The sequence below is a fragment of the Pelophylax lessonae genome (assembly GCF_965119305.1).
Source record: "Pelophylax lessonae genome assembly, chromosome: 11".
NCBI classification, from domain to species: Eukaryota; Metazoa; Chordata; class Amphibia; order Anura; family Ranidae; genus Pelophylax; species Pelophylax lessonae.
Genome location: NC_138778.1, coordinates 38,771,234 through 38,843,322, shown reverse-complemented (window position 1 = coordinate 38,843,322; position 72,089 = coordinate 38,771,234). Strand labels below are relative to the sequence as shown.

At 44.7% G+C, this 72,089-nt stretch overlaps 2 protein-coding genes across 2 annotated transcripts; one reads left to right on the top strand and one right to left on the bottom strand.

Moving 5' to 3' along the window:
- Window positions 1–1,131: 1,131 nt before the first annotated feature.
- On the top strand, window positions 1,132–1,980 carry LOC309567561 (uncharacterized protein; the record flags this gene model as incomplete). Its single annotated transcript, XM_082272948.1, has 1 exon — window positions 1,132–1,980. The coding sequence occupies one exon, from the start codon at window positions 1,132–1,134 to the stop codon at window positions 1,945–1,947; it is 816 nt and encodes a 271-aa protein (XP_082129074.1). The 3' UTR covers window positions 1,948–1,980.
- Window positions 1,981–15,044: 13,064 nt separating this feature from the next.
- On the bottom strand, window positions 15,045–64,853 carry IFT52 (intraflagellar transport 52). Its single transcript, XM_082272915.1, has 14 exons — window positions 64,593–64,853; window positions 59,559–59,671; window positions 56,697–56,784; window positions 54,351–54,480; window positions 46,443–46,518; window positions 35,078–35,149; window positions 33,505–33,631; window positions 31,796–31,882; window positions 28,267–28,335; window positions 28,021–28,175; window positions 25,110–25,197; window positions 23,412–23,520; window positions 20,725–20,870; window positions 15,045–15,201 (listed from the first exon to the last, which is right to left on the bottom strand). Exons 1-14 carry the CDS (start codon window positions 64,635–64,637, stop codon window positions 15,157–15,159), a joined length of 1,350 nt encoding a protein of 449 aa, XP_082129041.1. The 5' UTR covers window positions 64,638–64,853; the 3' UTR covers window positions 15,045–15,156.
- Between the last annotated feature and the right edge of the window lie 7,236 nt (window positions 64,854–72,089).

Sequence of the window (72,089 nt, the reverse complement as noted above, 5' to 3'; positions counted from 1 at the left end):
GCCGCTGCTCTTCCCCGATCGTGGGGGAATCGAGTGTGGAGATCCGCCCGCTTGTGTAAACAAAGCAAGCGGATCTCCTAAGTGACAGGCAGGGTCAGATTGCAGGGTTCAGCATAGCTGAACCTGCGATCTGTCCCTGTGTCACTCAGTCCCCTCCCCCCACACACACGTTAGTAAGCACCAGGCATACATTAACCCCTCCCTCTCCAATAAAATTAACCCCTTCCCTGCCAGTGTCATTTTTACAGTAACAGTGCATATATATATAGCACTGATTACTGTAGTAATGTCACTGGTACCCCCAAAAGTGTCAAATGTCAGTCAAGGGTCTGATCTGTCCGCCGCAATGTCGCAGTCCAGCAAAAAAATCGCAGATCGCCGCCATTACTCGTAAAAAAACAAAAACAAAAATGACAAATCTTTCCCTTAGTAAACGCAATAACTTTTGCGCAAACCAATCAAAATACGCTTATTGCGATTTTTCTTTTTTTTTTTTTTTTTTTTTTACCAAACATAGGTAGCAGAAAACAAATTGGCCAAAAATTTAAAAAAATTTTGATTTACATTTTTTTGGGGGGGAATTTCATATAAAAAAATGTGAACAATATTGTTGTTTTTTTCAAAATTGTTGCTCTTTTTTTGTTTATAGCGCAAAAAGTAAAAAGTCCACAGGTGATCAAATACCGCCAAAGAAAGCTCTGTTTGTGGGGAAAAAAGGACATAAATTTCGTTTGGGTACGGCGTCGCACAACCGCGCAATTGTCAGTTAAAGTCGCACAGTGCCGAATCGCAAAAAAGTGGCCTGGACGTAAGACAGCAAAATCCTCCGGTGGTTAAGTGGATCTGCCTCCTTAGAACTAGTGTTTTACGGAGTCAGAAAAGGCCTATCTCCGCCAAAGGCTTTTGAGATTTTCTTTTTTCCCTTTGACTTATTTTTGTTGAATAGATGGATCAGGACATGGCCTATCAAAGCTAACCATTATGATCTAAACCTGTATTGAGTTTATATTGCCTTGTTAAATATCTGAAGACATTTTGTCCATATATTCTGTTTTGCTTTTTTGAAGGTCTTTATGTAACCTAATTCTCATTTGTCTTCCTTTGCCATTCTCTCCTAGGGATCTGCACACAATGTCTTCTGGTTGGGATACCAGTGGGGCAAGCTTTATGTCCAACACTAACCTAACACTGACTGATATTATGGACATAGGATTTGTAGCTGCAGTGCATGGAAACTCTTCTCCTTATCCATCACAGCCAGAGCAGTGGGACAGCAGAATGCCTCCCAAGTTTACCGGGTCTCCACTTTTTGTGACCGTGTCGGAAAGTACACCCATGGCAAGTGGAGGAAGAAAACTTTGGTTGGGTGTAGAAGATGCTGGTTCCTCTGCCTGCCGTTCCCCACTGAATCCTGATGGTCCATTCCTTGAACAGTCCTCCTTGGTTTCGGAACAACTTAGCCAATTTAACAATTCCATTGTGGGGATCTTCTATGGTAGCAAAGTATCCACACCTTATAAGAAGGAAGGCATGGAGACTTCTGATCCATTGGTAGTTGATATTACAACATCCAAACTGCAAGATTCAGAAGTAGTGATCAATGCATCTGCACTGCAGAAACCTGCCCCCCCACTATGGGAGATCTCTGAAATAAATTCTGCATTGGAAGAAAATACTCCTTCACTGGAAGTTTCCATCTCCGATTTGAGGTTTCCAAATACCTCCAGTGAGGGTGAACCACCAGTGCCTGCTGTCCAGCCATCTACTGCTCCAATTGCCCAGTGGGTAGGTGTCAAGCACAAGGACATAGGGCGCTCTTACCTTCAGCCTTTCCGTTATTGGCGCCAGTTGAGTGCTTCAGAAATCTCGGTTACCGGCCTGGCATCCTCAGTGTGTTCTTTTCAGCTGGCTGTAGGGTCTCCAGACAAGCCTGGAGAGACTGCTTGAGGTAACAGCTGGATCCCAGGCCACCTAAATAAACCATAATGACTCAAAGGGGCACTAGTTCCTCAAAGCGGGTTTTGGCTGTGGGGATTGTCTTTGGGAAATATCACGGAGGAAGATTTGGTCTCCCTTGCTGAATAAGTCATTATCACTGGATCTATAGATGTATTGTAAAGGCTTTTTTATTGTAGAGATTGTATATGAATAAAGTGCAAATTAATCTAGATATTTAGTGGTAAAGTTTCTTTCTACTATTGCAATATTGTCTTGTATAAATTTTTGCTCCCAAAGATGCGCTAGGTCTTATTTTCAGGGGATGTCTTATTTTGCCCCCTCTGATCCTCCTGTCATTTTATGGTAAGTGATCCCCTACCCCTGTGCCAGTCACCCCCCCCCCCCACACCTTAATCCAGGGGTCTTCAAACTATGGCCCTCCAGTTGTTCAGGAACTAAAATTCCCATCATGCCTAGTCATATCTGTGAATGTCAGAGTTTTACAATGCCTCATGGGATGTGTAGTTCTGCAACAGCTGGAGGGCCGTAGTTTAAGGACCCCTGCCTTAATCAGACATTTCCTACCTCGGTCACCACTGCTCAGTTCCCAACTGTGTCCACACACTTTGTCCCGCGCGACTCACTGTCAGGGCAGAGCTAACAGCAGGCGGCAGCACGGGCTCTCTGATTGTCCTGTCTGCTCCAGCTGTGCTGTGGCCTACAGTGAGCTGCGCAGCGGCACCCACCGCTACGGTCCAGAGTTACGGTACCGGTATGCTTCGGGGGCCTTGTGTTCGGGGGAGGCCTTATTATCGGGGATGTCTTATTTTTCGGGGGGATGCCTTATATTTCAGCCAGAGGCAAAACTATTAATGGGTCTTACTTTCGGGGAAACACAATACTAAAGGGTGAAGAGTGCTGTTTGACCTAGAACATAGGACCGTGAGCCAATTTAGTGTGTTGCATGCCAATGTGTTGCAATAAACATGCCAATAGTGGTGAGCATAGAGATGCAATCATCAGCCTGCTGCTCTTTTACTGTCCAGTCATCATGCTGTTAAGGCCAGCCATACACTGCAAATTTCTTTCCTACAGCCACAGGTTGCCAGAGAAATTTGCACGATTCCCCCATCCAATACACAGTGCTGACAGGGGAATCAAGCAATTGTCTTTTCCAGGTGGGGGAAGCTGTCCCTGGGGTAGGGGAAGCTGTCCCGGCAGGGAGAAGATGATGGGTATCGCTAGCAGCCATCAGAAATTTTTGGGCCTCTTACACAGCTTTGGGCCTGACAACCAACATTCCCCCAGGGCCGTCCCATCAAATCCGCCCACTAGCCATCCCACCGAGTCCCTCAGGGCGCCCACTTTTATTTTAACGTTCTCAACTTAATATATGAAAATTAATTCAATCCACAAAAGACATCTCCATATTTCCAGCAAAAATACATGCCAATCCAGCAAAGAGATGGCCTCATATATTCAGAGACAGCCCAATCCAGCAAATAGACATTCCTTCGGCTGCATCGGCTTACTCTGCTGCTGTCCTGCTTTAGCAATTGCTAGTTACTAAAACAACTCGTTCTCGTTGGTTGGGCCCCTCTGGACGCCTAGGCCCCCTACATGTGCATGGGCTGTCCCCCCCCCCCCCCCCTCTGATGGCAGCCCTGCTAGCAGCTATAGCAGCCGCTTGCAATAATCTGATGCAAATCCAGCAGGCTGGTTGTACCCAAGCTGATTGATCAACTTGGTACATTTAGCCTGCTGATTAATGGTTCCCCACTTGGCTGGTTACTGCTGAACCAGCTGAGATTTGGATGGTGTATGGCCAGCCTTAATGTAAATGGCATCGCTTAACTGCAGGTGGTGCCATTCACCTAACTGTTTCAGGGCTGTGTAAATCTCAGAAATTGGGGGGGGGGGGGGGGAGGGGGGAGAGAATAGATTTTAGCAAGTAAGAAAGCTCCTGTGCTGGCCACACTACCTGAAAAGATGTCCTTTGGACCATTCGTTAGTTTTTAATCCAGTTAATGGCCACAAATAGAAAATTGTTCACTTTTCAGAGCTGAAAAATCGAAACAGGTTGGAGAATTCTTCCTGTTCAGACAACGCTATCTCCAGTTCATCTGAATTTGCTAAGTTGTCTTTAACTTCCTAAAAAAGGTTGTCTGTCTTAACAGGCATGCCTAGACCTGCCCAGCTCCACCCCATCCCTCCTATCCTTCACAGAACATGATCTCCTCCTGTCTTCATAGCCTTGTTTTGGCTACCTTCTCCTGAGAGGGAGGGAGAGAGGACAGGCAGTGGAAGTATTCTGCTCACCCCTCATGGTTCCAGCAGCACATAACACACACGGTTTGTTAGAAACTGTAATGGGCCATACACACTATACAATTTTCTTTAGACTTTTTCCTTCAGACTTACCAAAACCATATAATATGAGGTCAAACCTAAACACTTTCAATTTGTATGCAATCAGGCGGACCCTTGCACTACACAGAAAAGGTAAATCTAAAGGAAATCTGACAACAAAAGTTGTATAATGTGTATCCAGCTTAAGATTACAATGCAGCAGATTTTCTACAGTGTAGAACCACATAGTTTTTGCATGGCACTGAGTGCATGGTGTAGCATACGCCCAGCTGCTGTGAACGGCGGAGGAAGCCAGGCAAGAAATGTCACGTGACCAGCGCAATGAAATGTCACGTGACCAGCGCAATATATGAAAGAAAGGAGGTACAAAGGAACATTTTTGAAAGTTTAGAAGGATACAGATCCATTTCTATTGCTCAATACATGTAAGTAATGAGTTTAAGGCTCCGTTTCCACTAGTGCAACTTTGGACACAAAGTGGCATAAGTCACAGCCCATTGATTTCAACAGCACCCGTTCCATCTATGCAGCTTTGAAAAGGTGCCTGCACCACTTTGATGCTATTTTGAGCCAGAGAGTTAAGTTGGATCAAAGCTGCACTCTAAATCGCACACTTTGGAGTCACACTCGTGGAAACGTAGCCTAAGGCTAGAATGCAGCTTTGATCCAACTCTACACTCTGGATCAAAGTTGCATCAAAAGTAATGCAGGTACCTTTTCAAATTTGCAGATTTTCAAAGTTGCATAGATGGGAATGGGTGCCCATAAAATCAATGGGCTGTGACTTTTGTGTCCAAAGTCACATGACAAGTTGCACTAGTGGAAACATAGACTTAGTGAGGTTGCCTGTACTATTCCTTTAACCACTTAAGCCCCGGAAGATTTTACCCCCTTCCTGACCAGGGGGTTTTTGCGTTTTTTTTTGTTTTTTTTTTTTTTTTTACTGCGTGACTAACTTTTACTTTTTGCGCTATAAACAAAAAAAGCGTAAATTTTGCAAAAATAACAATATTTTTCACATTTTATATGAAATTCCCCCCAAAAAAATGTAAACAAAATTTTTTTAACATTTTTGGCCAATTTGTTTTCTGCTACATATGTTTGGTAAAAAAAAAAAATCGCAAAAAGCGTATTTTGATTGGTTTGCGCAAAAGTTATTGCGTTTACTAACTAAGGGAAAGATTTCTGTCATTTTTGGTGTTTTTTTTTAACGCGTAATGGCGGCGATCTGCAATTTTTATTTTTTTGCGGTACTGTGACATTGCGGCGGACAGATCGGACCCTTGACTGACATTTTTGACACTTTTGGGGTTACCAGTGACATTACTACAGTAATCAGTGCTATACATATGCACTGCTAACTATAAAATGACACTGGTAGTGAACTTTATTTGAGAGGGAGGGGCTGTGTGTGTCCCTAGGGGCGTGATTCTAACTGTGATTGGCTGTGGCTACTAGTGTAGGAACAGTGATCAACGGTCCTACATGGTAGAACTGTATGATCACTGTTTCTACACAGGGGAGAATGACAGGCGGCTTGTTTACATTAGCCGCCTGACTTTCTCCTGACTTTCTCCCTCTGCACCGACGATCGGCGAGTGGCCGGCGGACATCGGGTCCGCCGGTCAAAGGCACTGACTTCCCTGTGAACGAGCCACGGCGGGCGCACGCTCGCCCGCTATTGGCTCACAAGGAAGGGACAGGCAAGTGACTTATATACATGTCACTTTGATTGGCCGGGGCTGACCGCCGCAGTATATAGTCGTGCGGCGGTCGGCAACCGGTTAATGTATAGTGATTATTGTAAACTGTAAGTGCCTCCCATCCTGTATATGCCCACTGGCTACACATTAGTGTCCCTCCCTGGAAGTGATGTCACTAGCTTTCAGTAACCACACCCACTTGCTGCTCTTGGATCCAGAGGGAAGAGGAATTGAAGTCATGTGACAGGCAATGGATACTGCAAAATAAAGGTAGAAAAATGGGATGTTTGCCTTTTGAGACATAAGGCTGAATCCTGCTTACATTAATGATTGCAGGGGAGAATTAAAGTATTAGGCTTTACTTTAACGTTTAGCAAAGAAAAAGCATGTCCTATAACACATGACGCATAGATTTGTTCTATTTTGTATCCGTCTCTTTATGTTCTTGGGTTGCATGGGGGATGTGGTGCGCTAAGCTAAGTTTCAAGCATTTCTAGAAGCGAGTCAGAATGGCTGGTTTCATATCACCCTTAACACAGGTTTCTGCTGAGTCCTTACAATGAGTAGTGGGTAAATCCAGATGCCAGCATGCTTCATCCTAGGACGTGCCCCTTCACACCCAGTGACTCCAAGTACCCACTGGCTTCCAGGTCTCCTAGCTATGGGTCTCACCTGCCCCCCATCATCGCATCCTATGTGCCTTATGACTGCTACCTGAGGAAGGAGTTGGTGGGATCAGCAGATTAGGATGCTGATCAGTACTTGCACCCCACTTGCGCTATACTGGGATTAGAGGCAGCATGAAGGCACCTAGAAGTGCTTATTCGTTTAAGGGGGGGGGGGTGTGTTACAAAAAATGCCCCAGCTATACTTTTGGGGCTTCAATAAAACTGTTTTCTTTTAAATGGTTTGTAACCGCTCCTTTTTTTTGTTTTTGCAAAGCATGGTATTCTTGGTATCACTTGAAAGTGTGAATTGGACCTTTTTTCCAAAGGCATTGAGAATATTTCAAACATGCAAGCATGGTTCAAGTTGATGGGCACTGCAGCAAGAGCCAGAGATTAGAGCTTTGTAAGATTCAGTCACCTTTCCAGTCCATCCATAACAGATATTTGTATGATGATCAGTTGTAACTTTTCAGTTCACTCACTTGAATTGTCAACTGTCATGACCACTCTCCCAATCCATGGGTGTCCTCTTGTTACACCAGCGACAATTAGATTCCAACAGCCAGGGGAGGACTGGGCCAGGGGGGCAATTGCCCCCTGGGCCGCTCTGATGCCCCGTAAAAAGGCTGCACCACTTCTGCCACAAACATGCCTAAAGGATTCCTGGTGAAGAAAAGTAAAAAGTCCCCCACCACTGACGTACTGATTGCGGTTGAAGACCAGGAAAAATCGCAGCCCCCCCCCCCCCCCCCCCCCAACCAGCATGGATGGTGTAAATTGTGTCTGAGCAGAGGCCGGTTCCATGCCCTAATGGAGACTCTTCTGCCCCGGCCAGTCCCAACCGAGCTGTCCCAGCTCCCCCCAACTTCCCCCTGCTGGCCAGGTTGGGAAATGGATTCAGCCGGTAAGTAGAGAGTATCTGGAGCAGGGCTTTAGCTTGGAATGGGGGTCAGGAGGAGGACTGGGAGAGTGGGAGCGGAGGGGGGGGGAATATGGGAGGGGGTCGAGTTGCTGCACCATGGGCCTCTGGTTTGTACTTGCCCCTTGGGCCGAAAGTTGCCAGTCTGCCCCTGCCAACAGCTATGTGGTGCAAGGGCCTGAATGTACTGTATATGATAAATTGTTTTGCTTGCAAGGAATTCTAAAGGAAATCATACAGTTAAATTATGTGTGTGCCATTTAAAGTAACCTTTGTTAGGAAAAAATTTAAAATGGCTCCTGCAATAGAAGAACCCCCCCCCTCAGTCAGCAATGGAGGCTGGATGAGGGAGGACCACGGAAGTGTCCTGTAGTGGAGATTTGGTCAGAGACTCTAGCGCTGGAAGAAGGTGTTTCACTTGCCACCCAATGGAGTCTTCTATTATTGGAGCAATTTTCTTTTTTTATTTAAAGCGGAGTTCCGGGCACAGAAAACATTTTTCAGTGAACATACCCCCGGGACAGTCAGGGCTAGTACATTCCACAATGGCTAGCCTCTGATCTGTCCCGGTTCGCACTTACCTGCAAGAAGAAATACTCACTTATAAAATTTCTTCCACAGCGTTGCCATCTCTCTTGTGGGCAGCTGAAGCCGGCGCGATCCTCTTCCGCGTCCTCTTCTCCCAGAATGCGCCTGCACCGGCCCCTCTCGTCACTTCCGGTGCGGTGCCGCATTCCTCCACAGCTTCTGGGCATGTTTAGCAGGGAATGCGGCGTCGCCCCGGAAGTGACGAGCGGGGCCGGTGCCGTCGCATTGATTCCTGGGAGCGATGATGTTCAGCTCCCAGGAATCATTGCAAGCCAGGAAGTGACGGTGGAGCCGCGGCGCAGAGGGAGGAAGTGAAGAATAGGTGAGTATATTCGATCTACAATTACAAGGTAAGTACAAAAAAAAAAAAAAACCTAACTATCCAATTCTGCAATTCTGTTTCAGGTGAAGGAGAACAAGCGGACGGGCACAAAAAAAAAAAAAAAGATCGATTTTGTGATTGAAACTCCGCTTTAAGTGAACAGCCTTCAAAATTCAAGGGCTGAGGAAACCTACTCCAAGGAAATCTGTTAGGTTTCCCCCCTATTCATCCATCCATCCAAAGAAAAATTCAGTACCCTATGTGCCCCAAGGTGCTGACTAAAGTCATTTTCTGGTAAATGTACGCATGTACTCACTCAAATAAGTATGCAACTCTTTTAATCTGCAGCCGACTAATGTTTTAAAACTAAGACCATTTAGGTGGTTTTAAACCCTAACTATAAACTGTATATTACTGTGCAGCTTACTAGTCCTTAGATGTTGTGGCTGTATTTGTGTTTTAACCACTTGCCGACCGCCGCAAGTACATATACTGCGGCGGTCAGCCACGGCCAGGCAAAGTGACGTACCGGTACGTCACTAGCCTGTCACTGGCTTGTAAGCCAATAGCGGGCGAGTGTGCGCCCGCCCCGGCTCATTCTCTAACAAGTCAGTGCCTGTGACTGGCGGACCCGATGTCCACTGGTCACTCGCCGGGAAGGGGGAAAGGCAGGCGGCTTGTTTCACATTCTCCCCTGTGTAAAAATGGAGATCAGATGGCTCTACTATGTAGGACTGTTGATCTCTGTTTTTACACTAGTAGCCATGTCCAATCACAGTTAGAAACATGCCCCTAGGACACACTTAACCCCTCCCTCTCCAATATAGTTAACCCCTTCCCTGCCAGTGTCATTTTTACAGTAACAGTGCATATGTATAGCACTGATTACTGCAGTAATGTCACTGGTAACCCCAAAAGTGTCAAATGTCAGTCAAGGGTCCAATCTGTCCGCCGCAATGTCGCAGTCCCGCAAAAAAAAAAAAAAAAAAAAATCGCAGATCGCCGCCATTACTCGTTAAAAAAAAAAAAACCCCAAAAGTGACAAATCTTTCCCTTTGTTAGTAAACGTGATAAATTTTGCGCAAACCAATCAAAATACGCTTTTTTTTTTTTTACCAAACATATGTAGCATAAAACAAAATTGGCCGAAAATGTTAAATTTTGATTTTTACATTTTTTTTGGGGAATTTCATATAAAAAAAAAATGTGAAAAATAACATTGTTATTTTTTCAAAATTGACGCTCTGTTTTTGTTTATAGCACATGATCAAAAAAAAAAATCGCACAGGTGATCAGATCAAAAGAAAGCTCTGTTTGTGGGAAAAATAAGGCTGTCAAATTAGTTTAGGTACAGCGTCGCACGACTGCGCAATTGTCCGTTAAAGTCACGCAGTAAAAAAATAAAAAAAAATAAAAAAAATCGCAAAAACCCCCCTGGTCAGGAAGGGGGTAAAATCTTCCGGGGCTTAAGTGGTTAATTTATTTTAACCTAGTTATCCAGCTGTTAACGGCTCTATCATACGGTGGCTCCTTATTTATGGATGAGCAACTGACCCACCCATGAATATCAGCATTGTCTGACGAGAATGGTGGTGTTGAACTGTTAGATTTAGATGGCCTACCAGACACTTGATTAGGTACACCTTGCTGGTACCAGGTTGGACCCCCCTTTTGCCTTCATGGCATAGATTCAACAAGTTGTTGGAAACATTCCTCAGGTATTTCGTATATTGACACAATAGCATTACGCAGATTTGTCAGCTGCACATCCATGATGCGAATCGCCTGTTCACCACATCCTAAAATGTGCTCTATTGGATTGAGAGCTGTTGACTGTGGAGACTAATAGAGTACAGTGAACTTATGTTCAAGAAACCAGTTTGAGATGATTTGAGCTTTGTGACATGGTGCATTATCCTGCTGGAAAGAGCAATCAGAAGATGGGTACACCGTAGTTATAAAGGGATGGTCAGGGTCAGACAATGAAGTGTTCTGTACAAACTGACCACAGAAATGTAATTTTTGGCTCACTTTTCTTCTAGGACTGATTGTGGTCTACTCTATGCAAAAGCTAAACCGTTTTAGTTTAGAACACATGTATCTGGATTGCCTGACATTCTACTAAAAAAGTGTAAATCTAACTATACTTTAAAATTGTCATACCTGGAATTCCGCTTTAGGTCCATTGGTCCAGCTTGGGACCAATGCAAGTTTTTCCATACTTATGGGAAGCAAGAAAATCACTATCTGTACCACTTCTACAGTTCTTGGCACTAGCTTCTGCACTGAGCTACTACGGAGTTTGGCATGGGTACCATTTGGAGAACACTTTGCATTTTTTTTTTCAATGATTGCAAATTGTTCTCGGATTGGATGAGGTGCAGAATGTCACTGCCTCTTTACCTTGTCAAACAATAACACTTTGCAATCATTTAGAAAATGCAGAGCATTTCCTGAATTAAGCCTGTACCAAGGAAGCAATCTCCAGTGTTCACAATGCAGTAGGGCAGCTGCTTGGCATGGGATCTGGAAACTAGTTGCAATCAGTGTAGCAGTGCCTACTACAGCAATTTGAATTTTTAAGAGGTATGACACTAAACATAGTTACATAACTCAAGCTTGGACCTATGTTAAAAAAAAAAAAAATCCCATACCTGGAATTCATCTTTAAGAGCCTATTAACACTAGTGTTGCAGTAACATGTTAACCGGCTGTTCCATTTTCATACTTTTGGGTAGAATTTGTGACTTTCCACCTACCTATTCAAAGCCAATATCAGCTGCTAAGTACTGTCCCCTATAAAACACATATGTCTAACAAAAGGCCCAATCCGGCCCAGTAGGCCTTATGTGGCCCTTGGGCTCAGTTTTGCAGCCAGAACATGGCAAAATTCCATTCCACTACCTAAGCCTCTTGCTCCCCTGCTGTCGCTTGTAAACACAAGGCTTCTTTGTTTACAAGGGACAGCTTTGCGCTCAGCGGCTCCCAGATGTAATAGATCTTTGATCACACTCACAGGAGGGATATGGTAGGGACAGATATCCAGAGAGGGAGAACAATCTTCCTGCAAGTTGATACAGAGCCGTCTACACAGGGAGGTACTAGAGATGGTCCAGGTAGGAGGAAGAAGAGATGCGAGATGCTTTGGAGGTTGCATAGTGCACCCCATAAATGGATAAGTTCACCTTTTAGAACATGTTACAACCATATTTAGGGTGTAACATGCTACAAACAGACCTGCCCCCTCACAGTGACAGTTAGCATAAATCTTCTCCCCTCGTTGGCTGTCCAATTTATTTATTTATTTTTAACGTGGCTGTCTGGAGCTCCGCTTGGCCGTGTCCCTTACTCACAGTGCTCTGTGAATGGAAAACTACAGGGCTTGTAATTTTTACTGAACTACATGGCGTTGTGGTAGTTCATTAAGTCTTCCTGTCAGAATGTATCCTCTCCCTCGTATGAGTAAGCCGATACAGAACTTTCCGAAGTTGGAACCGGGACAATCACCCCTTGAAGGAACAGGTCTTGCACTGCCACAAACAGGCCCTGTAAGCGGTCTGGGGATAGGCACAAGTTGGAACTAGCACTTTTTGCTAGCCCATCGCCTGCAAACCACCTCCACCTGGGACACAAGGGACTCCAGGACTGCAGTCAGTGCATGGATGGATGGTTGGGAAGTGCAGCCTCAGAGAGGGGATCAGGTGGGGAAAGGTGCTCCAAAGACTCCATAAGTCACCAGGGGAACCCCACAAAAAAGTGTAAAAACACAACACTGCTAAGGGACAACCACCACCACGCTGGCAGCACCACCCGGTCGCCAAGGACAAAGCGTTCCTCAGCAGAGAAGAAGAGGACCCCACCAGACCCACCACCCGCAGATACAAGCACCTGCAGCCACCAGGATAATCTGCACTACAGGTGCGGCAATCATGCAGTAAAATGATCCAGGAGTCAGCACCAGGGGATGAGGAGGGGCTCATAGCCGCCGCTATTTTCAATGGCAAACCACAGCAAAATGGCTGCTGTGTATAGAACACACAGACTACAACAAAATGGAGGCCACGCACAGCACCACGAGGCATACAGGGATCCAGGATTTTGGAAGCCCGGGCCTCAAGGACAGATCCAGGCAGGACGTGGGGCCCTGGCCAAAGCCCCCACCAGGTACAACCCCCCCCCCCTGCACAGTCGATCATCCAGTCACACCCCCCCATTGCCAGTCAGCACCCTACCCTCACCCAAGGAAAGTGGCTAGGCCACCCAAACAGCCCCAGCATATGTGGAAGTGGGGGTGCAGGATGAGGGACTCGGCAAGGGGGGGGGGTGCCTGCAGGAGGGAGGGGAACCCGGGAGTCCAACCGTCCCAAGGAGGGGCCCACCCCAAAACCCTCCAGGGGGAGAGGGGGGACAGCTACTCACCATACCAAGAACCAGGCAGGCACCACTCCAGACAGAACCACTCTCCATCGAAATGGGGGGCTGTCGGTCAGGAAGAAAGCTGCAACTCGGGCCGAGACCCGGTCGTATGCGACCTCGCGAGGCATTTAACTCTCAGGCCAGCCCCCCCTCCAGTGGGGCTATGTCGCGGCCGACCTAGCGTGAAATGAGGTCTGCGCGCGCTCGCTGGCCAGACTAGGGTGACTACTGGATCTAGATTATCTAGCCCATCGCCCAGTCCAGCAGTTGATTGTAGATCTCACAGGAAAAATTCCATGGGTGTAGCCAGAATTTGTTTCTGCCTAGTGTCCTACTCCTGTAGAGGGCAGTATAACCCAATGGTTATGAATACCAGGAGCTGTTTCCCTGAATGAACGAAAGAGAAAATGTGCATTTAATATTTTTGTTAAAAGGTGAACTTCTCCTTTAACTCTGCACTCTATACACAGTGCACCCCTTAACGCTGCACTCTGTACATAGCTTACTCCTGAGCCCTGCACTCTGTACACAGCCCAGCTCTAAACCCTGCACTCTGTATGTAGCACACCCCTGAACTGTGTACTCTTGAACTTAACACTCCGTACATAGCGTAACTCTTCATTGTGTACGGGATACACTCCTGAAAACTGCACGTAGCGCACACCAGATACAACTGGCCCTTTCAGGACAACTCTGCTGCTGATGCGGCCCACAATGAAATTGCGTTTGACATCCCTTCTGTAGGATATTAAAAAGGTTTCAGCATTTCCCTACTTCTGCATAACTCTCCTGTAATGGGTAACTGATAGTCACTTTCTGATATTTACAGCCATTCCCCTACTGATGCATTTATGCACAAGCAGAAGATCTGTAGGATTACATGTACATTGTCCTGAAGTCTCCTGGGATGTGTGATGTGGGTATCCAAGAGGTGGAGAGCAAACAATCATTTTGTAGGGAGTAGGAAACAAAGACAGCAAAAACTGGTGAGCAGTCCACTTTGAGTGACCCCCACACTTGGTAAAAAACTTGCCTATGTCCCCATTTTAGGAATGCTGGCCCAGAACCGCACATAAATTCTTCTGAAAGACTCCCAGAAGGGCCTTTTCCTCTTGTGTAGTTGCTTCATTGCTCCATCCGTTCCAGGCTTTCAGTGGTACTGCAGAATACAACTCTCCCTATAGAAAACAATGGGGCTACAGTATGCAGGAGACACTGCGGGGGTGCTTTGGGAAGAAAAGCTGTATGGCTCTAGGCAGGGCTGCACAATGAAGATTGTCTAATATAATGGACTAGGTCAGTGATGGCAAACCTTGGCACCCCAGATGTTTTGGAACTACATTCCCCATGATGCTCATGCACTCAGCAGTGTAGTTGAGCATAATGGGAAATATAGTTCCAAAACATCTGGGGTGCCAAGGTTCGCCATCACTGGACTAGGTAGTTGGGGACATACCTTAAAGGACAGCTTGTACTAAAGTTTGTTTGTAGCCTGTTGTCTAGGTGCCATTAAAAAGCTATATTCATGCCATGCACACATTGCAGTAATACAGGTTGTTACCGGAAAACATTAGTGTGTTTCTATTACCTTGTCCACCGATTGTATTTTTATATAAAATTGACACTACCTTTCCTAATCTTCCCTAGAAAAGTCTTCCAAGCCATACATTTTCATTAGTAAATGAAAACTGCCCTTTTTCTAAAGCATGAAATATTAGTCAAGGCAGATCTTTGCCGGAGAAAACCTAATTAATGCTGGTACCAGCTGAGGCTTCAACTGCTCATACAAAGCTGCCCAGCACAGAAAAGGTCAGTGTGCAGCCAGGGTGCCACGAGATGGATAAATTTGCATGAGAACATTATGTGCCTGAAGAATTATACGACTGCTATTCCTGGCACAATACAACAGAACTAGGAGTCCCAGTCTAACACTAATACGCTATGACATGTAATCACAGCACCGCTGCACACCGCCCGTCTCCCTCTGAAATACACGCAGTACCATACAGCGTCTCAGCCACTCACTGACCCTTTTCATCCACTCTACTGACAATACAATAAAAATGCCTGTCCATACAGAAAGCAGTTTATTTTTTTTAAGTATTGATATTCCTTTTCATTACAAAAATACTTACAAATTCAAAGTCAATATAAAATAAAAAAATACGAATAAATATGGAAATAACTGTCCTTTTCGAGCATAATTAGTTGAGTTACTGTATATGATGAACTTCAGCTGCTCTGGAACCCGGTTTCACTAGTGTCCATGTCATGTTCCTAAGACAAAGAAGATAATTATTAACAGACAAGTGGTCAGTTAATAACTGTACTGTAAATAGTGAACTCTGATCTGTCCTGTTTTGTTTAACCACATCATCTATGTTCATTTTCACAGCTACAAACGTGCAGCACAGTCAGGTCTGCGCTGTCCCTGACAACTCCAATTTTGCACCAACAGTCAGGAACCTGATCATGTGATCCCCATGTCAGTTGGGACACGGTAATATGGCTTTGTTTGTAAATGGATGTCAGCAGTATTTATTTATTTTTTGTGCACAATGAGCTAAGAGTCAGTTCACACTGGGGCGACACGACTCTGTACTACTTCGGGGGCGACTTGTGCATCATGGTGCACCACGACTTCGGAGCGACTTGCATGGACTTCACAAAATGGAAGTCTATGCAAGTCGCTCCGAGGTCGCCCTGAAGTAGTACAGGACTCTTTTTCTAAGTCAGAGCGACTTGTGTCGCTCCTATTAGAACGGTTCCTGTAGCGGTCAATGGACCGCGAGGGAGCGCGACTTGTCAGGCTGACAAATCGCCTGACAAGTCGCGCTAGAGTGGACCGGCTCCAAATCCTAAATGCTGCACAAAGAAAGCAACGCATAGGGGTTGACTAACTAAAGTAAAATAGACTGCACTTTGCAAAGTGCAGTTGCACCTTGCAAGTGCAGTTGCTCCAGAGCTTGGTAAATTACCAGAAGCCCTGCTTACTTCTATCATCCAATCATGTGCAAGCAAAAAAGCAGTATTTTTTTTTTTCCTTGCACATGATTGGGTATTCTTTGCAAAGTGAAGCCTTGCCTAATTTACCAAGCTTTGGAGCAACTGCTCTTGCAGAGTGCAACGGCACAGTCTATTCGCCTTTAGTAAATCAACCCCATAATGACATGGTGCAGCTCTCTGCAGCATTCTCTTGAGATTCCAGGGCATGGAGCAGGCCCTTGACAGTTCACTGTCAAACAAATAATAATAAATGCACATTTTTTTGCAGGTAAAAAAGATGGGATTTTTGACTTACCGTAAAATCCTGATGTTCATTGACAGACACAGCTTTAGCTCTTCATTAACCATTGGGTTATACTGCCCCCTACAGGAGTAGGACACTAGGCAGAAAAAAAGTCTGGCTACGCATTTGGGCAGTTCCAGGGGGTATACTCCCCCTCTCTGCTATAGGTACTCAGTTTTGTTACAAGCAGTGTCAAAAGAATTACTACTCCACAGAGGGGTGGGTGCTGTGTCCGTCAATGAACATCAGAGAAATGGATTTTACGGTAAGTCAAAAATCCCATTTTCTCTTGCGTTCATTGAAGGACTCAGCTCCTGATCTTCATAACCGTTGGGACGTCCCAAAGCAGTGATAAACATGAGGGGTGGGAACAGCAAAAAAATTCCCAAGGCTAAACAGTAGCCAACTAAGCAACAGGAGCTCAACCAAAACAACTATACAATATAATATACAACAAAAAAAAAAAACAATAAACCCTCGAAGAGGTTCAGGTCCTCTAAACAGCAGCCTGCAAAACCTTGCGGCCAAAAGAAGCATCCGCAGATGCCAACACATCCACTTTATAAAACATTGTGAAAGTGTGCACGATGACCAAGTGGCCGCCTTGACACCCTGAAGAAAGGTACACATCAGGGAGTAAGTGGCCAAAGGTCGTTGGAAGAAGACCGCCAAAGCCGGCACCTGGCCCTTGATGGTACTCAAGGCCAATTTCTGTTCAATCAGAACAGGAAGTTGAAGGAGGAAGGTCAAAATCTAAGCCACGAGAAGGAGCAAGGATGAACCCCAAGAGACTCACAACACAATGCAAGTCTTCCACGTACAATGGTAGATCCTTGTAGAAGTAGATTTCCTAGCTTTTAAAAGTGTAGGAATCCCAGAGTCAGATAAACCTCTATCCTCCAGCACTTAGCGTTCCAACAGCCAAGCCGTCAAAGCCAACGACTGTAAAGCAGGATGGAAGATTGGTCCTTGGGACAGCAAATCCTCCCTATGAGGAAGCTTCCAAGGAACGTCGTCGACCAGCTGCACCAGATCGACGTACCAAGCACGGCGAGGCCAGTCTGCAGTCAGGAAGATGAATGGAATCCCTTCTACCTCCATTCTGTATAGAAGTCTTGGCAGAAGCTTGAGAGGAGGGAAGGCATAAAATCAGACGATACTGACCCCACGGGGCCACCAGTGAGTCTGTGGCGTCCGCCAGAGGATTGCTTGACCGAGCCACAAACCTCTGCTGCACCTTTCTGTTGAGCCGAGACGCCAACAGATCCACCTCGGGGGGGGGGGGCGTGCCCCACCGGAGACACAACTGATGAAACACCTCCAGATGAAGGGACCACTCCCCTTGGTCCAACGCCTGCCGACTGAGGTAATCCGCCTGCCTGGTTTTCACCCCAGGAATGTGTACACCTTAGAATGCCGGCTACCTCCAGAGTCGCCAGGACACTTCTTGTGCCCCCTTGGTCATTGTCCGATTGAATGCGCACTGGAAAACCCTGAAGACGATCCATCCAATGGTCCAGATTTAGTATGACTGCTCAGAGTTCCAAGACATTGATTGATAGTCTGGACTCTTCTAGCGTCTTCTAGAGTCGAGATCCCCTGAGCAGAATGCGATGACTCCTCCCCAGCTGGACAGGCTGGCATCCGAGGTAATCACTGTCCAATCCAAGGGGAGAAAGGATTTGCCCAGCATAAGCGCCAGAGATATCAGGGACTCCTTCGTTCCCCGACCCAGCCGCATCTGTTTGTCCAGAGACTGCAGAGTCTTGTCCCATTTGGTCAGAAGCTCTCTTTGCAGGGACCTCGTATGGAACTGTGCAAACGGAACCACCTGGAAGGTAGACACCATCTGGCCCAACACTCACATGCAAGTCTGGAGGGATGACCATCTGTTGGACAGCAGGAGACGAATTGCAGCCTGCAATTTCTGGAGTTTGTCCAGAGGAAGGGGAACTCTGGCTAAGGCTGAGTCTAGAGTCAGGCCCAGATAGTCCAGCTTTGTGGACGGAACCAGGGCAGACTTTTGAAAATTCAGAATCCAGCCGAACTCCTGCAGAGTTCGTATTGTGATCTCCAGGTTTTCAACCAGCGCAGAAGGAGATCGTCCAATTAGCCCAGTACCACGATCCCCCGTTGCTGCAGCAAGGCTAGCACTGTGGATAACACTTTTGTGAAGACTCGAGGCGAAACCAAAGGGTAATGCCACAAACTGAAATGCTCCTCTCCCACGGTAAATTGAAGGAAGCGCTGGTGACTGGCACATATTGGAATGTGAAGGTAAGCATCCCAGATGTCGATAGAGGCATGGAAATCCCCGACGCAGGGATGTCGCCAACACAGTGCGAATGGACTCCATTCTGAACTTCTGCACCTGCACACGTTTGAGTAAAAACCCTGAAGACTTTCGGTAGTCGAAACCGGGACAATCACCCCTTGATGTAACAGGTCTTGTACCACCCAAAACAGACCCTGTGAGCGGTCCGGGGACAGGTGCAAATTGGAAGGTAAGAACCTCGCCGGGGGGGGGGGGGGAACAAGAGCCAAACTCGATCTTGTAGCCGGACCAAATGACTTTGTGGACCCACTTGTCTTGTGAATACTGGCCTCAGTGGCGAACCAGCCAGAGTGTACATATTGCGGGCCACAGCCTCCGCCTTCCTGTCAGCTGGATCCTTAAAGGACGGGGACTCTTCAACCGGAATCATGGCTGCCTGCTTCAATCTGGAAACTGGAGGGTCCACCACTGGTGGAACAGTCCACTTCTTAAGAAGGGACTCCTGATAGGGGTAATACCTAGTAAAGCGTTTAGGGACCCCACAGGAATGTTTTGGTCGTCCCCACTCTTTAGCGACAATTCTGTCAAAATAGCCGGGCAAAGGAAACCCCTTTGCCGTTCTGGATGGCTTGTGAGTGCCAGACCTTGAGGAATCATCCTCACTATCAGAGGATTCTGAGCGTGTGGTTGCAGACCCAGCAGGGTGACCCACGTCTGCGGCGGCCGAATCATATTCAGGATCTGATGAGACAGATGGGCGGTGGGGCGCTTTTTGCTATCCCGTCGTCCGGCAGCACCACCCGGTCACCAGGCACAGGCACCAAGCGATCCTCAGCAGAGAGGGAGGGAACCCCCACCAGACTCACCACCCAGCAGAAACAGGCACCTGCAGCCACCAGGCTATCTGCACTCCACAACGATCAGGAAGTGAAAAAGGATCCAGGAGTCAGCACCAGGGGATGAGGAGGGTCTCCCACTGCCAAAAATCGCCGCCCACAGGGTTTCCACTGTCATGTCCATGCTATTTTCAATGGCAAACCACCGCAAAATGGATGCCAGACTACACAAACATGGCCACCGTGTAAAGAAGCACACAGGCCACAACAAAAGGGCAGAACCACGAGGCTTACAGGGACCCAGGAGGAAACCCAGGCCTCAAGGGCAGACCCAGGCAGGACGGGGAGCCCCCACCAGGTACAACCCCCCTGCCGCACAGTCGATCATCTGGTGCAACCCCCCTCCCCCCCCCCCCCATCGCCAGCATAGCACCTTGCCCCCACCCACCCCAAAAGGTGGATAAGACCACCCAAACAGCCCCAACATATGTGGAGGGGGGGTTGGATGGGGGACAGGGGGGGGGTGGTGCCTAACAGGAAAGAGGGAGAGGGGGGGACAGCTACTTATCATACCAGGAACCAGGCGGGCACCACTCCAGACAGAACCCCTCTCCATCGAAATGGGGGTGCTGTCGGCCAGGAGGAACGCTACAACTTGGGCCGAGACCTGGTCGTATGCGACCTAGTGAGGCGTTTAAAACGCGCAGGCCAGCCCCTGTCCAGTGGGACTATGTCACAGCTGACCTACCGTGGAGCTGAGGTCTGTGCTCGCTCACTGGCCAGACTGGGGTGACCACTGGATCTAGATTATCCAGCCCGTCTCGTCCAGTCCAACAGTTGATTCTAAATGTTACAAGAAAAATCCAGGAGAAAAAAAAAAAAAATTCAATCTAAAAAGAAAAAATTGCCATAACCAAAGATCCCAGCAAGGAACTAGGTCCTAACTCTTGACTAGGCAGGAAAAAAACTGAGTGCCCTTGAAGACCTGTCAGTGTATCCGTTGTGCACGTACGGGCAAGCAGATACATTGACAGGATGACTCAATGAACTACCACGGCACTCCACAGCACCGTGGTAGTTCATTGAGAACTACAAGCCTATATCCGCAAAGGAGCTCTGTGTATGAATGATGCGGCTGTGTGGGTGGAGCCCCGATTTCGCAGTCACACTGATTTCAAAAACAGACAGCTAGTATGGGGAACTTCTCCCTGTACTGCTGTCAAAGGGGGAGGGGGGGGGGAATGGAAGGGCCGGGGGGTAAACTTATCCTTTAAATTAGAAGATGAGCAGTGCTGGATTGCTAAACTGGGCAGTTGTTTTTTTTTTTTATATCTTTGCCCAAGTTGCAAAGTTTACAACTGGTGTACTTTTTTTTTTCTATTATAACATGTTTTATTTACCTGATTAAGTTTCTTGAATTCAACAACCTGGAAGAAAATGTGTTCCAGAATATTTTTGGCATCTTGTTTCTCCTTTGGTAGGTTTGCAGTTACACCCAAAATATCGCCACACTTCCGCACATAGAACTCAAGGTCGTCATCTGTGCCTGTATGAAATGAGACATACCAAAAGCATTTACAGTTGAAGGAGAATTATGGGTATAGGTAAAATAAATTATACTTACATAGGTGGATGCAGCATTGGTCCCCCGCTAGCTTTAGAATCGAGAACTGAGCGGTCTCCCAGTTCTAGGTCTTCAGTGAGCAGAGAGCCGGTGACTTCCAGTCACCGGCTCTCTGCTCTGCCCTGCCAGCCCTTACTGGAGCCCTGGGCTGTGGAGGGGGGCAGGAGCCGCTGTCTCAGGCTTTCAGCTGCTTGCTGAGTGGCTGAACCACTTGCCGGTCCAAGCAGCTGGGTGGGTCCCGACCATACGTTTGGGATCTTTTCAGAGCCTGGACTGACTCTGACGTTACCCGTGGTCAGCTGAAAACAGGTCACAGGAGTGCAGAATGGACTGCACTTCTGTGATCCATAGAAGTACAGCCAAAAAAGCTTTGGCTACACTTCTCCTTTAAATAAAATGTAACTGTAAAATGTCATTACAGGAAAAAAAAATAAAAACAAAAATTACTTTTGGGAGAATATTACACATTAGGGTGTAACATGTAACATGCTCCAGCAGTCCCCATCGCACCACCCCTGATCCCCCCCTTCCCCCACGACAACGGATGGGTGTTCTCTTTCCCACGCCCACTGTCACTTTTCAAAGACAGGGCGGCTGCGTCATTCATTTACATTGATCTGTGAATGCATGAAACTTCAAGTCCCATCTTCCACCACAGTAGACGGTTTTCAGTTATCAATGAACTGCAAGGAAGCGGATGAGTGCATTTTGTAGTTCATTGAAAAGCCCTGCAGCTTTCAAACTGGTAGCCCCTATGCCCTATGGAGTTACGGGCTGAAAGCTCCAGGGCATGTCTGCAAGACCCTGACATTGCACCCATGATCTACTGATCATGGGTGCAGAGCTCTGCAGGAAAAAATAATAAATCCACTTTTTTTCCCCAAAAGGTGAACTTAGCTTATTTATATAAACAATTTATATAGTGCCAGAATGTTCCATACTATAGTACAGAGTGTTTAAAGTGAATGTAAACCTGGACAACAAACTTCTCGAATGACTTCTGTTGAACTGCAAGCTGCTTGCTGTGGGGGCACTCGTCAGGAGGGAGGGACCAGTAGTGCCAGCGAGGGACCCAAGAAGTGGAGGATATGGGCTGCTCTGTGCAAAACCACAGCACAGAACAGGTAAGTATAACATGTTTGATATTTTTAAATTTTAAAAAAATGAGACTTAATCACTTTAATGTTTTGGATTTGATTTTTTTTTTTTCGCTTGGAAAATATAACATTTTTTTTTTTTTTTTTAATAGGTTTATTGAATTTTACAAGCCAAAAAAAAAAGAAAAAAACCTTAAGAAAAAAAAAGCAAATGTAAGCAGGCATGATTTCTACTGTAGATAAGACATAACACTTCTGCAATAAAATAGACTTACCGGCCTGTTCACATGCTTCTTTAAAATGTACACTGAGCTGCACATGTGCAGCTTAGGGTATATTCTCAGCACAGCGCCCAATAGGAATGAATCACTGCACATGTGCAGGAGTTAGGAAAAGCTGGCGGCGCCAGCAAAGGACCTTGTGGATGTCAGATCATTGGAGGGGAAGTGAGCATTTACAGAGTTTAGCTCTGTTTTAAATTTACAAAAATCAAGCCTTCAGCCTGTAGATGGAACTACAGCATAAGGAAGGCACTGTGCCTCTGTTTATATTGTAATTTTAGGATGCAATTACAGTATAAAAAAAAAATCAATTAAAAAAATATATATATTTTACAACTTTTCTTTCTTAATTTTTCTCAATTTTTCAGCCTAAACCCAACAGCGCTGCATTTCATGCAATTTGTATAAATGTCTACAAAGTTCCCCAATCCTTGAACACTTAGATATTCAAACACAGACCAGCTTTACCAGTCAAAGTCTAGCCCTGCCCCCCAACCCACCACCTAACCCTCAATATTGGGCCAGCACTGTGATAAGTAGACTTTCTAACTAAATAAAGCAGAGTACACACTAGTAGAAAATCTGCCGAAAATTCCCGGCCGATGTGAAATCGTCCGATTTTCGGCTAGTGTGTACACAACTTTCAGCAGCCGATGCCGACATTTTCAACGAAAAAAAACGGAGGGACAAACACCAAAATTTTTTCGTCCGTCCCCAGATGACGGATTTTCGTTTAATGTGTATGCAGTACGCCCGTGAAAAATCGGATACGAAAGACTGCGCATGATCTGAAGTTGCTGACAACCCGGAAGTCTAGGAAGAAATGTGCCAAAAAAAAAGAAAAAAAAAAAATCGGACGAGAAATGCACTGTCGACTAAAAACGGTAATGAACGCTGAGAAGACAGAGAAAAATCGGAGGATATTTTGTCCGATTTTCGTCAAGTGTGTACGGCCCTTAACAAGGAAATTTCCTTTATCTTCATGAATATTCAACATTTTATAGTACAAACTAAAACAGAATACAAATATCAGATGTCAATTCTATATAAAATACAAAAAGTCCTAATAGGTATGCAATACTTACATCTGTTAGTGATCTGTGCTAGACGGGATTTTTCAGAAGAGAAATTCTCGTCTAAGTCGAACAAATCCAGAGCTGGTGGAGGCAGCTCCCGAAAAGATGGGGGAAATACCTGGTTGGCAACAGTAAGAGAGAAAACCATCCATAAATAATACAGGTAATAAACATGGGCCTAAAGCTGGTCACATACATTACTATTTAGCTACACAATTCCTTCAGATTTGGCAACAGCTATCCAGTGCAAGGGCATACCTAACTGGATGTGAATGAATTAGATTTGTGTGTAAAATCCCCTGTAAACTTATCACTTCCAACCCAATCAACAGACCAGATTGTAATGTGCATGAACAATATTAAATATAACTCAGTCCAAAAAAAAAAAAAAAGAAAACGTTTATTGTCATTATAGTGAAGCCAGGTTGGAACCTCTGTCTTCTTTTTACAGCAGTTATTGTCATCACTGAAAACTTCCCTAGTTTCCTGTCCAAGTGACCCCAGGAAGTAAGGGGAAATCTCCCCAGTGTGTATGCAGAGGCAGAGGTTCTAACCCTCCCAGCTGAATCTATAACCAGAAAAAAAAAAAAAAAAAAAGACCGGTTTGGGTATGGGTTTGAGTTACACACTTGCGAACAACTCCAGGCTATTTTTTTTTAGGTGGTGTCCCAGCTGCATTAAAAAAAAAAAAAAGGGAAGACTGTAATACTTACCTCCTCTCCAGTGTGGTCCTTTTCAGGAACTCCTTTTTTACCATAAGATAGTCTCTTCCAGGTTGAATGGAGCCCAGGCTTCTGACCTATGCTTGTTCTTTACAGAACCTGGGAAGCCTTTAAGCCCCCATTCACACTGGAGCGTCTTGTCATGGGATTGACATGGTCAAATTGCCTGACAAGTTGCACCCTATTGTCGGCACAATAGCACTGTTAAAATCAGTGCGATGCTGACTTTGCGGTGCCGCATCAATTTGAAAAAAATGTTTCTGCACTACATGCATGAAGCCGCACAGATGTACATAATATAAATGGGTATTACATTTTTTTAGGTAAAGTTGATCCAGGGAATATACGATTGCCTCTCGGGGGATCAGGAAAGAATTTTTTTCACCTGCTGTAGCAAATTGGATCATGCTTTGCTGGGGTTTATTTTCGCCTTCCTCTGGATCAACAGCGGGTATAGGATTGTGTATATGGGACTGTATGGTTGGGTTTTCAATACTGTTTTTTTTTTGGTTGAACCGGATGGACTTGTGTCTTTTTCAACCTGACTAACTATGTAACTATAATAAGGCTTACCTCTAGGTACAGTGAATATTTCCTGTAATGAGATATTCATGCTTGAAGCTGCAGGTTAAGTCCCTGGCGCACGAGTGTGGCCACCATTGTGAGCGTTGTGCCGTGACTCACTCGCTTACACTCACACACACAGGACGTCATCGCAGCCCAGCGATTCAAATGGCTGGAGACAGCAAACCCGGAAGGATGATCGGGCAAAGATGGAAGCGCCAACAGTGGTGACTAGTTGGTAAGTTTAGGGTAAGTCTGTCACCACGTGACAATGGTAGCTCATCGGAGAAGCCAAGCTTTGTCTGTCAGTCAGGTCCGAATAAGGGAGGGTGAACCCAGAAAGCTGTGGAATGAACCCTGCCCCACACCAACTGATACAGAAAATTGTTTAGAGAAGAATTAGACCTTAGTGAATACTTACTGCAGGCTGCAGTGTAGGGAGTGGAGTCTCAAGCTGTGGCTGAATAAGCTGTAGTGTCTCATGCTTCACATTAAGCTGTTCATAGGCTCTGTAACATGTAGAAAGAAAAATACAAACAAGATGAGCCCGTTCCATTCTTATGCCTAAGTTTGGACACCTCCTGGTCATATTTCACATTTGTGATTTTCTAAGTAATAAGTTAACACAATCTACGGTATGTTAAACCATGTGTGCAGTAGACTCAAAAAAGTGAAAATCTGTTACGGTACAAGGACCGTAGAGAACCATTCTTCGAGTAAATAGCATTCATGACAAAGCAACAGGTTTACTTAACCGCTCTCCCCCCTCTTTCCCATCAGAGCAAAGTCAGTGAAATACCGAATCCTTCAGAGGACAGTTGAGTATTAGACTCTCTCCCCTTCCTCCCACAATGCAACACTGAGTGAAAAACTGCCAGGCCCAAGTGCTGCTATGTGGGGGAAAGTCTCTAGACCTGTGAAAGATTAAGTAAAACAACTTTTAAGTGCAATTTTAAATAATTGAAAAAAAAAAAAAAAAAAGGATGAGCAGGTTTATTGCAGAGGAGACATACAATTTTCATTTGCAATAAAGGACTCCTACTTGTCTGTTTCTTTTTGAAAATCTGCCCTGAGCTGTGCATGCCTGTACAATTTCAGTATATGATGCGATGAATGAACTCCAGCGCCTGTATGGAAGTTACATCAACCTGGCATGGACACTCAAGGTAGTCGAAGATCCCAAACCCAGAAGAACACCAGGCAATGTCAGCACCAGCAAGGGAGCTTGCTGATGTCACATCACTGGAGGGGAGGCGAGCTGAGTATCCACTTCAAGCTTATATGGGGGCTTCCTCAATTTTAGATGGGCTAATGGGATAGCAAGCAAGGGAAGGCAAGTATAAGTAGCAGGAGGCAAAATAGACTGCAACATAAATAACAGAAAGACTGTTAGCAGGCTGCAAGAAATTTTAGCGCGGGGTAGGCAAACTTTGAGAGGTGGAGATCTACCTGAACATGAAAGAGATTAAAGATCATCGTGGTTCGATACCTTTTTTTTTTTTTTTTTTTTTAACTAGCATGGCCTAACTAAATTGTAAGGAAAACTTAGAAAAAACTATAATAAAAAAAAAGGTTATTGTAAAAATATAAACTTAGCCTACCTTACCTGGACAGTGCAAGTCAGTAGAGCAGTGGACAGTGTCAGTATGGCAGTGAATGGTGTTTGGACAGTGTCAGTAGAGCAGAGGATGGTTTTACATTTATTTGTAATTTTTTTTTTATCATTTGTTTGTTACAGTTTTTACTTTTTCAATTTTTTTAAGTGGGCTTTTGGTCAAATATCAGGGGTCTACACAAACCCCTGATGTCTCACATTTAGACAAAGAAAGGGACTTAGGACAGAGATTCCCCAGTCCTATTCTCTGCAGCCTCAGCTGCACTGGACAGTGAATGAATGGGAAGTGCTCTGTGCTGATCCACAGTTTACTATACTGGTTATTAATGATTGGTAGGGATCACCAACTGTGTTCATTCATAAAAGGGGCCAGTATCTCCATCCTATCACATCTCCCGCAGCAACCATCAGGAAAGGGGAGGAGGGGAACCCGGCAGAGCTGCTGGGGGATAGGGGAGCACCAGGGATGGTGGGGGGGGGGGGGCTGGACAACAGGGCTGCATTTAGTGGAACCAATGGCTGGGTTTTCCTCCCTACAGGAGCTAAATGCCAGCAGGAGGGAGAGGAAGAGAAGTGAGCATTGCTGACATCCAGCTGCTGCAGGGAGGGACACAGCCATAGTTTCGACTAAATGCAGCCCCCGCTGCTCCTCCTCTCCAGGTTCCAGGGTCAGCAAAAAAGGCACCCAATATACCCCACACCTACGCGCGAATGACGGGTTGCCGACCCCAGATTTAGACACTGAGATTTAAGTCATTGGGCTGCTAATAGGTACAACAAGGTTTCCAGGTTTTGTATTTTTTTTTTTTTTTTTAAGATAAAACTTAGGCAGATATCAAGGACACACATTAATGCAGCTCTGAATTCTTAAATAAACCTTTAAATGTATTTTTTAAATGCAACACTGAATTTGATTTGGTATTGGCTTGTATGCCCTTTACAGTAGAGCACAGATTGGGAGAGAAAGAACCAGCACAAAGGGCCAGTCAGTTGGGCTCCAGTGCTCTTGTGCTAAGGTGAACAAGTTGATAGATAGAAAAAGCAGAGTGACAGAGATAAGTTTATCAGTTGATTCTCCTTTTATTGCCCAGCCAATGGCTTGTGGAGGGACAAGACCTGTAAGTAGAACGTAACTGCAGCAGATATAAATCACGTCTCCTGCCTTGCCAGACAGGACTGTACTCTGCAGGGCTGTGTAATTTTCAGTAACAGATTTACCTAAATACAGATCCTTTGCTAGATAAAACAGCCGCATTGTATGGATTTAATTTGTGTATTTAGCTATTTGCTTGGGTCTCAGCTTTCATTTGTTTAACCAGAAAAAGTAATGATGCACAAAAACATGCAGAGATACATCACATTTATGTGTGATTCCTGCAAAGATGTATTTTCACATCAAAACAACAAATATACAATTTAAACTGGGGGTGGAGGGCCCTTTTAATATTCAATCACAGGCTGGGACAGAAAAGAAAAAAGGGAACTGGATGCTTGCCGCTGATCCTTTACCATCCAAAATACAGAATGGAGACAGGCAGATTGTCCTATCTGTATTGCTTAGCTGGAGCAGAGGAATCACTGACCTGGGTGTACTAACTGATAGGCTAAACAAAATGACAAATCATTTGGCAGGTAAAAAATCCCTCTGTATGTATTTCATGGATGTATTTTGCTCTTTGCTTAGAGCTCATCTCTGATTACAGAACAAAGACCTTACTTGATGACTTTGGGCAGAGAAGAGGTGTCCAGCTGGTAGATGCCCATGTCAAATAATGTAGTGAAATCCCGAGGATTTTCATCCCCTTCTTGCAGACAGACTCGCAGACGCTGGGACAACTTGTTGCTGTCAGGCAGCATGGTATAATCTGAAATCTGTGAATGAAATAGATCAATGCAGGGATGCTGATAAGCATAATGGCACCAACACCTTCCACTTACATTAGGTAGCTTCTTCTACACTTACCTCAGGGGCTTCAGCATCAATCTGGTTTAGCTGGATGTCATTAGTAGTGAGCCACTGCATAAGAACATCCTGTCACAACACAAGAAAATGTGGTGAATATAAATGGAAAAGGACCAACAATATGCCTTCCTTAAAAAAAACCAAAGGAGGACTTCCAAACAGCAACAAACAAATGTATGCCTTTTATTCTGACATATTTTTCGTCTATGTGAACATTCTGTTCACAAACTGCTTTTAGTTTCTATAAATTTATATTATTGCTATGAGGCCACTATACTTACAAACAATACCAGGGGTCTCAAACTTGATTTCATTGCAGGCCACATCAGCATTATGGTTGCCCCTCAAAGGGCTAGTTGCATCTGTAAATGGGGGGGAGGGACAGCAGCGCTATCCCACGGTACATAGTCTACAATGTAACTCAGGCAGGCTTGATGGAAAACCTTGAAAAGTTTATTTATAAAAATTATATATAGTGATGATGATTAAAACATAATAGAATGTATTCCAAACCAGATCTGTGGCGTTGCTGGGGGTCACAGGATGACCGAGCCGCTGGGTGAGCCGGAACTGTGTAGATGATCACAGCAGGGAACCAGGCATAAGGGAGAAGGATCTTATGTGCCAAAAGCAGACCGGACCAGCCGGTAAGGTGGCGTGGCTTCCTCCCACCCGATAGTGTGGATAGTGTGGCCACCTTACCGGCTGGTCCGGTCTGCTTTTGGCACATAAGATCCTTCTCCCTTATGCCTGGTTCCCTGCTGTGATCATCTACACAGTTCCGGCTCACCCAGCGGCTCGGTCATCCTGTGACCCCCAGCAACGCCACAGATCTGGTTTGGAATACATTCTATTATGTTTTAATCATTATCACTATATATAATTTTTATAAATAAACTTTTCAAGGTTTTCCATCAAGCCTGCCTGAGTTACATTGTAGACTATGTACCGTGGGATAGCGCTGCTGCCCCTCCCCCCCATTCACTGACTTATGCTGAATCAGCATTAATTAGCAGCAGCACCACACGGTAATTTGACTTTATTCATTCCTGAGAGTGAGAGATATCACAGTTAGCGCTGGAAGTCCCTTTGTTAGTTGCATCTGTAAGACTATGTTTGCAGAGTTCAGGGGTGTACTACATACAGAGTGCATGAGTACGCGGCATGCAGAGTTCAGGAATAGGCTACATATAGTCCAGGGTTTAGGGGTACGCTACATACAGACTGCAGAGCTCAGAAGTAGGCTGATTACAAAGTGCAGAATTTAGGGGTGCACTGTGTACAGATTGCAGGATTCAGGCGTGCACTACATTCAGAGTGCAGGGTTTAGGGATGTGCTATGTACAGAGTGGAGGGTTCAGCTCTCCTTCACAGGCTGTCCACATCTGACTCCTACCCCTCCTCCTTAGCTCTGACCTCTGCACACATCTCCCTCACTCAAAGGCCCTAATTTCTGCTCGGCCTAGATCTAGTCAGTCCTGCCAGTGTAGGCGGCTCCACCTATCCTCTCTCACTTACAGGGAGATCATTGATTGGCATCTGTCCCCCTCCGTGCCCCGTCTGCACTTAAGGCAGGCAGGAATCGAAAGGCCATGAGCCACCAAGAGGAAAGCTGTCCTTGTAAACACAGAAGGCTTCTGTGTTTACATGTGACAGTGGAGAGCAGGGAGTGGAGTGCAAGAGCCAGAGGTGGCGGAACAAACTAAAAAAAAGCCCTGGATGGGAGGGCCACATGAAATGGTCTGACGGCCAGATTCAGCCTGCAGGCCTTGTGTTTGATGCACGTAAACAATACTTCTCGAAATTCCTCTTTAAAACATAGGCTACACTAATTTGTTCGAAATGTTCTGCTGTGGTAAGACTCTGTAAGCCGGACATAAATCTACATTGTGTGACAGACTCTGACAGCTCATTATAGTGGTATTTCTACCTCTGATCCTTCTACAGAGCCTCATCATACACAAACACAGCGCCCAAGGGTAACTTCCATGTACCTCACCGTTACCACTAAAACAAAAAATTTGGTGCAAAACACCTCTCCTGCGCTCCAAGAGGTAATCTTCTAACCACATCCAGCCACACTCATGCGGCTACCGAAGACTTTCTACTTGGCTTTGCTTGGCTACGTCGGCCTTGCAGCCCCTTTTCAAGACCAGGGCAGTCTGAGACCACTAAAATCAAAGAACACACACAAGGGTGCACCAGCCATTATCCTCTATAAAGGTTTTATTGAATAAATAAAAAAAAAAAAAAAAAAAAAAAAAAAAAAAAAAAAGGTATAAAAATACAGTTACCACCAACTGAGACAAAATCGGACGCTCGAAATCCAACGAGGATGTGCTTCTGCTGGCAAGCATCAGTGCAGGATTCGGAATACTTGGCTTTCTTGGGAGGCAGTGGTGAGGAGATTTCAAATGCCTGGCTTTCTCAGGAGGCAGTGGTGATGTCACCCGTGCCTCCAGAAAGTGTGTAACATTTTTTATTTCTACAATGTATTTTTAAGCAATATGTATTTGGAGAGTGGGGTAGTTAGAGCAGAGCACTTCTCATTTTCATGGAAGGTCTGCTTTAATGCTGAACTGCAACCATCTATTAAAATTAGGTAATGTCTTTAAACTAATATGTTTTTTCTGAAATTGCTGTTTCCAATTTCCAAACTGTTCAGCAGCATAGTGGTAACACAAGCATTGGTCCATCGGAGGGATTCTAAAGAAAAAAAAAAAAAAACACTGATCGTGCTCACCCACTCAATCTACAATGTGGCTGTAGATGAGAGAAGGAGACATGTCAGCGACTGCTCTTTTCTAACACACAAGGCCTTCTGCTGCCTTGCATTAACAGTCAATATGGGAAACTGCAAGTGATACAAATACAAAGCCTTTAAGTTTACAAGTAATAAACATATTTCACAAAGTCATTGGGCATTGGAAATATAACTTTAATAGGGAGGTTACAAATCAGCCTTAAGTGCTACTAAACCCAGGACCCTGCAATCACTATATGTGGTCTCCCACAGTACAGAGAATATGGAAATGCAATTATTTAAGTAAATATAAACTGCTAAATCCCTTTTCTCATCAGCAGTATATAGCAGTCTTGGGACTTCTATTAGTGTCCAGCCGACCACTGGTTAAAGCTTGTAGGAGAAGTTTTCATTCTGCTCTTACTGTCCTATGAGATTGCATGACTCCTGACCCTCTGTCTGGACAGTGCTGATTGGCCCTGTGCCGATCACATGCATTCTCCCAAGAGAAAAAAAAAAACCTACCAATACACACCAAACCTAACGTGCAGAGTGCCACTAAGGTTCTGTTCTATTAGCAGATGGATTTGGGACAATAAAAGAAGGGGAGGATCAAAAAAAGACAGGATCAAAAAGCCTTTTTACACAATGCAGAAGATAAACAAGCATGCTTTACTGCACATACAGACTGATTTTACGGTTGTGGGTTTAGTAATTCTTTAAAATCAACTAGACTTGGTTTCTTGAACTCTGAATCTCTTCAGTTGTAATGAGAACAAAAAGTACCAGAATCTTTCCATTTTCTTCTTTGTCCAGATATTGATCATTGAACATATGACAGGATCCCACCACAGCCAGTTTACCTCCATGTTCCTGTAATTAAAAAAGAAGAAATAGCTGTTACTTCCTTCAGGGTCAGCAAACATAGAAGAGAGTCTTCAACTAAGAGCAATAATCCAATTTCCACGGTCAGGATTTAGGTAGTCGAAATACACGCGACCTGGATGATAGTAGTGCAGACAGCAACATAAACCTTACGCAGACTGCGGCCTAAATTTTTGAGGGCACCCCGCTACCAGGACATGAGCCCAAGCGGGGCCAACCACCCAGGGGCAGCAGATGCCCAAACGAGAGGCAGTGGCTACAGCCATCCTCACAGGGGCCACCTCACATAGGTTCCGACGAGTAGGTCGCAAAGCCGCGGACTCGATTTTTGGCCGGATCTGGCCGCCTGAGGCGCGTACCTGCGGATGGAAAAAACATCCGCTCCCCCAGCCCAACAACCGCCGCAGGGAGCCCAGAGGACACCCCTGCCCTAGTCACCAATCCCCAGGTGGCAGGGAACCCTGTTCAATCCCCCCCCCCCGTTGCACACCTGGTTGAAAGACGCAATGTGCCCGAAATTTTAGAGGGGCTGGGGGGGGGGGGGAAGGGAGGGGAACCCGGGGGTCTGACCATCCCAGAGAGGGGCCCACGTCCACCCCAAAACCCTATAGGGGTAGTAGGGGAACAGCTACTTACCACACCAGGAACAGGGTGGGCACCGCTCCGGACAGGACACCGCTCCATCGCAATGTGGCTGCTGTTGGCCAGGAGGAAACGCTGCGACTCAGGCTGAAGCCAGTTCGTATGAAGCCAAGTATATGTCACGGCCGGCCTAGCGTGAAACAGCTGCAGTCTGCATGCGCTCGCTGGCCAGGCTGGGGGACCCTAAGGATCTAGATTATCCAGTTCATCGCCCAGTCTGGCAATTGATTGTAGTTCACAGGAACAAAATAATAAAAAGAGGAAAAAAATTCCAATTTAAAATAAAAAAATTGACAGGACCAGAGATCCCAGCAAGGAACCAGGTCCTTACTCCTAACTAGGCATACAAAAACTGAGTGCCTATAGCTGAGAGTGGGAGTATACCTCCTGGAACTGCCAATAGGCGTAGTCAAGCTTTTTCCTGCCTAGTGTCCTACTCCTGTAGGGGCAGTATAACCCAATGGTTAGGAAGAATCAGGAGCAAAGTCAGTCAATGAACGAAAGAAAAACCTAATTTTACCATAGAGTTCACCTAGTCTGCTTGATTCTATCACTTGCAGCAACCGCTAAATCAGTCTTCGAGCCACTGCATTTTGTCCAATTCTGTCAATCTGTGACTAAGTTTACTAGGGAGAATAATGTCTCGGCTTTAACACAAGCTTATTATGAGTGATCAAGAGGTTCCACAATCTTTACAAATGCACTTATTCTACATCTTTGTTTATTTCGAGAATTACAAATTTCCCCTGTTATAACTGCCTTTAAATTTACAATAACATGTACACCATCCAGTATATATTGACCACATCCACCAAACAAATAAAAATAATCATGATACAATAGACAATTCTACAGTGAAAGTCTGAAAGTGACTACTAGTTGTGGGCAGCACAAACAGCTCTTATTTCCAACACATTTATAAAGAATGCCCAATGTTACCTTCAGCATAGGGTACTCTTGGTATTTACCTTTGACTGGTAGAAAGCCATGATGGGCCTATTTAGTGGGAAGCAGATTGATCCTGTGGACAGAACAGCCACTGCCGGCTTCATAACATTAAGGGTGGCACCAAATGGATAAACAAATGATAGGGCCCTGGGGAAAAGAAAGGGCATTAGAGGGCAAGAAATCAGGAAAAGAAAAAAAACATTACAGACATAAGGGACCTAGGCAGCTAAGCCAAGGTTTTAAGACCCAAACTGTAAAATAACAGCTTAATATGGCTGCTCACATTCCCGGCTAGTTCATTTAATCAGGCAGTGAGGAGGCGATATAACACCTCCTCACTGCCGGTCAAATGCCCTCCAAAAAGCACTGTGACTGGAAGGAGAGAGCCTGAGAGATGGTACAGCTGAGATTTCTGCAGATGCTGACCTGGAGTGAAGGACAGGTACACGGCTCCTAGGGTTTGAAGTGTGCAGGCGCTAACACAGGAAGAACTTGGCCAGGCAGCAAAGTGGCAGGAGAGAGTCAGGATGTCTCCTAGGCAAGAATCTCCCACCAGAATCAAGCCTCCCCGCTATACTGATCAGCGCCTTCTATTTCCAGTTCTTGCAGCTCTCCACACAGACATCTGTCAGCATGTCTCTCTGTGCCTGTCAACTTCCTCATCGAGGAACAGGCTCAGATAGGCATGCTAACAGTGGAGGCATTGAGGGCCAGAAAGGGACAGCCAAAGGGCCAGATGTGGCCTTGGGGGCCACAATTTGCCCAGGTCTACTTTAGAATTGCCTTTCTGAAAAAATGCTTTGGACTTGTGCACAACAAATATCTTGCATTTTGCTGCATATTTTACAGCTAGCCACATAAAGAAGGGGAAAGCCCCCTTTTTCTTTTTTTTTAGTAAGGACAATTCTAATGAGTTGAGTTGAATTACGTTAGTGAATTGTCCTTTCCTTTTTGTGCTATTCTGTATGCAAGTCATCTATATACATCTATGTATAGGATCCTTCACATGTATGTAAAAACACATCACCAACGCTTGAAACGTGTATGCATTATTCTTGGTGAAAAGCATAAGCCTGGTGTGAATATAGGTTTAGGAAGCTAAGAAGATGACAGAACATTGCGGAAATTGTGCTGAAAATACAAAGCTGGGAATTATTAAAGGTTTGTCACTCTTAGGTCCCTTTCATACGGGCGCAACCGCCGACGAAGTCCGTTCTGCTCAGCGGGGGGATCGATCCGCCGATCCCTGCTGAGCAGGCGGATGACAGCTCCATCTCTGCTCTGTGTGCGGAGACAGAGCTGTCAAATACCCGCTGTTCTCTATGGGGAGATCGGATGAGAACGAACCGCCTGTCCGTTCTCATCTAATCCGATCCACCAGACGGATGGAAAACAGGGTTTCCATCCATCCGGATTTCACGGACAGGATCAGAGAGCAGCGGGTGTCAGCGGACATGTCACCGCTGACATCCGCTGCCCCATAGGGATGCATGGAGCATCCGATCAGATCCCCCTGAAAAACTGACAGGCGGATGGGATCGCCTGTGTGAAAGGACCCTTAGTGAAGTTGTCTTGGCCCTGCCTGTCACTCACTGTGTATTGTTGGCTCCGCTTTCATCATCCATCACTGTAAACATACTCTTCCCAGCCGCTCTGCTTATTTCCCTGTGGAAATAATGACACAAAACATTAGTTGGATTAAATTAAACCAATAGCACTTCTAAATCAAATCTAAATAGGAAGTTGTGGCAATTATTTAACAGATTTCCAGTTTCAGTAAAAGGTCTCTTGAACAGGTAAAAAACAGCATACACAGCTGCATCTTACAATGCTTTGAAAAAAGTATTCATACCCCTTGACATTTTCCACATTTTGTCAGGTTACAACCAAAAACAAATGTATTTTATTTGGATTTTATGTGATAGACCAACACAAAGTGGCACATAATTGTGAAGTGGAAGAAAAATGATAAAATGGTTTTCAATATTTTTTTTTTACAAATAAATATCTGAAAAGCGTGGCATGCATTTGTATTCAACCCCCTTTACTCTGATACCCCTAACTAAAATCTAGTGGAAGCAATTGCCTTCAGAAGTCACCTAATTAGTAAATAGAGTCTACCCGTGTGTAATTGAATCTCAGTATAAATATAGCTGGTCTGTGAAGCCCTCAGAGGTTGATTAGACAACCTTAGTGAACAAACAGCATTAGGAAGGCCAAGGAACACACCAGACAGGTCAGGGATAAAGTTGTGAAGAAGTTTAAAGCAGGGTTAGGTTATAAAAAAAAGCTTTGAACATCTCACGGGGCACTTTAAAATCAATCATCTGAAAATGGAAAGTGTAAAAGGCACAACTGCAAACCTACCAAGACATGGCCGTCCACCTAAAATGACAGGCCGGGCAAGGAAAGCATTAATCAGAGAAGCAGTCAAAAGAGATTCACAGCTCAGGTGTGAGAATCTGTCCACAGGACAACTATTAGTCTTGCACTCCACAAATCTGGCCTTTATGAAAGAGTGGCAAGAAGAAAGCTATTGTTAAAAGAAAGCCATAAGAAGTTTTGTTTGCGAGAAAGCATGTGGAAGAAGGTGCCCTGGTTCGACAAAAATTTAACTTTTTGGCCTAAAAGAAAAACGCTATATGTGGAGTGCAAGACTAAAGCCCCGTACACACTATCAGATTATCGAACGATCAGTCATCCGTTTTTTGTTGCATGCTAGTCTCATGTGGAAAGTGAAGAGGTGATTTTCATACGAAAATTCCCGTACGACAGAATTCAACTTCAGAAGTGGTGCCACGTGTTGAATTGTTTTTTAGGTGTTCTTTTGTGTCTGAGCATGCCTAGTCTTGCTCTTACGATTTTTTTCAGACGAAAAGTGTACTAAGTAAATGAAAATCGGACGTTGTGTTGACGTACAATAAAAACATTTATAGCCTGCACATCCAGTTTTTGTCGTACGAAAATCCGTAATCGGCTGTCGAAAGCACCATACTAACAATCCGAAAATCGGCAGATCGTTAGTCTGACAAAATTTCCCTTTAGATTTTCGTATCATGTGTACGGGCCTTTATAGTTGTCCTGTGGACAGATTCTCCCGCATGGGCTGTGGATCTCTGCAGCTCCTCCAGAGTTACCATGGGCCTCTTCTTGGCTGCTTCTCTGATTAATGCTCTCCTTGCCCGGCCAGGTCTTGGTAGGTTTGCAGTTGTGCCATACTCTTTTTCCATTTTCAGATGATGGATTGAACAGTGCTCCAAGAGATGTTCAAAGCTTGGGGTATTTTTTTATAACCTAACCCTGCTTTAAACTTCTCCAAAACTTTATCCCTGACCTGTCTGGTGTGTTACCTGGCCTTCACAATGCCGTTTGTTCACTAAAGCCCCGTACACACGATAAGAAAATCTGAAGGGAAATTTTGTCTGACGACCGATCTGCCAATTTTCGGATTGTTAGTATGGTGCTTTGGACAGCCGACTCCGACTTTTCGGTCGACAAAATCCTGATGTGCAGGCTATATAATTTTTGTCGTCCGTCAAAACAACGTCAGATTTTTGACTCAGTACAGATTTAGACGGAAAAAAATCTTAAGAGCAAGACTGGGCATGCTCAGAGACGAAAGAACACATACAAAACAATCCAACACATGACATCACTTCTGAAGTAGAATTCTATCGTACGGGAAAATTCGTATGAAAATAACCTCTTCACTTTCCACATCAGACTAGCATGCCACAAAAAACGGACGACAGATCGTTTGATAATCTGATCGTGTGTACGGGGCTTAAGGTTCTCTAAAACCTTTGAGGGCCTCCCAGAACAGCTGTATTTATACGGCGATTACATTTCACACAGGTGGACTCTATTTACTAATTAGAGGACTTCTAAAAGCAATTGGTTACCCTGGATTTTAGTTAGGGGGTATCAGAGTAAAGAGGGCTGAATACACATGCATGCAACACTTTTCAGAAAGTTATTTGTAAAAAAAAAAAAAAAAAAAAAAAAAAAAATGTTGAAAACCATTTATCATTTTCCTTCCACTTCACAGTTATGTGCCACTTTGTGTTGGGTCTATCACATAAAATCCCAATAAAAATACATTTACGTTTTTGGTTGTAACATGACAAAATGTGGAAAATTTCGAGGGGTATGAATACCTTTTCAAGTCACTGTATTTTTTCCCATAGTAATGCATTACCAAAGATGCTGTGCGCATGTAACCACCACGGTTTACTCATGCACACTGAGGAGTGTATTTTTAAAACGTAAAATTTTATAATATTGGCAGCTATGCGCACATGGCGTACTCAGTAATGTGCTACTATGGGCAAAAATGCAATGCAGCTGTGGCTCCAGGGTGCTGCATTTAGCGGTTTGCCTGGAATTCCATGATCCAAATCAGTAGTGAATCTAAATTCAGTGTGGACATGGATAAGCCGACAGCTCACTTGTCCTAATTATTTCTCCCTCATTCTTTGAAAACAATACACCTTTGAGAAAACAATACACGCTATGTAGTGAATGGATTTACAGCAAATCCCTAATAATTCATTACTGTTTTGCTGTGCAAGTGCTATTTGTTTACATCCCCTGCTGATTTCCTCCTACCTGCTGCTAGCCTTCAGAATGAAGATGGAAGACAGCCTGTCAGGCCGAACGTTATTCACAGCAATTAGCGGTTCCCAAAAACTCTCCTTCTATCACTTCCAGGGTGAGTGGGTGATCGCTGTGCATAACATTTAACCTGACAGAAAGGCTGCCTTCCATATTCATCCTGAAGACTGTCAGCCAGTGTGGGGGAGGTATCAATAAAGAGATGTACACATCAATGATACAGCTGCTCCTTACAGAAAAAAAAAAAAAAAGTTTCAAGGCAAGAACATTAATAAATGACTGAAATAATTAATGAAACTAATAAAATAGCAGTTTCAATTCCTATTCATTTTTAAAGCAAATGCTTTAAGACCTAGCTCAACTTCCTAAGGAAGTCACGTGACTGACGACATGCGTAGGGCGGAGCCGGCTGACATGACTGACAACTGAGACCGGAAGGGGCGCAGGTGCCATGGCCCCGATGTCAAATTGATATTCCTGTTAACTCTTTACTTGTGTAAGTGCCAATTTAACCACTTAAGCCCCCCGGAAGATTTTACCCCCTTCCTGACCAGGGTTTTTTTTGCGATTTTTTACTGCGTGACTTTAACGGACAATTGCACGGTCGTGCGAAGCTGTACCTAAACTAATTTGACATCCTTTTTTTCCCGCAAACAGAGCTTTCTTTTGGTGGTATTTGATCACCTGTGAGATTTTTTGATCATGCGCTATAAACAAAAAAAAGAGCGTAAATTTTGCAAAAATAATATTTTTCACATTTTTTTATATGAAATTCCCCCCAAAAAAATGTAAAAAATCTAAATTTTTTAACATTTTCGGCCAATTTGCTTTATGCTACATATGTTTGGTAAAAAAAAAAAAAAAAAAAAAAAAAAAAAAAAAAATCGCAAAAGCGTATTTTGATTGGTTTGCGCAAAAGTTATCGCATTTACTAACAAAGGGAAAGATCTTTGTCATTGTTGGTGGTTTTTTTTTTAACGAGGGACTGCGACATTGCGGCGGACAGATCGGACCCTTGACTGACATTTTTGACACTTTTGGGGTTACCAGTGACATTACTGCAGTAATCAGTGCTATACATGTGCACTGTAACTGCAAAAATGACACTGGCAGGGAAGGGGTTAACTGTATTGGAGAGGGAGGGGTTAAGTGTGTCCTAGGGGCGTGCTTCTAACTGTGATGGGACACGGCTACTAGTGTAAAAACAGAGATCAACGGTCCTACATAGTAGAACCGTCTGATCTCCATTTTTACACAGGGGAGAATGACAGGCGGCTTGTTTACATTAGCCGCCTGCCTTTCTCCCTTCCCGGCGAACGATCGCGAGTGACTGGCGGACATCGGGTCCGCCGGTCACATGCACTGACTTGTTAGGGAACGAGCCGGGACGGGCACGCGCCTCAGCGGGCGCACGCTCGCCCGCTATTGGCTCACAAGCAAGTGACAGGCTAGTGACGTACCGGTACGTCACTTTGCCTGGCCGGGGCTGACCGTCGGCAACCGGTTAAGCAAATAAATGTGTTTTTTTTAAATATACTACACCAGTGTTTCTCAACCTTTTGCCAGTCAAGGCACCTTTAAAAATGATGTACAATCTTGAAGCAGCACATTCTAAAATGTAAAAAATTAAACGAATAGTTTTACGTAACACAGCAATATCTACACATGTAGGGCACCCAACGTTAAAAAGAAAGCCATACGAAGTTTAGTTTGCGAGAAAGCATGTGGGTGCTCTGGTTAGATGAGACTAAATTGAACTTTTTGGCCTAAAAGAAAAACGCTATATGTGGAGTGCAAGACTAATAGTTGTCCTGTGGACAGATTCTCCCACATGAGCTGCGAATCTTTGCAGCTCCTCCAGAGTTACCATGGGCCTCTTGGCTGCTTCTCTGATTAATGCTCTTCTTGCCCGGCCTGTCAGTTTAGGTGGACGGCCATGTCTTGGTAGGTGTGCAGTTGTGCCATTCTCTTTCCATTTTCGGATGATGGATTGATCAGTGCTCAGTGTTTACGTAACACAGCAACATCTACACATGTAGGGCACCCAACGTGACTTTTATTCATCCAAAGCATGTACACCGTGGCAGACTGGTACTGACTAGTATTGCAATGTTTATCTCCCTCACTCAGCCAATGTGACCACACTACTGATCGAGAAGGGGGTGCAAATAAGGATGCCATGCAGACACCCAATGTCCTCCCTATCAACTTATGACTTTATTAGTTGTTAGGACACTGATATATATGCACACAGTATATAACACACACACACACACACACACACACAGTATCTCACAAAAATGGGTACACCCCTCACATTTTTTGTATTTTATTATATCTTTTCATGTGACAACACTGAAGACATTTGCTACAATGTAAAGTATAAACAGGTATAACTTTGGTGTAAATTTGCTGTCCCTTCAAAACAAGAACACACAGCCAATAATGTCTAAACCGCTGGCAACAAAAGTGAGTACACCCCTAAATGATAATGTCCATTTTGGGTGCCAATATTTTGTGTGGCCACCATTATTTTCCAGCACTGCTCTAACCCTCTTGGGCATGGAGTTCACCAGAGCCACTGGAGTCCTCTTCCATTCCTCCGTCGGGGATGACAGCCATGAAGACCAATTTGATGCAGTATGCGGCGTATGGTCTGAACACTGACAGGCTGACCCCCCACCCCTTCAACCTCTGCAGCAATGCTGGCAACACTCATACGTCTATTTTCCAAAGACAACCTCAGAATAGGATGCTGAACAAGTGCACTCAACTTCTTTGGTCGTCCATGGCGAAGCCTGTTCTGAGTGGAACCTGTCCTGTTAAACCACTGTATGGTCTTGGCCACCGTGCTGCAGCTCAGTTTCAGGATCTTGGCAATCTTCTTATAGCCTAGGCCATCTTTATGTAGGGCAACAATTCTTTTTTTCAGATCCTCAGAGTTCTGTGCCATGAGGTGTCCTGTTGAACTTCCAGTGACCATTATGAGAGAGTGAGAGAAATAACACCAAATTTAACACCTGCTCCCTATTCACACCTGAGACCTTGTAACACTAACGAGTCACATGACACCAGGGAGGGAAAATGGCTGATTAGGCCCAATTTGGAAATTTTCACTTAGGGGGGTACTCATTTTTGTTTCCAGTGGTTTAGACATTAATAGCGGTGTTTCTAATTATTTTGAGGGGACAGCAAATTTACACTGTTATACAAGCTGTACACTCACTACTTTACATTGTAGCAAAGTGTCATTTCTTCAGTGTTGTCACATGAAAAGATATTATAAAATATTACAAAAATGTGAGGGGTGTACTCACTTTTGTGAGATACTGTATATAATAACAAATTATACATAAACACAAGGTATGTAAAATGTCATCCAAGATTTCCAGGCTGGCCAGGCAATGTCTTAGGCTACATTCACACCAGCGATTAGGGCCCGTGCAATTTGTAGCAGTGGTTCCTTTTGCGGCTTTAAGCGGGTAGGTGCAGCTGCCGGCTCCATTCACTATAATGACAGGTTACCGGAAATTCCTTGCATTAAGGTAAAAAAGGTTTAAGGATCCGTATTCCCCCTCATCCCCCCCTTTACTGACCTGAGCGCTTATTCGATCCAGTGCTGTGTTCATCTGCAGCTCTTCTCTCTCCTCTCTTCCTGGTTTCTCTGGCTTTGCTGAGGCAGCAGGAGACAATGGCTCCCACTGTTGTCCATGATAGCCAGTAATGAAGGAGTGGGGGGACAGAGTCAAATCCCACAGTCTGTGTCTATAGACGTAGGCAGCAGGGCTCGGGAATGAGCCTGCACTAGTGCCTCTATGGAAAGCAGCTTTCTATGAGGGTATGTGTTGGAGGGGGGAGCCGAGAAGAGGAGGTTTGGGGCTGCTCTGTGCAATTCCCAAAAAAAAAAAAAAAGTTGTGGTTACAGAGCATTACCATTGAAATCAATGGAGGTGGCTGTCAAGCATTGATGCCTCATGAAAGCAACCTGCTGCTTAATTTTTTACACAACACAACGCTACCACTCCTGTGTGTACAGCACAGGAGCAAATTTCCTTGCAGAGTGCAACTGCATTTTCAAAGTGCACAGTCTATTTGCCTTTAGTAAATTAACCCCATTGTGTTGTCATTCCTCATTAGTAAATCAACCCCATTGTGTTGTCATTCCTCATCAGAATGTTAAGAGCAATCTGAATTTCCAGCAAATACAGCATGAATTTTTCTGTACTTCCTCCCCTGGAAGACGTCAAAAGGACGAAACGTGCGTAGGGAGTGGCTGTTGGATGGTACGTTATCACGGAGATCGGGCCAGATGAAAGCCTTTGAAGCTGGCTCATGGTAATAGAGGATAGAGTTTTATACTAGGGTCAGTGATGACACTTATTTTTATAACTCCTGTGATGACACTTTTTAATGTGAGTGTGTGGTACAACTGTTGTTTTTTAAGAACATACAGTTTTTAAGGGTGAACATTTTCTCCTTCTTTCTTCCATGATATTCATAAGATGAGCGGGGTTTGTTTGTAATACACTGCAGAGGTGTCATACTGTGGCGACTTCTTGAAGACTGATATGAGATCCTTTCCTTAAGTGTGTGTGTGCTGCTTGAGAAATGCCAGCAGCTCCATGTGGTGAATGATTTGGAACATATGATGACAGGGACTGTTTATGAATTTTTCACAAAAAAAGAAAACAATAAAAAAAATTTCTACCATTTTGATTATAACATTGGGAACTTTTTTTGTGGACATTTTGGGATTGAGTTAAAAGATATCTGGTTGATGTGTTAATATCTGTCACTTTCAAGCACACACGTCACTTTAAATGTATTATTGTTCTGTTTGCACAATATTTATTGGTGTGTTTTTGTTTGCTCTTTATCAGCAGATGCTGCACTGATTATATTGGCTTTGGCACATTTCACTGTTATTTTAAATTTTCTGTACTTGCAGCCTGGGAAAATTTCCATACATTGCAGAAATGTACTTTTTTTTTTTTTTACATTGCCCAGGATTACACTTTTTAGGAGTTGCCAAAGATCATGAGATGACAGCTGGAATATCTGATTGCTGGAAGGTCTAACAAAAGATTGTGACTATTGCTACTGTATCTATTTGATAAAGCTGGTTCAAAGTAGGGATCGGCCGATATATCAAGGGCCGATGTGCACTTTCCCCGATATATCAGAATCAGTCCCGGAGATTACCGATATTGTTGATATTAGTGTATGTAAAATCCTAGTATCCACTTTTTAGTGTTCTATATAATGTCCAGTGTGTGTTTTTGTAAACTAATAGTATGAAATACCTTCATTACATCGCCGATTGGCCCTTCCATGACCCCCCAGCTGTCAGTGGGGGAGGAGAGAAGGACAGCAGTGCGGAGATGTAGCGAAGATATTTCACACTATTCTGATCTAATAACCGGCGCTTCTGTGTACACTGCAGAGGGGAGGGGGCTGAGATCCTCTTCTGACAGCTATGAGAGGAGAAAACAGCAGAGCGGGAGATTAGCAAGGAGAGCCCGGAGCAGCGATGTAATGAAGGTATATCCCACTATTCTATTACAAGAACACACACTGGACATTATATAAAAACCCTAATAAAGTGAATTCTAGGATTTTAATACACTAAACTAGGTTAACACAGGATTCCTGGGAGGCAGGGAAGACCGCACATTACACCTAAAGACCTACCCCACATGTTCAGTACCCGATTTGTGTCAAAAATTGTCTTTGTTTAACAATTTTCATCCCAACAATGGACCCAATCATTTGCAGCAATGCTCAAAGCCTCCCATTGTATCAACCACTGGGATCTTTCCCAAAAGGTGATAGCCAGATGGTACAAAACTCCACCCAACTGGCAAAATATATTCCCTCGTATTCCCCACTCTGCTAGAGACACTGTGGCCAGCCGGCCAACCTCTACCACGTCTTATGGTCCTGTATTAGCCTCACGAGCTACTGGAATAAAATCTTTCAAATTATAGCCGACATTACAGGCTTCCTGAATCCCCCCGACCTTGCCCTAGCTATCCCTCACATAAACATAACCGACTACCCCCCTCCATACAGAAAGATAGTATTACACGTACTGCTTGCAGCAAAATTGGTCATTGGAAGGATAATGATGCTCCCAACCCCTAAGAAGTTGTCGCACAGGTTAATCTAAACCACATGTGTCAAACACAAGGCCCATGGGCAGAATCCGGCCCTCCAGGCCATTTCATGTGGCCCTCGCACGTCTTCTGCAGCTCCCTCATCTTCGTCCCCACCTTGTTTCAGCATTCGACAGCAGAGAAGATGACAGAACTCCTCCTACAGATCCTGAACCTCTCTGTGCACTTCCAGCACCCCCTGGTCTCATCATTTAGCAGACTCTGGCAACTGGCTCCAGCCCTCCTCTAGTCCTCCTCCAGACCCTGCACTTTCTGCAGCACTGCACTCTGATGTAAGGGAGGATTGAGGACTCTTGACTTCTGATGGGGGGGGGGCTTTTAACATCTGCTTATAATTATTGTGAGAATAATACAATTTTATGTCAGTTAGTCAGTTGAAAAGGAGGGTCGCACACCACTGGTAACATCCATCCATAAGAAACAATTTTGGAGACTGCTCAGACAGAATACCATGGCAGAACCTGTTTCTTGTGGATGATGCCAGCGGTGTGCAAGCCTCCTTTTCAGACTTGCATCACCTGCTACAGAGGTGTGAGTGGGCACCATGCTGGTCTGCATCTGCCCTTCACAGCTTAAGTCTTCAGTTATTATAAAAAACAGTAATGATTGAATACAGAGTCAATTATTTAATATGATCTAGAGTAAAATACATTTATATAGTCTTACAGATACAAACAACCCTTTGAGAGCAACCATAATGCTGATGTGGCCCGCAAATTAATTGAGTTTGACACCCCTGATCTAAACTAATCAATAAGAAAAAACTGCTCACAGCCAGAACCCAACTTACGCTTACCTCGTTTAACAAAAAATGGGATGCCTAGAAAGTATGGTACTCTTGAAATAATGTTTCCCAATTGTTACAGTTCCTGGTAAATTCTACATTACAGCATAGAAACTTCAATATGTAATGTGCCACCGGATGTCTAACTTGTTCCTGTTATTGTTTTACTTATCACATTGTACAACTGTATGTACGTTTTCTCTTTTGTTATAAACCAATAAAAACTACTTTGGGGGAAAAAAAAAAAAAAAAAAATGGTCTTTATTTTTCAAAAATTTAAATGTAAAAAATATCAGCCCATAACGGCCGATACCCATACGCAATGGCCAAAATATCTGTATCGGCAACGAAAAACCGATATCGGACGATCCCTAGTTCAAAGCATGTTTGTAAGTAAACCTGCAAGCTCAACTGAAATAATAATGCATGTTCATGGGAAAATCTTTCAGCAGTCAGATACATTTACCTTTTATCTCCTGACTATAGCAAACCTCTTTCTTTCATATGTAGGAGAAGATTTACTAAAACTGGTGCACACAGAATCTGGTGCACCTTTGCATAGCAACCAATCAGGTTCCAGGTTTATTGTCAAAGCCTAATTGAACAAGCTGAAGTTAGAAGCTTACTATAGGTCAGGGATCCTCAAACTACGGCCCTCCAGCTGTTACAGAACTACACATCCCATGAGACATTGTAAAACTCTGACATTCACAGACACGACTAGACATGATGGGAATTGTAGTTCCCGAACAACTGGAGGGCCATAGTATGAAGACCCCTGCTATAGTTTATACACAACTTCAACAGATTCTGTGTTCTCCAGTTTTAGTAAATCTCCCCCTACAAGTGGAAGAAAAGTTTGTTATAGTCAGGAGATAAAAAGGTAAAAAATGTATCTGACTGCTGAAAGATTTTCCCATGAACATGCATTATTCTTTCAGTCGAGCTTTCAAGTTTACTTACAATCATGCTTTGAACCAGCTTTATCCAACAGCCACAGTAGCAATAATATTTTGTCAGAAAGATCTTCCAGCAATCAAATATTCCAGCTGTCATCTCATGATCTACAGCTAGCTTTACACATATTATTTCAGGTTTTACAGTGTGTACAATAGGCTGTACTTCCCAAATTCACTGAACTAGAGGAAAGATTACCGGACAGAGTGATCCTTAGCCTTCATGTCTGCAATCACGCATGCAGTGATATAGCAGTTACACCCCTTAAATAAATGTGGGCGAAAATGATGAGGCCAAAGATCATATAAAACAGAAATTAAAGCATGTACTCATGTTAAAAAAAAAATAAAATAAAAACACATTTGTTAACCATTAATTTTTCCAATCAGCCGAGAACACTTACAACTGTGTTTTCTGACAAACTTACCGATTTAACACTCCATTAGAGATGAGTGCCTCCTTAGGGTGGAAATACTTGTAGTAAACATTTCTTACAACCGAATCTTTAATTAAAAAAAGAAAGAAGAAAGAATATTTGTAGATCAAGTCAAGCCTCATAAACAGTGCTACAGAGCTAACAACCCTTCTCACACATATCCACAGGTAACTTGTACATTTGGCGGTTAAATTATAGCCCAACTCCAGGCCAGAAGTTCTTGTTTTGCAAAAGATCAAGTGGAAGGGATAAACCTCTGCCAGGTCTTTACGGCTGTCTGATTACCTATTAAAGTGGAACTTTACCCATAACCACTTGATAAAATATAATGTTCTCTAGCAAGGAACATACATTTCCCATTAATAAATTATGCTACCAAAATAAGCATGCGCAGTAAGTTGCCTCCAGCATTGTTTCTTCTTGCCAGGGGCTGCCATTTTGCGGAAGAGAAGAGCCCCAGCTGTAAATCATAAAGAAGAACTAAACCCCTTGAATTAAAACAGTTTAAAAAAAAACAGTTACATTCCTGGAATGCTGGGATTGCGAACTGTCACATTTGCTTGTGTCCTCAACCAAACTGTCGAACCATCAAATGGCTGGTGTCATAACTGATTACATGCGCAGCACCATGGCAGATACAGATCAATACAGATACAATCAGAAGCAGCTTCCTTGGCTGTAAATGATAGGAGGGCTTGAAGTCCAAGTTGCCTTTTTTTTGCAGGTAAAAAAAAAAATGCATTTATTATTTTTTGTTGCAGGAGCCTGTAAAGAATTGCACCAGTGATCAGCAGATCGCTGCTGCCATGCAGGTCTCCTGCAGATCTGTCACCGTATCTGCTTCTTCGTACAAGGAAGCCGATACATTCTGACAGTTAGGGTCCATTCACACTAGCGCGACTTGTCAGGCGACTTGGTCGCCTGACAAGTCGCGGTCGGTCGCTCGCCATTGAATAGTACAGGACCAGTTCTAATAGGAGCGACACAAGTCGCTACGACTTAGAAAAAGGGTACTGTACTACTTTGGGGCGACCTGGAGGCGACTTGCATTGACTTCAATTATATGAAGTCCCTGCAAGTCGTGCCGAGGTCGCGGTGCACGCTGTGCACCACGACTTCACAGGTCGCCCCAGCAAGTCGTGTCATGCCAGTCTGAATGGACGAAAAGACTGGTTTCACATTTCAATTTTTTTCTGCGCAGGAATCTGCAATGTTTATGCAGTTCTCTGCACAGAAAAAAAAAAAAAACAGACATGACATCAATACTGTGGTGTGACCAGGATAAATAACTGACACTCATGAAAACTGATGTCAACGTGCATAAAAACTCACTGAAATGCATAAAAACGGATGTAAACTCATGTTTCTGCAAGTGAAATCTGTGGGGGTCTCCCATCAGTTTTCATGCACGTATGGCGTGAACGAGCCCTTAAGGCTGTCAGCAGATTGGCCTCTACAAATTCGGCAGTGCCTAAAAATAGAGAGCAACTGAGCATGTGCAAATCAGGATAAGACTGGATTTTAAAACAGTATAGACACTTCTTTTTAAATGTTTTACATAGCTATACTTGCAAAAGGGGACAGCCCAGCCTGAAGTAATCTAACAGGAATTTTCTGACTAAATTTCCACTTTAAGGGGCTTTCCTATCACGTCCTGTCTTTTTGACAGGTATCATATAGGATTTTTAGTGAAGGAGAACAAAGACAACAAAAACAATCGGTCAGGATTTTATTGGTGTCTGGTTCCCCATGAGGGAGATTTCCCCACACTTCCTTGTCTAGGTGATGAGTATTAGATAGAAAATGAAAATAGGAGTCTCTTATGGTGACAAGAGCATTTAAAACCTGACAAAAGTGCCAAGGCAGGCCATACATTACCCAAGTTTCTTTCTTTCATAGGTTGAAGGAAGGAAAATTGATCGATTCCCCCATCAACACATTCAGTGTTTATGGGGGTACCCCTCCCGTGGAGCTATTGTATTCTGACAGCATGAGGTTTCCAAGCAGTTAGAATACGATCACTGCTTGTGGCTAAAGCTGCTGGCAGTGATCAAACGCCATCAATCAACATTAAAAGGATAAGATCACCTTTCTAAAAAAAAAAAAAAAAAAAAAGGGCGAAGAAGAAATGCCCATTTTTTATTTTAAAAGGAGCTTGTAAAGCATTACATCTGCGATCAGCAGATTGCAGGTGCAATCTCAGGCTCCTGCAGACTTTCTGTGTAACGGTCTGCCCATTGCTTGTATGGGCAGGCAGTTACCGAATGACAGGAAACATTGATTAACAACCTAGAGCACTTATCAGTGCCCTGGTAGTTCATTGAGAACTATAAGCCATCAGCCACAATTTTCCAAATTGAGGTGCTCAGATACAGTTAAGTTCTGCTTTAAATAACAAAATCAATTAAAAAAAAAAAAACATTTTTTTTTTACTTAACGTAAAATCCATTTCTCTGATGTTCACTAACGGACACAGCTCCTGATCTTCTTAACCATTGGGGTATACTGCCCCCTTCAGGAGTAGGACACTAGGCATCTCTGCTATAGGCAGTTTTGTTACAAGCAGTGCCAGAAGAATTACAACTCCACAGAGGGGTGGGTGCTGTGTCCGTCAATGAACATCAGAGAAAGGGAATTTACGGTAAGTTAAAAATCCCATTTTCACTTTCGTTTATTGACTGTCACAGCTCCTGATCTTCTTAACCACTGGGACGTCCCAAAGCAGTGTTAAGCATTGTCCGATGGAATGCACGCTGGATATCCCTGAAGACGATCCGTCCAATGTTCCAGTCACAGTCTGATCGCTTGGAGTACCAAGACATTGATCGGTAGTCTGGACTCTTCCAGTGAGCAGAAATTTTGACGAGGATGCCTTCCTAGCCGGACAGGCTGGCATCTGTGGTGACCACTGTCCAATACAAAGGGAGGAAGGATTTGCCCAGCTGAAGCCGCCATATTAGGGACTCGTTTCCCGGCTCAGCCAGATCGGATTGTCCAAAAACTGCAGATTCTTTTCCAATTTGGCTAGAATCTCCCTTGCAGTGACCTCGTTTAGAACTGTGCAAACAGAACCGCTTCAAAAAAAGGTAGACACCATCAGGCCCAGCACCCACATGCAAGTCCGGAGGGATTACCATCTGCTGGACAGCAGGAGATGAATTACAGCCTGCAGTTTCTGGAGTTTGTCCAGAGCAAGGAGCACGCTGGCTAAGGCCAAGTCCACTGTCAAACCCAGAACAAAAGCAGACTTCTGAAAATTCAGAATCCAGCCAAACACCCTCAAGCTTGTATGGGGATTTCTAGGTTTTCCACCAGAGCAGTAGGAGACTCCACTCATAGAAGAAGGTTTTCCAAGTAGCCCAGTACCGCGATCCCCCATTGGCGTAACAATGCTAGCACCGGAGCCAACACTTTCCTGAAGACTGGAGGAGCAGAAGCGAGAACAAAGGGTAACGCCACAAACTGATAATGCTCCTCTCCCACGGCAAAACGGAGGAAGCGCTGGAGACCAACACATATTAGAATGCGAAGGTAATCGTCCTTGATGTCGATGGAGGCAAGAAAAATCCCCCTGATGCAGGGAAGTTACCACCGTGCAAACTGACTCCATTCTGAACTTCTGCACCCGCACATAGCAGTTCAGCGCCTTGAGGTCCAGAATTGGACGCACCTTGCCTTCCTTCCTGGGGACTGTAAACAGGTTTGAGTAAAACCCCCGAAAACTTTCCGAAGTTGGATCCGGGACATCACCCTTTAAAGTAAAAGGTCTTCCACCACCCCAAAAAGAGCCTGTAAGCGGACAGGGGACAGTCGCAGATTGGAAGGAAGAACCTTACCAGAGGGTAAGAATGAAACTCGATCTTGTAGCCAAACCGAATGACCTCATGGAACCACCTGACTTGTACCAGGGGAGTCCACGGGTCTGGAGAACTCCATTCTCTACTTGCCAGATCAAGTTTGCTTGGATCTTCCAGAGGAGGCCCGAAGGGCTTCGATCCCTTGTCACTCAAACCCTGGTGGACGAAAAAAGAAAAACTTCTTATGGACCAGAGAAGGAAGGCTCACATCTACAAGGGTCCTTGCCCTTAGTAGCCTGCGGAAGAAAGGTACTCTTCCCCCCCTGTGGGACCTTTTATGATATCATCCAGGGTAGCACCAAACAGGCGATCTGGTCAAGGGCTTTTTAGAAGTCTGGTCCGCAGACCGACATTTGAACCAAAAGACACGCCGAAGGACCACTGCCGAAACAGAGAGCTGAGTCACATCCAAAGAGACATCACAGATAAACAATAGCCCCTGGACCAGCTGGTAGGGGGGAGTTACTTCCCCCTCCAGGTCACAGCGCAAAAGCCTAACCCATTCGGTCAGAGTCGGAGACACCAGGGCAATGGTGAATATCGGCCTCAGTGCTTAACCAGCCAGGTGTACATATTGCAGGCCACAGCCTCTGCCTTCCTGTCAGCCGGGTGCCTTCCTGTCAGCCGGGTCCTTAAAGCCCGGGGACTCTTCAACCGGAATCATGGTTGCCTTGTTCAATCTGGAAACCAGAGGGTTCACCACCGGTGGAACAGTCCACTTCTTAAGAAGGGACTTCTCCTAGGGGTATCGCCTAGCAAAAAATTGCTTAGGGACCCCAGGGGGACACTTTGGTCATCCCCACTATTTAGTAACAATTCTGTCAAAATAGGAGAGGAAAGGGAACACCTTTTCCACTCTGGATGGCTTGTAAATGCCAAAAGGTAAATGCCAGCTGCGTCCTCCATCTTTAAGTTCTTACACACAGCTACAATCAGTGCGTCCACCAGCGCCTTTTCATACGCGGTTGCAGCAGTGGAGGAATCCTCCTTACTATCTGAGGATTCAGAGCACGTGGTCGAAGACCCAGCAGGGTGACCCAAGTCCAGGTGACCGAATCAGATTCAGGATCTGATGAGGCAGGGGCGCTTTTTGCCAGCCCCTCGCCCAAAAGCCACCTTCACCCGGGAAACCCAGGACTCCAGAACCGCCGTCAGTGCATCGATGGATGGATGGGACGCGGAGGGCCCCAAAGCCTCAGAGAGGGGATCAGGTGGGGAGATGTGCCCAAAAGACTCGATAAATCACCAGGGGGACCCCACAAAAAAGTGTAAAACACTGCTAAGGGACAACCCCACCAGACTCACCACCCCGCAGAAACCAGGCACTGCAGTTACCAGGAGAATCTGCACTGACCCAAAACCCTCCAGGTGGAGAGGGGGGGGATCCCTTATGATACCAAGAACCAGGCAGGCCCCGCTCCAGACGGAACCTCCTCTCTATCTAAATGGGGGGCTGTCGGCCAGGAGGAAAGCTGCGACTCGGGCCAAGACCCAGTCATTTGGCACCTCGCGAGACGTTTAACTTGTAGGCCAGCCTCTGCCCGGTGGGGCTATGTCGCAGCCGACCTAGCACGGAGCTGAGGTCTGTGCGCACTCGCTGGCCAGACTGGGGTGACCACTGGATCTAGATTATCCAGCCCATCGCCCAGTCCGGCAGTTGATTGTAGATCTCACAGGAAAAAATCCTATCTAAAAAGAAAAACAATTGCCAGGACCAGAGATCCCAGCAAGGAACTAGGTCCTTACTCCTAGGCAGAAAAAAAAAAAACGGAGTACCTATAGCAGGTACCCCCCGGGACTGCCCATAGGCGTAGTCAGGCTTTTTTTCTGCCTTGTATCCTACTCCTGTAGGGGCAGTTTAACCCAATGGTTAAGAAGATCAGAAGCTGTGTCCATCAATGAACGAAAGAGAAACATCTCTTTATAAAAATAAAAAATAGGACTGAAAAAAAAAAAAAAATTATAAACCATTTTGTTGCACCTTGACTGCTTGGCCTGTTCAAGTGTAAAATGACACTATGAGCGATTTCTGGGTTGCAATCAGTTGAAAAGATGCAGGGGACAAATGGTTTTTTGAGCAATCGTTTGCTGAAAGGTTTGGAACGTACCTACCCATGCAATCATTTTCATCTTCGATTCAATGATGTGAGATTAGTTTATTAAGACTGGAAAATTTTCGAGATAGGATTCATTTTTTGCTTGGGTCGATCAGATCAATAGCCAGCATCAGTCTGATCTCTTTTTTTGCTGAACCGATCTTACAATAAGATTTTCACTGCAAGCATTGGAGAGCTCTAGCTCTAACTCAGCAGAGGATGTATCAGACACCTGCAGAGAGACCATTGCTTCCACACCGAAAGCCAGGGTCCTTTTCCACAGAATGCTTGCAGGAAAAAGTATTTTCTAATCAGGCTATAGTCGTCTTCTAGTGAGGTAGGTAATTATTGCTAAATAAAGGGTGCGCACAACCGAATTACACTTGAGTGAACCACAAAAATGTTATAAAGTGCATGTGTGAATGAATAAAGCTTAAAGTGCAAATATCAAAAGTGCAAATGCAAACAGATATATATGTGACTTTGCAATCACCTGACAATACACATAAATAATTGCAAGTGCAAGTATATAATAAATAAATAATTGATAAATAAATATGGGTGCAACCAATTAAAAGTCAACAATGGATCTCAATGAATAAGAATCAAATATAATGTCCAATATAAATAGTTGTAGATGATTGGTGATAACAACAAATTCAGCACTTAGTAGACTTCAGCACCTCCACCAAAAAAGAAGGGTCACCCGGTGTGCACTAAAGGCTTACCAGATTGAGTGGACCCCTTAAATTACAGGGGGTCAATTCAAGCAGCGACAAGATAAAAAGCCAGTATCAACCGATAACCAGGAATTCAAAGGCACCTCCAATACACCTCCAGATATCCGCCTGTATATATCCTTGTCACTGGGGATGGATTTCTCATCTGGTTGCACACACAGTGCTGAGCCGGCTCCCAGGCAATGCTGCTCCTTGTGCTGCCTGTAGACGGGTCTCAGCTGCTGCGGCTGATACCATAGAGTACAGGAGTATAGTCGTCTTCTAAAGAAAACGAACACCTTATGTTTTGATGCTCCTCCATTGTATATAGTTGATTTAAAATGAAAGCTTAAAGTGTTTGTTACCCCAGCATTTCATATTCCTGATATGTGGCTGCTGTACCATGTACTGAAATGAAGAACTCCCCTGTTCTCTTTGTATTGCTTCCTTTGTGTGAAATCCGTGGTGCTCCTGCCAGTCCCTCTGCTTTTCTATTACAAACTGACCACACCATACAGGACAGTACAGCATAGTCAGTTCTCTAGTTCTGCTGGAAACTCAGCCTGCTCTCCTCTAATGATCAGACTTGTTCTAGCCCGCCTACCCTGCACATCTATTTACTGGGAAGATACGTATACTGTTGTTTCTCCTCCCCCAGCTCTTATGTAGCTGAGAACAGAGGCAATCACTTATAAGGGGGGGGGGGGGGGGGGGGGGGAGGTAGTTATAAATACGTTTTTTTTTTAATCAATACAAAAATGTTTTGCCTTCCATTTCAGTTTTACAGCCGGTTCACACTGCAGCGACGCTACTTCGCACCGCGACCTCGGAGCGGCCGCCACGGACTTCATAACATTGAAGTCTATGGCGGTCGCCTCCGGGTCGCCCCAAAGAAGCTCCGGACCCTTTTTCTAGGTCGGAGCGACTTGTGTTGCTCCTATTAGAACGGGTCCGCAGCTTCCCTATGGGAGGCGACCTGCGGCGACCTGTGAGGCGACCAGGTCGCCTCACAGGTCGCCCTAGTGTGAACGGGGGCTTAAACTGAATGGGTTCTTTTACAAGGCAATTGTTTACAATCACTTTAACTGGGCTTTGGGTTTGCCCTTGAAAATACAATTAATTAGGTTATAGTCAACTTTGTAGTTTTGTTCTTAACTTTGCTGTATCCTATTAACAGTATTCCTGGCTGCCACATGAATGTCAACAAGAAGCAGGAAAAGTCCTTACCTGTGTTTACCATGATGCCATACTCCTCCAATAGAAAGTTTACATTGGTGTCATACTTAGACTCTCCTCCCTCACCCAGCATCACAAGAATGCGACCTCCTTTCTCCATGTATTGTTTCAGTGCTTCAAACTGTAGAATGAGAGTTAATAGTAAGCACCAAAATCTGTCAATCACTTGCTTAGTTAAGGGCTGTTGTTGGATGTGTTGTGCAGTAAAGGAAAAATGCATGGACATGAGAAGACACACCGATCAGCTATAACTTTATGACCACTTACAGGTTAACTCAACAACATTATGTTATTACAATGGCATCTGAAAGATGATGGGATATATTAGGCAGCAAGTAAACATGTTGTCCATGAAGTTGACGTGTTGAGAGTAGAAAAAAAAAAATGGGAAACGCAGTTTGTGGTGTATGGGGCTTTGTAGCTGCAGACTGGTCAGGATGCCAACGCTGATCTGTATCACAGACAAAAGAGCCTACAATGGGCATGGGAGCATCAGAACTGGACCACAGAGCAATGGAGGAAGGTGGCCTGGTCAGATGAATCACGTTTTCTTTTACATCGTGGAGAGCATCGCTTTACCTGGGGAAGAGATGGCACCATGATGCATTATGGGTAGAAGCCAAGCTGGCAAGGGCAGCTTGCGCATGGGAGTCAGATCAACGTGGCACAGGTCGGGGCCGTAAATGTTCCCTGAGCTGCGCATGCGCGGCTCAATGTACATGACAGCTGACAGGCAGGAGGATGCATTTATGGCAGAAGAAGAGCATTAGGGTCTCTTCTGTCATTCATACCCAGTCTGTTAGCAAATTTTTGGAAAATTGAGTTCACTTCACTTTATTAACCAGTTTACGACCGCCCGCCGCAGATGTACTGCGGCAGGCAGCCGCTCCCAGGCAAATCGGGAGGCTAGGGGGCGAGTGCGCAGCGGGAAAGCCGATGCAGCGGGCAGGTGGTTCCGATTACCGCCTGACACCCGCGATCGCTCCCTGCTGAGAGAGAAGGACGGTCAGCTGTTGTAAACACTGCTGACCGTTCTTCTCCCTAAAATAATAAAAATAAAAATTACATAAAACTTTCCCCTAGTTAGTAGACGCGATAACTTTTGCGCAAACCAATCAAAATACGCTTATTGCGATTTTTTTTTTACCAAAAATATGTAGCAGAAAACAAATTGGCCTAAAAGGTTAAAAAATTTAGATTTTTACATTTTTTTTTTTTTTTTGAGAATGTCATATAGCAGAATGTGAAAAATGTTTTTTTTTTCCAAAATTGTCGCACTTTTTTTTTTAATAAGCACAAAAAATAAAAATTGCACATGTGATCAAATACCACCAAAAGAAAGCTCTATTTGTGGGGAAAAAAAAAACATCAATTTTATTTGGGTACAGCGTCGCACGACCACGCAATTGTCCGTTAAAGCAACGCAGTGCCGAATCGCAAAATAGTGACTATCTGTGCGATTTTTGATCTTTGCACAATAAACAAAAAATAGCGACAATTTAAAAAAAAAAAAAAAAAATAAAACAATATTTTTCATATTCTGCTATAGAACATTCCCAAAAAAAAAAATTAAAAATCAAAATTTAACATTTTAGGCCAATTTGTTTTCTGCTACATATTTTTGGAAAAAAATTAATAAAAATCGCAATAAGCGTATTTTATATTGGTTTGTGCAAAAGTTATCGAGTTTACTAACTACGGGAAAGATTTATGTAATTTTTATTGTTTTTTTTTTTTTTTTTACCAGTAATGGCAGTGATCTGCAATTTTTTGCCGGACTGCGACATTACGGTGGACAGATCGGACCTCTAACTGACATTTTTGACACTTTTAGGGGGACCAGTGACATTACTACAGTAATCAGTGCTATAAATATGCACTGTTACTGTAATAATGACACTGGCAGGGAAGGAGTTAACCCTACGGGTGATCAAAGGGTTAAATGTATGCCTCATGCTTACTGACGTGTGTGGGGGGGAGGGGGTTCTGTGACACAGACAGAGATTGCAGGTTCAGCTATGCTGAATCCTGTGATATCTCCCTGTCTGTCACTGAGAAGATCCGCCTGCTTTGTTTACATAACACACACTTTGCCCGACGATCAGGGAAGAGAGGCTATCGCCGCCTCTCCTCCTCCAGCCGGACTCCCGCTGTGTAGCAAGCCTCCGGCGGGGCGTGCGCACCCCCGAGACCACTAGGAGTCCAGTGACGTAGGTCTACATCGCTGGACCCAGGGGAGCCGTACTGCCGCAGTAGGATTACAGGGAGCAGTCGGCAAGTGGTTAAAGACAAATAGGAAGTTGCCCCTTTATATCATGAAAGAAATAATCGACTCACCTCAGCAGCTGTGAACTTCTCCCTGGGCCCTGCAGTAATCCAGAGCTTCACCCCCATCATCTTCTCTGCAGTAATGTCATCTTTCAAACTGGAACGAATAAAGAGAAGGTAGAAATGACAAGGGCTGCTTTAAGCCTCGAACACACGATCAGATAATCAGACAAATTTCCTTTAGCTTTTTGTTGCATGGTAGTCTCATATGGAAAGTGAAGAGGTTACTTTCATATGAAAATTCTCCTACGACAGAATTCAATTTCAGAAGTGATGTCATGTGTTGGATTGTTTTGTATGTATTCTTTAGTTTGAGCATGCCTAGTCTTGCTCTTATGATTTTTTTCGGACGAAAACTGTACTAATTGAACGAAAATCGGATGTTGTGTTCACGTACGCTAAAATTTTATAGCCTGCACATCCAGTTTTTGTCGTACAAAAAGTCATAATCAGCTGTCGAAAGCACCATACTAACAATCCAAAAATCGGCAGATCGTTAGTCGGACAAAATTTCACTTCCGATTTTCTTATTGTGTGTACGGGCCTCATCTCCGATGGTTAAGACTGATTTTTCTGAAGCCGCGATTACTTCTCTAAAGGGCCATACACACTATAAGATTTTCTGAAGACTTTTTCCTTCAGATTTACCTTTTCTATGTAGTGCAAGGGCCTGCCAGATTGCATACAAATTGAAAGTGTTTAGGTCTGACCTCATATTATATGGTTTTGGTAAATCTAAAGGAAAAAGTCTTCAGAAAATCTTATAGTGTGTATGGCCCATAAGTCTCTACCCTCCTCCTGAAACCTGACTGACTTATGCCTGAACTCTGAGGCAGCATGAATCTATTCCTTTTCATTCTCATTACATAAAATAGGACAAAGTTCTGTGCCACCTAAAATGCCAGGTATGGCTTACCAAACCAGATGAATCTTCAGGGTAGAAAATAAAATTTTTGATATTGGTCCATTGAAAATTTAGACTTCCACCCAATCTTCTGCTTAGGCAGCGGTTGGCATGAGATGGCATCATCCTTTCCTGCCTTGTTGCCAGGATGTTGCTAAGATGCTCCCAGATAATTCAAATTCCCTTGTATGCATCCCTCCACTGTCACTGTAAAGCCTCGTACACTGCAGGGCTGAACGGAAAAAAAAAACCTGACAGCTCAGGAGGAGCCGTTCTACTAACTATCTAAGGTTAGTACAGCGATCATCCCTGCTCTTCTATTGGGTTCTGACAGGGGGACCCCCCCTCCCGAGGAACTACTTTGAAGTTGCACAGGTATACAGATATGAACAGTAAGTACTCATACATAAATCGAAAAACAAACACAAGGGTGCACTGGCCTAGTGCATTATCTTCTAAAAAGGTTTTATTGAATAAAAGGTATAAAAATACTCACAAACGAGTTCTTGATACAAGCATATCAAATGGGTATATTGCTATCAGCATCAACATCAAAGGGGTGTATCGTCCTCTGAAGCTGGAAAGGCTTACGCGTTTCGAGGCTTAGCCTCTTCCTCAGAGCCTCTCTGATGCTGATGGCAATATACCCATTTGATATGCTTGTATCAAGAACTCCTTTGCGAGTATTTTTATACCTTTTATTCAATAAAACCTTTTTAGAAGATAATGCACTAGGCCGGTGCGCCCTTGTGTTTGTTTTTTTATTTCAGTGGTCCCAGACTACCCTGGTCTTGTAAGGGGCTGCAAGGCCAAAGCATGCAAGTGACGCCAAGTAGAAAGTTTTTAGTAGCCGCATGAGTGTGGCTGGATGTGGTTAGAAGATCACCTCTCAGAGCGCAGGAGACAGGTGCTTTGCACCGATTTTTTGGTACTTTTGGGGGTCCAAAGTCACATGACAAGCGACACAAGTGTGAAAGGAGCCTTAAGCCTCATACACACGCATCGATTATTGGCCGGGAATTTTCGGCCAACGTCCGATCGGCCGATTTTCGGCTTGTTAGCATGATGCTTTCAACAACCGACTCCAACTTTTCGGCCGAAAAAAATCTGGTGTGCAGGCTATAAAATTTTTGTTGGCCGTCAACACAACGGCCGATTTTCCGTCAGTCAGTACAGATTTCGGCAGACACAAATCTGATGAGCAAGACTGGGCATGCTCAGAGAAGAAAAAACACACGGAGAGTAAACCAGCACATGACATCACTTCAGAAGTAGATTTTTGTTGGCCGAGAAAATTCGTGTGCAGTCTAGGCACATTCCAACCAACAGAACACCACTCTGGACAAAAGACGGATGATCGGTCGGCCGATAATCATTGCGTGTGTACAAGGCATTACACACTGTCATTTACCAGCAAGTATATTACAGATCGGTAACACATGGGAATTTTTCTCTAAACCGGAACTACCACTGAAAAAAAAAAAAAATCTGAAAAGGTTTTTTTTGGGAAAACTCCAAGAAAATTTCTGCACAGCTCAGTCCTTATAACGCCTTAGGGTTCTTAGGGTGCCTGTCAGTTTTTTCAGCAGATCTGATCGGATCCTCCATGCATCCCTCTGGGGCAGTGGATGTCAGCGGAGACATGTCTGCTGACACCCGCATCCGATCCTGTCCGTGAAATCCAGATGGATGGAAACCCTATTTTCCATCCGTCCAGGGGATCGGATCGGATGGGATCAGATGAGAGGGGACAGGCGGTCCGCTCTCATCCGATTCCCCATAGAGAGCAGCGGGGATCTGACACCTCCCTCTCCCCACACAGAGCGGAGACGGAGCTGTCACCTGCCTGCTCAGCAGGGATCAATGTATCGATCCCCCGCTGAGCAGCACAGAGTCCACCGATGGAGCGGACCGTGTGAAAGCAGCCTAAGAATAACTGGTAATGCTGTCCAGTACAAACCTATTACCTTTGTATTTTCCAGGTGCTCCTCAGTCTTTTTTGGAAAGATTTGAAGCCTCCAGCCTCATTCTTGGACACATTGAATAAAATGGTGTTTCTATTTTCATTATCAGATGGAACCTGGAAGAAGAAAATATACAGGGAAATAAACAGGGAAAAAAAACAAACAGGCAAAGTTATGATGAATATAACAAGTATGTGGCCCGCTGAAATTAATTACCGCAGGTAGTGAGTTCAGAGCATAGATCAGTGGGCATGTGGGTACCGTACATAATCCCCAGTGCATACCTGCATACAACCGTATCTTTGAGTTAATTTCAATGCACAGCAGTAAATGGCGACAGCGGGCCTGGGAGAGCCGTCACACAGGCTCTGGGCTCTGTACAGCCTTGTGCATTAGGTATTTATGTAGAACACTTACTGCATTGTCTAGATCAGTCTCTCAACCTTTTCAACACAGAGGAACCCTTGAAATGAATTTCTGGTCTCGGGGAACCCTTGCTAAAAATTTAAAATCTGCAACTCATGACACATTAGTGTGACAGTCAGTGGGAAGAATGCTCCTTTCTCTTGTCATCATTGGGAAGAATTACCCCCCTTACAAATAGCTAAAAGGAACAATGGTGTCATTGGGAACTTATCTGAGAGGCAGAAATTGCCCATTGCTCAAGGCACCCCTAGCAACCTCAGGAGGAACCCTGGTATAGATTGTTAAAGCAAAATTCCAAACACACAGATACACATGGCTAAAATACATATACAAGATGTTTTACATGCCAAAAAAATGTACACTTCTGTCCACTGGTTGCTGAGATTTACCTTACTGCATGCAGCCCCCCCCCCCCTCCCCCCAAATACATATCCAAGTCGAGGCTCTCTCACTCCTCATTGGCTCAGATACAGCAGTATCTCCCGCTGCTGTCAATCAGAAACAGTGATGAAGAAGCAGAGGGTGGGGCAGAGCCACGCCGCTCTGTGTGTCTTATGAAAATGCGCAGCAGGGCTTGGGAGTGAGCATGTATGAGTGTCCCCATAGCTCAGCAAGAGCTCAGCAAGGGGGAGGAACCTAGAGTGGCGGCAAGGGACCTGAGAAGAGGAGGAACAGGGCTGCTCTGGAAAAAAAACATTACACAGAGCAGGTAAGTATAACATTTTATTTTTTTTTTTATTTCACTTTAAGAACCTACGTTTTTTGAGCATGTCTCTGGGAATGTTTGACTTTTCTTTCAGAAGCGCATTTGTGAGGTCAGGCACTGATGTTGGATGAGAAGGCCTGGCTCGCAGTCTCTGCTCTAATTCATCCCAAAGGGGTTCTATCGGGTTGAGGTCAGGACTCTGTGCAGGCCAGTCAAGCTCTTCCACCCCAAACTCGCTCATCCACCATGTTTTATGGACCTTGCTTTCTGTACTGGTCAAAATCATTTGGTGGAGGGGGGATTATGGTGTGGGGTTATTTTTCAGGGGTTGGGCTTAGCCTCTTAGTTCCAGTGAAGGGAACTCTTAAGGCATCAGAATTCCAAAACATTTTGGACAATTCCACTCTCCCAGCTTTGTGGGAACAGTTTGGGGATGGCCCCTCCCTGTTCCAACATGACTGCGCACCAGAGCACAAAGCAAGGTCCATAAAGACATGGATGAGCGAGTTTGGGGTTAAGGAACTTGGCTGTCCTGCACAGAGTCCTGACCTCAGCCAGAACCAATTCATCCCAAAGGTGTTCTATCTGGCTGAGGTCAGGACCCTGGAACTGCTATGTAGCATGGTATGTCTCTGTGGTTACATCAAAAGCCACGCCCCTTGACAGTTAAATCACACCCCTAGGGACACACTTAACCCCTGGATCTGTAATAAAGTTAACCCCTTCCCTGCCAGTGTCATTTTTACAGTAACAGTGCATATGTATAGCACTGATTACTGTAGTAATGTCACTGGTAACCCCAAAAGTGTCAAAAATGTCAGTCAAGGGTCCGATCTGTCTGCCGCAATGTCGCAGTACCGCAAACAAAAAAAAAAAAAATCGCAGATCGCCGCCATTACGCAGTACCGCTAAAAAAATAAAAAAAAATAAAAATGACATAAATCTTTCCCTTAGTTAGTAAACGAAATAACTTTTGCGCAAACCAATCAAAATACGCTTATTGCAATTTTTTTACCAAAAATATGTAGCAGAAAACAAATTGGCCTAAAATGTTAAAAAAATTTTGATTTTTACTTTTTTTTTTGGGCGGGAATTTCATATTAAAAAAAAATGTGAAAAATATTGTTATTTTTTCAAAATTGTCGCTCTTTTTTTGTTTATATCGCAAAAAAAAAAAAATAAAAAAATTCGCACAGGTGATCAAATACCACCAAAAGAAAGCTCTGTTTATGGGGAAAAAAAAGGACATAATTTTTATTTGGGTACAACGTCGCATGACCGCGCAATTGTCCGTTAAGGTCACGCAGTGCCGAATCGCAAAATAGGCCCTGGTCTTTGAGCAGCCAAATCCTCCGGGGCTTAAAGAGGCTGTAAACCCAATTTTTTTTTTTTTTTTTTTTTCAACCTGAAAGAGAAACCCATAATGAGCTAGTATGCATCACATACTAGCTCATTATGAAATACTTACCTTAGAATGAGCCCCCGCCGTGCCGCCCGCTTACCTCTATGACGGGCGACATGTTCAGTCGCCCGTCTTCCGGGATCGCGGCATCCAGCCATCTGATTGGCCGGAGCCGCGGTGACGTCACTCCCGCGCACGCGCACCGACGGTCACGGCACGGGGCTCTGAAGGAACGGCACCAGCGGCCGTTCCTTCAGAGCGCATGCGCCAGTGACGTCACTGGCTGCATGTAAGGTAAATATCTCCTAAACGGTACATGTTTAGGAGATATTTACAGTACCTATAGGTAAGCCTTATCATAGGCTTACATATAGGTACAAGTGTCAGAGGAGGGTTTACTTCCTCTTTAAGTGGTTAAAGTTCACATGTGTGTAAAGGCAGGCGTCCTAATACTTTTCACAATATAGTGTATGTAATGCTGGAAAGAACTGTCAGAAACTGGAGATGTTATATATTTTACTTTTTATTTTTACACTGTCCCTTTAAAAAAATGTTTTTTATCACTTTTAATCCTATTGCAAGGAATGTAAACATCCTTTGTAATATAAATAAGCAGGACGGGTCCTCTTAACCTCCCTGGCGGTATAATTCTTTCCGATTTTAGGTGCTGAAAGCGGTATCATTATTTTGCATGTAATTCTTAAGGACGAGCAGCTCAAACCAACTATTTACATATGATTTTTTTTTACTGTGCGTTCTTCTTTATAACATCTCAGGTATGATAAAGTTTGAAACACAAAATCATAATAAAATAAATAACTATAAATATGTTAAAGTATACACACACACACACATATATATATATATATATATATATATATATATATATATATATATATATATATATATATATATATATTTATATATTACAGTAAAACTGCAGGCAAGGGCACTGAGGGGAAAACTAATGTCAATTTATTTTATTTAGTAATGTAATCCAATAGGATTACAATATATCAGTGTGTTTGTGTGTTTTACTTTTTGAATTTGCCGCCGGTTCCACCCCCCTGTGACGCAACGCTCGCAGGGAACGGAAGCCGGGGCACACAGCATCAGATCCGGCAGCCGTTCACTGTCGGAATACATGGCGGGATCCCGGGGACAAGGTAAGTAACCTCTTCCAGGATCCAGCGATTTCTCCCTGGCGGTACCCCAAATGTGGCTCGGGAGTTACCGCTAATGGCACTGAGATTCCACCCTGAGCCACACTCGAGAATACTGCTAAGGAGGTTAATGTGAGATCTGGGGTCAAAAAGACTGCAGAGCTCACATTTACTCTTACAAGGAATAAAAAAAAAAAAAAAGGCCCTTTAAGGCCAGAAGTGACTAAATGAGTTTAAAGCGGAGTTCCAGCCATTCACTCACCTGTCCAACGGTCCAGCGTTGCGGCCGCCCGAAGCCTCGATCCTCTCCCTCGGCGCCGGCATCACTGCTGTGGGCACCCGGCTGTGACAGTTTGCGGCTTCACAGCCGGGTACCCACTGCGCATGCGCGAGTCGCGCTGCGCGCCGTGATTGGCCGGCAATCTTCTGGGACCTTTGACATGTCCCAGAAGATTGCAGGGAGGGAGGGGGAGAGGAGAACTTCCGCTCAGGGCGCCGCGGCGCTCTGAGCAGAAGCGGGAGCGGGTACCTGTCAAAACTAGGTACCCGCTCCCCCCCAAAAAAAATGACATGCCAAATGTAGCATGTCAGGGGGTCAGGACTCCCTAAAGCGGAAGTTCCACTTTTGGGTGGAACTCCGCTTTAATGACCACGTTAATCAGCCACAGAACCTGTGTAATTAATATTAGTCCTGGTTTAAGGAATGAGGTGACAACCCTAGGCTCTGGTAAGCGGGGGAAGAGGGGCACTCGTCCCAGTGGCAAATCCACTGCTGGGATCACTTTTATGATAAAGCGGACCGCCCGCCGTTTATAAACATACCGCTATCCGCTTCCATATTACCAGTATCTAATGTAGCCATGTAAATACACGGTGTGCGGCCCGGAAGTGGCTAGGCGTTAGTTGGGGGGGGGGGGACATTCAGCAGTGTGAAGGAGGGACTCCACAGAGTGGCCGTCTCTCTCTCCTGTCACTTCACATATTCGTGTTTAGTGCAAAGCTTTACTTGCAGAAAGATGACATCACAATGAAACAAGTGCAACGTTTCGGAGCCGCGCCGGACCCTTCATCAGGCATGTGACGTCAGTGCTGGGGATCCCCCCGTGTGACACCAGCCTGAGACCACAGATCCACATACAGGAGCTGACCTGCGGATCCCTGAAGGCCCCTCCAGGCTCCAGACAGGGAATACAAAGTCTCTCTGGTTGCCATGACAACTGCCCTCCTTCCCTTGTCTATGTACACCACACTGCCTGTCCCTTACAAATGTCATTTTATCATAGGTTACGGTGTGCTAAGAGCCGGGGCCCAATAGTCAGCCCCCAGCCGTATTTATTTACCTGTTTGCTGACCCCCATCTTTCTCCCGGCGCTGTCCCGTTGCATTATGGGCGCTGGTAACCAGAAGCCGCTCCTGCTTGGCAACCAAGCGCGGTCACGTGGTGAGGCCCCGTCGTTCAATACCCGGTTTATGAGCCCGTTTCCCAGCCGGGATGGGCGGGGCTTAGCGGGGGAGGAGGTGCTCGCTCTCTTTCTCCCTCAGGTGGGCTCGTACGGCGAAGCCCACCCTCAGTCAGCGTCCGCTCACGGCAGCCATCTTGGTGGAGGCATAGTTCATAAAATCCCAGCATTCCATTCTGCAGCACAGGAGTGACAACCTCGTCTCCTAGCAACCGCTGCAAGCACAGTGCTGGCATAGCGATAACAATACAATGTGGTCATTTTCTAACAGATGTTGGCCTTTAACCACTTAAGCCCCGGAAGATTTTACCCCCTTCCTGACCAGGGCCTATTTTGCGATTCAGCACTGCGTGACTTTAACGGACAATTGCGCGGTCGTGCAACGCTGTACCTAAACGAATTTGACGTCCTTTTTTTCCCACAAACAGAGCTTTCTTTTGGTGGTATTTGATCACCTGTGCGATTTTTTGATCATGCGCTATAAACAAAAAATGAGCGTCAATTTTGCAAAAATAACAATATTTTTCACATTTTTTTATATGAAATTCCCCAAAAAAAAAAAATGTAAAAATCAAAATTTTTTAACATTTTAGGCCAATTTGTTTTATGCTACCTATGTTTGGTAAAAAAAATCACAAAAAGCGTATTTTGATTGGTTTGCGCAAAAGTTATCACGTTTACTAACAAAGGGAAAGATTTTTGTCATTTTTGTTGTTTTTTTTTTTTTTTTAACGCATAATGGCGGCGATCTGCGATTTTTTTGCGGTACTGCGACATTGCGGCGGACAGATCGGACCCTTGACTGACATTTTTGACATTTTTGGGGGTACCAGTGACATTACTACAGTAATCAGTGCTATACATATGCACTGTTACTGTAAAATTACACCGGCAGTGAAGGGGTTAACTTTTTTTGAGAGGGAGGGGTTATGTGTGTCCCTAGGGGTGTGTTTCTTACTGTGATTGGCTGTGGCTTGAGGTGTATGAACAGTGATCAACGGTCCTACATAGTAGAACCATATGATCATCATTCATACACAGGGGAGAATGACAGGCGGCTTGTTTACATCAGCCGCCTGCCTTTCTCCCTCTACACCGACGATCGCCGAGTGACCGGCGGACATCGGGTCCGCCGGTCACACACGCGGGGGGGTCCGTGACCATGCGGGAGCGCACTCGCTCCCTAGACCCTCACAGACTAGCGACGTAGTACTACGTCACTCTGCCTGTGAGGGGCTGACCGCCGCAGTAAATAGTCGTGCGGCGGTCGGCAAGTGGTTAAAGCAATGGGATGGGTTTAACCACTTCCATACCAGGCCTATTCTGGCATTCCTCTCCTACAAGTAAAAATCATCATTTATTTTGCTAGAAAATTATTTAAACTCCCAAACATTACAAATGTTTTTTTAGAAGAGACCCTAAGGAATAAAATAGTGGTCGTTGCATCTTTTTATGTCACACGGTATTTGTGCAGCAACATTTCAAATACCTCCCCATAACGTCAGACTTCCTAGATTGCCCAGAAAACAATTGGTTGATTCATGCAAGCAGCATGGTGACGACAGAGGAACTTAAAGCGGAGTTCCGGCCTGAAAAAATTTTTTAGATAAAAATCCCCCCGGGACAGTCAGGGCTAGTGCATTTCAGCAACGATAGCCTCTGACCTGTCCCCAGGTTCACTTAACTTTTTGAAGAAATACTTACCTTGAAAATGTCTTGTCCAGCGCTGCCATCTCAGGTGTGGGCAGCTGAAGCCGGAGCGTCCTCTTCGGTGACGTCGGAGTCCCAGAATGCCCTGCACCGGCCCCGCTCGTCATGTCCGGTGCAGGCGCGTCATCCCTAGGCATGCCCAGAAGCTGTTTAGCAGGGAATGATGCGTCTGCACTAGAAGTGACGACCAGGGCCGGTGCAGGTGCATTGATTCCTGGGAGCGATGACGCTCATCTCCCAGGAGTAAATGCAAGCAGGAAGAGACGGCGCGGGCTGCGGCCACAGAGGGAGGAAGTGGAAGGAAGGTGAGTATATTTTCTTTAAAAACAAGGTAAGTAAACCAAAAAAAAAAAAAAAATTGTAATTATCCGATTCTTTTTCAGGTTACTTAGAGCAAGCAGATGGCAAAATTTCGTTTTGAGTCTGGAACTCCACTTTAACAGACTGGTGAGGCCAAAAAGCTACGTATACATTATCGCAAACCCAGCCCATAAGGACCGGTCCAAAAGGGGATGGATGGAGATAGTCCTGGAAATATATCCAAGATGGGAATCATTCTCCCAAAAACAGAAAGAAAATAAATGTAAGTATTGGTTGCACCTACTGTATGTAAGTTCAAATTAAAAATGTATTTTTTTTTTCTTACATTTTCCGGTGCAATGATGGTCCACTATTCCTCCCACTGATACCTATAATAGGACACTATTCCTCCCACTGATACCTATAATAGGACACTATTCCTCCCACTGATACCTATAATAGGACACTATTCCTCCCACTGACACTTATAATAGGACACTATTCCTCCCACTGACACTTATAATAGGACACTATTCCTCCCACTGATACCTATAATAGGACACTATTCCTCCCACTGACACCAATGATGGTCCACTATTCCTCCCACTGACACTTATAATAGGACACTATTCCTCCCACTGATACCTATAATAGGACACTATTCTCCCCACTGATACCTATAATAGGACACTATTCTCCCCACTGACACCAATGATGGTCCACTATTCCTCCCACTGATACTTATAATAGGACACTATTCTGCCCACTGACACCAATGATAGGAAACAGTTCCTGCTAATGACACCAATAATGGTCCACTATTCTGCCCACTGACACTAATGATGGTCCACTATTCTGCCCACTGACACCAATGATGGTCCACTATTCTGCCCACTGACACCAATGATGGAAAACAGTTCTTGCCACTGACTCTAATGATGGGAAACAGTTCCTGTCACTGACACCAATACTGATCCACTTCTCTGCCCACTGACACTAATGATGGTCCACTATTCTGCCCACTGACACCAATGATGGTCCACTATTCTGCCCACTGACACCAATGATGGAAAACAGTTCCTGCCACTGACACTTATGATGGGAAACAGTTCCTGTCACTGACACCAATAATGGTCCACTATTCTGCCCACTGACACTAATGTTGGTCCACTATTCTGCCCACTGACACCAATGATGGTCCACTATTCCTCACACTGATACTTATAATGGTCCACTATTCTGCCCACTGACACCAATGATAGGAAACAGTTCCTACCACTGACACCAATAATGATCCACTATTCTGCCCACTGACACCAATGATGGAAAACAGTTCTTGCCACTGACTCTAATGATAGGAAACAGTTCCTGTCACTGACACAAATACTGGTCCACTACTCTGCCCACTGACACTAATTATGGTCTAGTATTCTGCCCACTGACACCAATGATAGGAAACCGTTCCTGCCACTGACACCAATGATAGTCCACTATTCTGCCCACTGACACCAATGATGGAAAACAGTTCCTGTCACTGACACCAATACTGATCCACTACTCTGCCCACTGACACTAATGATGGTCCACTGTTCTGCCCACTGACACCAATGATGGTGCACTATTCTGCCCACTGACACCAATGATGGAAAACAGTTCCTGCTACTGACACCAATAATGGTCCACTATTCTGCCCACTGACACTAATGTTGGTCCACTATTCTGCCCACTGACACCAATGATGGTCCACTATTCTGCCCACTGACACTAATGATGGTCCACTATTCTGCCCACTGACACCAATGATGGTCCACTATTCTGCCCACTGTCACCAATGATGAGAAGCAGTTCCTGCCACTGACACTAATGATGGCCCACTATTCTGCCCACTGACACCAATGATAGAAAACAGTTCCTGCCACTGACACCAATGATAATCCACTATTCTGTCCACTGTCACCAATGATATGAAACAGTTCCTGCCACTGACAAAAAAGACAACTTACTTCCTGTGACATCAAAGCTTTCATATATTCCCATTGGGCAAAAAAAAAAAAAAAGCAGAATGCCCCTGAACAACAGCAAACTGTTGTGATTTAATAGATGTGAACGTAGCCTCAAGTGGAATTAAATCCTCCTACCCTTTACAGCCAAGGAAGCTGCTTCTGTTTGATCAGCAACTGCCATGGTGCTGCACATGTGATCAGTTATTATACCAGCCATTTGATGGTTTACCAGTTTGGTTGAGGACACAAACAAAGTGACAGTTAGCAATCCTGGCATTCCAGTAATGAAACTGTTTTTTGAAACTGTTAAATCCTCAGGTTTAGTTCTTTATGATTTACTGCTGTTCAGGGGCTCTGGGCTTCAGCAAAATGGCAGCTTCCAGCAAGATGAAACAGGAATAATGCTGGAGGCAATTTACAGCACCCACTCATTTTGGTGGAATAATTATTATTGTGGAAGGTATGTCCCTTGCTAAAGAACATTGTTGTTTATCAAGTTGTTATGGGTAAAGTTCCGCTTTAAACCGACTATTTATCAGTTTCCTGAAGCAGTTACACTTATAGTGGATGTTTAGTCAGAAAATGAAGTCCTGCTAGATTTCTTCAGGTTGGCCCCTTTTTGCAGGTATAGCTATGTAAACAGTAAAAATAAGTACCTATATTGTATGAAATCCAGTAATACACTGACTCACCCTGCTCTGCACATGCTCAGTTGCTCTCCATTTTTAGGCAATGCAGAGTTTGTAGAGGCCGATCTGCTCTAGCCCAGGTTCACACTGGGGCCGTATTGAAAGCCAAACTCGCGCGATTTCAAGGCGGCATTTCAGTCCGACTTCGGGGGCGATTTCACAGACATGTGTGCGGGTTCCTGCCCAGATGTCTATGGAAATCACCCCCCCCCCAAATTGCTAAAAGTAGTGCAGAAACTACAGTACTTTTGGGAATCGGTGCGGTACCGCAAAGTCGGTGTCGCACCAAGGATGGTGCCATTGCCAGCAATTGGCTCTGATTTGACAAGTCAAACGGCATGTCAAATCGGACCAATGTGAACGTGGGCTTAAAGGTTAAGCCCTCCTATCCTTTACAGCCAAAGAAGCTGCTTCTGTTTGACCTGCAACTCCCATGGTGCTGCACATGTGATCAGTTATGATACCAGTCATTGGATGGTTTGACAGTTTGGTTGAAGACACAAGCGAATGTGACAATTAGTAATCCCATTCCCAGCATTCCAGGAATGTAACTGTTTTTTAAAACTGTTAAATCAATGGGTTTGGTTCTGCTTTATGATTTACTGCTGTTCAGGGGCTCTGGGTTTCAGCAAAATGGCAGCCTCTAGCAAGAAGATACAGGAACATTCCTGGAGGCAATTTACAGCACACACTAATTTTGGTAGCATAATTATTAATGTGGAAGGGTTGTTCCTCGCCAAAGAACATTATTGTTTATCAAGTTGTTATGGGTGAAGTTCCGCTTTAGGCATTCCATGGAATGATAACTGTCACAATCACATGTGCCCTCAACTAAACTGTCAAGCCATCAAATGGCTGGTGTCAAAACTGATCACATGTGCATCGCCATGACAACTGCAGATCAAACAGAGGCTAAGATGGCAGCTTTCTCAGGCTGTAAAGGACAGGAGTTTTTCGTTCCACTTTAAATCATAACTAAAAGCAAAAGCAGCACTATAATATATTGTCACTGGATGTGGCGGCTGCATTCCTTTTCTTTTTTTTTTCAAGCTTTAATACTTCAATAGGTTGTGTTTGGCAGGGGGTACTGCCCACCAAGCATGACAAGAGGTTGAGGAAAGGTAAAAATGGGGCTCATTCGCATGGTTCCTAACCCCCCCCCCCCCAACTGCTAGTTTAAACAAGCTCTAAAGACTCCTTCAGACGTATCTGCTCCACTCCGTTCAGCAGGTGATCCGTGTGCAGATCTCCTGCTGATTTAGAGCTGAATGGGACGGATGTCACTTGCCTGACATCAGTGCCTGTCCAGTCTGTGCCAGGCAGACCTTTGATATCTCTATGGGCTCCTATGTGTCCGCTTACATTAGGCATAGGCGTGCGCACAGGGTGTGCCAGGTGTGCCTGGGCACACCCTAATCACCCCATGTACCTTAACATTATCACTTTTGTGCTGGTAGGAAGATGGGAAAAATCTGTCTTACTGGCTCTGCCATAAGAAAAGTCTTTAGGCACTTGCCTTTCAATGTTCCGGCAGGGAGATAAATGTTCTGGGGTCATATATATGTAGACACACACAAACACGTGTGTTTGAGCTTTGGGGTGCACACCTTAATTCAATAGGCTGGGCACGCCTATGACATTAGGCCAGTGCTTCTCAACCTTTTCTTAGTCAAGGCGCCCTTTACCACTTCAATACAGGGCACATTCACCCCCTTCCTGCCCAGGCCAATTTTCAGCTTTCAGCGCTGTTGCATTTTAAATGACAATTGTGCGGTCATGCAACACTATACCTAAACCAAATTGATGTCATTTTTTCCCCACAAATAGAGCTTTCTTTTGGTGGTATTTGATCACCGCAAGGTCTTTTCTTTTTTGCTACACAAATAAAAAAAGACCCAAAAGTTTGAAAAAAAAAAAAAATTTTTTTTGTTTATGTTATAAAATTTTGTAAATAGATACGTTTTTTCCAGCACTGATGAGGCCGCACTGACAGGCACTGATGGCGGTGGCACTGATGGCGGTGGCACTGATGGGGTGGCACTAATATGCAGCACTGATGGGCACTGATTGGCGGCACTGATATGTAGCACTAATGGGCACTGATATGTGGCACTGATGGGTAGCACTGATATGCAGCATTGGTGGGCACTGATAGGTGGCACTGATGGGCACAGATAGGCGGCACTGATGAGCACTGTTAAGCGGCACTGATGGGCAATAATGGGCACTGATGGGTGGCACTGATAGATGGCAATGATGGGCACTGGTGGGTGGCACTGATAGATGGCAATCATGGACAGCTCTGATGAGGAGGGCACTGAAAGGGTCCCTTAACCCTGATTGGCATCCCTGGTGGCCATTGGTGGGCAATCCCTGGTGGCTCTAGTGGCAACCCCCAAGGGTCTGCACTGGTAATCAATGCTCTGATTACCAGCACAGAGCCCCCTCTGTCACAAGAGCCACCAATTGGCTCTCCTCTACTGGATTGTGTTCACTGACAATGTTTTCTGGAAGTATTCCTGAGCCCATGTTGTGATTTCCATTACAGTAGCATTCTTGTATGTGATGCAGTGCCGTCTAAGGACCCGAAGATGACCGCCATCCAGTATGGTTTTCCGGCCTTGACCCTTACGCGCAGAGATTGTTCCAGATTCTCTGAATCTTTGGATGATATT

What these genes read in the sequence shown, in the direction of transcription:
- IFT52 (XM_082272915.1), bottom strand. Translation starts at nt 64,637, where the DNA reads ATGCAACGGGACAGCGCCGGGAGAAAGATGGGGGTCAGCAAACAG. An exon ending in AAGAAAATGGAAAGATTCTG is followed by an intron (nt 28,336 to 31,795) that starts GTACTTTTTGTT and finishes GTGTTGTGACAG; the next exon opens with GATGTTCTTATGCAGTGGCT. An exon ending in TCTCTGCCCAAAGTCATCAA is followed by an intron (nt 25,198 to 28,020) that starts GTAAGGTCTTTG and finishes TACATGTTACAG; the next exon opens with AGCCTATGAACAGCTTAATG.